This window comes from Aquarana catesbeiana, linkage group LG02 (assembly GCF_042186555.1).
Source record: "Aquarana catesbeiana isolate 2022-GZ linkage group LG02, ASM4218655v1, whole genome shotgun sequence".
In the NCBI taxonomy this organism is placed as follows: Eukaryota; Metazoa; Chordata; class Amphibia; order Anura; family Ranidae; genus Aquarana; species Aquarana catesbeiana.
Window position 1 is genome coordinate 753177351 of NC_133325.1, and position 60948 is coordinate 753238298.

At 42.4% G+C, this 60948-nt stretch overlaps 1 protein-coding gene across 3 annotated transcripts; it reads left to right on the forward strand.

Annotated features, from left to right (window-relative positions):
* Window positions 1-2768: 2768 nt before the first annotated feature.
* Window positions 2769-59118, forward strand: LOC141129240 (interferon alpha/beta receptor 2-like). 3 transcript variants are annotated; one of them, XM_073617142.1, is made up of 8 exons: window positions 2769-2864; window positions 23783-23886; window positions 33924-34050; window positions 36876-37045; window positions 44110-44285; window positions 45873-46035; window positions 52156-52286; window positions 57963-59118. In XM_073617142.1, the coding sequence occupies exons 2-8, from the start codon at window positions 23838-23840 to the stop codon at window positions 58635-58637; spliced, it is 1491 nt and encodes a 496-aa protein (XP_073473243.1). In that variant the 5' UTR covers window positions 2769-2864; window positions 23783-23837; the 3' UTR covers window positions 58638-59118. The 3 variants fall into 3 exon arrangements, with proteins under 3 accessions (XP_073473243.1, XP_073473244.1, XP_073473245.1); XM_073617143.1 differs by having other exon boundaries at window positions 2794-2879; XM_073617144.1 differs by lacking the exon at window positions 2769-2864 and adding an exon at window positions 21339-21484.
* Window positions 59119-60948: the final 1830 nt, after the last annotated feature.

Below are 60948 nucleotides of genomic sequence, written 5' to 3' on the forward strand. Positions count from 1 at the left end.
ATCAGTCTCTCTTTACACACACAGAGCCCAGGACTCGGTGTGTCACGATCGATTGCGGGAGCCCGGCACTGGCATCGGCTCCAGGGGTGAGCAGCGGGCGCGCGCACGCCTCTGGCCACAGGGGAAGAGACGTAACATAACATTGTTTCGCCCAGCCGTGCCATTCTGCCGCAGTGAAACTGCGGCGGCTGGTCGGCAAGTGGTTAATGTAAGCCTGCTTTCACACTGAGTCGCTTTACAGGCGCAATAGAATAATAGAATAGAATAATAGAATAAAAATAGCGCCTATAAAGAGCCTCTCCTCTCACTTCAGTGTGAAAGCCCGAGTGCTTTCACACTGGAGCGGTGCGCTGGCAGGACGCCAAAAAAAGTTCTGCAAGCCGTATCCTTGCAGCGCTGTAGGAGCGGTGTATACACCGCTTCTAAAGCGCCCCTGTCCATTGAAATCAATGGTCAATGGGCAGCTCTGCTTTGCGGGCTGTTTTAACCCTTTTTTGGCCGCTAGCGGGGGTTAAAAGTAGGGTTGCCAACTTTCCTTCAAGCCAGACCCGAACACTTTAGCGGTGCATGGCATGGCATCCCAACAGCGGTGCGATTTTGCTGCGATTGTCACCCGACAAAGCGCGGCAAAATCACGTAAACAGAATTGTGGGATGCCTGTCACCCAAAAGAAGTTTTGCTTTGCGATTGGGGGGGCCATTATCCCCATTCCCTCCTATTACAAAATCTTCTTCCCCTATCAGCACAAATCCTCCTCCCTCCAATACCTCCATGACAGCCGACAGGGGTATCACGGGGCCCCAGCACAAAGGGGGGCCTGGAAAGCAGGGGTGTTCGGAGCGGCGGGCGTGGGGGGGCAATTACAGAGGAAGGGGGACAATTACAGAGATTCGGGGGGGCAATTAGAAGAGGGGGTGCAAATACAGAGGAGGGGGGGTGCAAATACAGAGGAGGGGGTGCAAATACAGAGGAGGGGGGGTGCAAATACAGAGGAGGGGGGGTGAAAATACAGAGGAGGGGGTGCAAATACAGAGGAGGGGGGGTTCAAATAAAGAGGAGGGGGGTTCAAATACAGAGGAGGGGGTCCAAATACAGAGGAGGGGGGTAATTACAGAGATAGGGGGCAATTAGAGTAGGGGGGTGCAAATACAGAGGGGGGGTTCAAATAAGAGGAGGGGGGTTTAAATACAGAGGAGGGGGTCCAAATACAGAGGAGGGGGTAATTACAGAGATAGGGGGCAATTAGAGTAGGGGGGGTGCAAATACAGAGGAGGGGGGTGCAAATACAGAGGAGGGGGGTGCAAATACAGAGGAGAGGGTTGCAAATACAGAGGAGGGGGTGGCAAATACAGAGGAGGGGGGTGCAAATACAGAGGAGGGGGGTGCAAATACAGAGGAGAGGGTTGCAAATACAGAGGAGGGGGGTGCAAATACAGAGGAGAGGGTTGCAATTACAGAGGAGGGGGTGGCAAATACAGAGGAGGGGGTGCAAATACAGAGGAGGGGGGTGCAAATACAGAGGAGGGGGTGGCAAATACAGAGGAGGGGGGTGCAAATACAGAGGAGGGGGGTGCAAATACAGAGGAGGGGGTGGCAAATACAGAGGAGGGGGGTGCAAATACAGAGGAGGGGGTGGCAAATACAGAGGAGGGGGTGCAAATACAGAGGAGGGGGTGGCAAATACAGAGGAGGTGGGCCAATACAGAGGAGGGGGTGGCAAATACAGAGGAGGGGGGTGCAAATACAGAGGAGGGGGGTGCAAATACAGAGGAGGGGGGTGCAAATACAGAGGAGAGGGTGGCAAATACAGAGGAGGGGGTGCAAATACAGAGGAGGGGGTGGCAAATACAGAGGAGGGGGGTGCAAATACAGAGGAGGGGGTGGCAATCTGTGAAGTCGGCTGTCCCATTCTCCGATTTTAAGCATTTATTTTATTAAAATCTTCCGCACCAGCAGCTGCCTGTCGCCTCTCTCTCTCCCTTATGTTTTGATTGCTCTGTAATTGCCCCCCCCCCCCCGCGTGCTGGGGCTCATAAAAGGAGGCCCCATGGTACCCCCTGTCAGCTGAAAATGGTGTCCCGGTGTGAGGCAGAGGAGGTAGACCCGGGCACAGCCTCCTAAACCCGTACTGTCCGGGTCAAAACCGGACAGGTGGCAATCCTAGTTAAAAGCGCCCCGCTAGCGGCCCAAAACCTCTGCAAAAACAACGGTAAAGTGCCGCCGACGCCCCCACCGCCTTGGTGTGAAAATAGCCTTAGTGCAAGTCCAGATCCCACCTCAGATTTAACCCCCTGAGGTGATCTAGTTTTTAATCTAAAAATTCACCATGATTCTCTCCCTGTCACCTCCTCTGGGCGAGTGAGACAAACGTTCTATTCATCTGAAGCGAAATGAGGAACGATCGCCCTGATGACATTCTCTAAAGTGATGTGTCACATTCTAAATATTTCTAATACCTGTATTTTCAGGTTGTTTCGAGTTATTATGAGATGTAGGAGACCAGCTTTTATTAGGCTTTTAATATTGTAAGCTAAAGCACAGGTACTCGTCATTCATTGTTATTATAAGGTGTGGGGGGGGGGGGTGACAAACGGTCACCCCCTTATCATTCTGGAGCAGAGCCCAGAGTGTGAGGAAACAGAAGCGAAACCACGTGACCCGCCCCAGACTCATGAGGAAGGGAAAGAGATCTACAAGCACGTGATCGCACTCCCTCCCCTTTGCTTGTCATTCATGGGTGTTCCGCCAATCAGAGAACTGGGTGGCTTGTTGCTGGAGGGGAGAGGCGGGGACACGGAGCAAGAGTGTTGCTTCCAGGAAATGACACAGATAGGAGCTGGAGGAGGAGGAAGGAGGTGATGCAGGTGATGTGCTTCTGTGTATGTTCTATAAATATGTTCTATGACTGCTGGGTGTTCTATATTTATATTCTATGTATGCTGGGTGATATATATACTATGTATGCTGGGTGTTTTTTATATATATATATATATATATATATATATATATGTATATTCTATGTATGCTGGGTGTTTCTCTCTCTCTCTCTCTCGCTATATATATATATATATATATATATATATATATATATATATATAACAATGTGTCGCTAATTTTACTCTTCGCAATTGGTCTATTTTGTTATGTTGGCTGCTTTTCACATTTAGTTGGCGCAATGTTATTTAGAATATTTTATATATATATATATATATATATATATATATATATATATATATATATATATATATATATATATATTCTATGTATGCTGGGTGTTCTATATTATATTCTATGTATGCTGGGTGTTCTATCTTTCTACCCTCCTGCCTGCCACCATCACCTATCCCTGGTGCAGTCAGTGCTGACCACCCTGAGGTTGAGGTGAAGTGTTGGTGAGTTGCCTCTATCTATGACCTCCTCATAGTTTGTGGCCCCCTTGCAGTCTTCCTGCCCCCCCCCCCATTGCCTCATAACATAGATCCTATCAGGAAGTGTGGGGACCCCATATAATGACAGCGGGGATGTCTGGTCTGTTATAGGCTTCCTGTCTGTCATGCTGATCCTCTGGCTTGGTTGGCATTACGGGTGCCGGGAATGCAGCAGAATTGTGTGCGCTCCAGAAGCGCGCTGTTCCTTTAGAAGACTATTAGTCTTGCGCAAAACTGCATGGTGCGGTGCCATGGTAAAAAAAAAGGTTGGGAGGCTTCTTTCCCCATGATTCTCCCAGGTAAGGCACCCCATTAAAATGAAAATGCCCTGCAAGTGACGTGTGAACGCATGTAGGTTTGCACCGATACCAATACTGCGCGTTTGCACAAGTACTCGTGCAAATGCTCCGATACCTTTTATACTTTAAAAAGAAGATCTCCCTGAAAGAGGCTGGTGACGTAGCCTTCCCACGATTCATCTGTGATGGGGGGGCGGGGCTATGTCACCAGTACTTAAAGCTAGCCATTAGGGATGAGCTCCGGCGTGTTCGCACAGCCCACGTGCAGAGCCCGCCAGGAAGTCGGGGCTGCGCTAATCACAGGCAGTGAGACATTTCCCGATCTCTGTCCCGATGCGCGGCTGCAATGTCTCACTGCCTGTGATCAGCGCAGTGCCGACTTTCTGGTGGGCTCTGCACATGGGCTGTGCGAACACACCGGAGCTCATCCTTACTAGCCATACATGGATTTCTTTCCCCTTCCTTCCTTCGTCTTCCTTTTTTTTTTTTTTTTAACGATGAGAAAAAAAATCACAAAGTGGGTGGAGGAATTCTCCCCGCTGTGTTATTGTATTCTGACAACAGGGACCACCCCCCATGACATTGGGTCGGGAAGGTCCACTAAAGTCTAGGTTCACGCTAGGGTTGCACCATTTTTTTTTTTTTTTTTTTTTTGGCGAGTACTCACCGATACCTTTTTGTAGTGTGATTTTTAGCCCATACAAAATGAATGTGCTCAAATCGCACTGCAAAGAATCGCATGCGATTTGCACAAGGGAGGAGGTGTGATGCCTGTCCGAATCGCATGTGGTCCCCCCCAACCGCTCCTGTGTAACCCCAGGCTTCGTACAGGAGCAGTGGGGGAAACCGCATGTGATTCGGACAGGAATCGCATTGCACTGCTGTTTGAATCTCATGTGATTCTTTGCAGTGCGATTTGCGTTCATTCATTTTATATGGGCTCAAAACGCACTGCAAAGGTATCGGTGAGTACTTGCCATTAAAAAAAAAAAAAAAATTGGTATTGGTGAAACCCTAGTGTGGACCTTTCCCACCCAATGTCTGGGGGCGGGGTCCCCACTGTCAGAATACAATAACACCTTTGTGGTTTTTTTTTTTTTCAATCAGCTCTGGAGGCTGATCGGAAAAAAAAAAAAAAAAAAAAAAGCCATGTTATGGCTAGCTTTAGGCACAGGTGACATAAAAGTAAAAATATTTTTAAGAGGTCCTGTCATGCTTTTTTTTTTCTATTACAAGGGATATTTACAGTCCTTGTAATAAGAATAAAAGTGACACAATTTAAAAAAAAAAAAAAACAGTGTCAAAATGAAAAAGGTAAAATAAAAAAAAATTAATTTTTTTAAATGCTCCCCATCCCGCCGAGTTCGTGCGCAGAAGCGAACGCATACGTGAGTAGCGCCTGCATATGAAAATGGTGTTCAAACCACACGTGTGAGGTATCGCCGCAATCGCTAGCCCTAGACCTCCTCTGTAGCCCAAAACATGCAACGTATAGAATTATTTTTAAACGTCGCCTATGGAGATTTTTAAGGGTAAAAGTTTGTCGCCATTCCACAAGCGGGCGCAATTTTGAAGCGTGACATGTTGGGTATCAATTTACTCGGCGTAACATTATCTTTCACAATATTAAAAAAAAAAAAATTGGGCTAACTTTACTGTTCTCTTATTTTTTTAATTCTAAAAAGTGTATTTTTTCCCAAAAATAAAAGTGCGTTTGTAAGACCGCTGCGCAAATAGGGTGTGACAGAAAGTATTGCAACGACCGCCATTTTATTCTCTAGGGCAGGGATATGCAATTAGCGGACCTCCAGCTGTTGCAGAACTACAAGTCCCATGAGGCATAGCGAGACCCTGACAGCCACAAGCCTGACACCCAGAGGCATGATGGGACTTGTAGTTCTGCAACAGCTGGTCCACTAATTGCATATCCATGCTCTAGGGTGTTAGAAAAAAAAAATGTATAATGTTTGGGGGTTTTAAGTAATTTTCTAGCAAAAAAACAATAACTTGTTTTTAACTTATAAACAACAAATCTCATAAAGAAGCTCATAAATAAATGTCATAAATCTCATAAAGAGGCTCGGTCCTTAAGTGGTTAAGGCAGCCGTTTCATTTGATTGGGCATCCTAAGGCACCAAAAAAGGAGCATGCACTATTCTTAGCAGAACACAACAAAGCAAGGTACTGCATTGCCATGCAAAGCAAATAACGCACACTTACATAACACAACAGTATGAATCCAGCATCCACAGAACACAGTAATAGTATTGGGCCGGGGCTATGAGTTTTGGAGCCGTAGCTGTAGACTTTCCATCTACTTTGTTGTCTCATATGGGAAGTTCCCGTTCTGCTTTTTGTTTCTTGTTTTAGTTGCCAAAGTACATGATTGTATTTTTACAAAGCAGATGTTTCTTATTTAGAAGGACAGTGTTCTGTTATTTTGTAACTCTTTACACAGAGGACTGTGGGAGATGATGCTAAACCCAGGACCCTGCATTCACTATATCTGGTCCTCCACAGTACACAGAACATGGAAATTCAATTATTTTAGTAAATATAAACTGCTTAATACCTTTTCTCATCAGTATATAGCAGTCCTGTAACTTCTAATGCCCTGTACACACGACCGGTTTTCCCATCGGAATAAACTCTGAAGGTTTTTCCGATGGAATTCCACTCAAGCTGTCTTGCATACACACTGTCACGCCAAATTCCGACCGTCAAGAACGCGGTGACGTACAACACGTACAACGGCACTATAAAAAAGAAGTTCAATAGCCACTGCGCCACCCTTTGGGCTCCTCCTAATCTCGTGTTAGTAGAAGTTTCGCACTTTTTAGACTCGTGCTTTCCAAACAGTTTTACTGCTGTTCAGTTTGTGCTTGTGGTAAAAAATACAAGATAATAATGTTGTTGTGGTAACTTGACACACAAAATAAATAAATTGAGATCACTAGAAAATAATTTTTCAATAATCCAACAAAAGGAGATCTTGATGAAATAAAAAAAATAAAAAAATGACTATAAAAAATAATTCTAAACATTATTATGGAGATCTGGCTTTAAAAAAAAATAAAAGATTATTCATGAGATCGCGAGAAATAATAAAGAAATACGTTTGTGAGAACTCTGTGTGAATATGAGCAGCAAAACAAACTTCATTCTTCTAGCATTATAAAGAACAAAAAAATGCGCTGCATTAAAAGATCACAGAATTTGCAGCGTGAGGAATGTGCTATCTCCATTGCGAACGCTAGTTTTACCAGACCGAGCGCTTCCGTCTCGTACTTGCTTCAGAGCATGCGTCGTTTTTGGTGCTTCGGAACAGCATACAGACGAGTGTTTTTTCCGTCGGAAAAATATAGAACGTGTTCTCTATCTAAGACTATCGAATTTTCAACGGAAAAAGTCCGATGGGGCATACACACGGTCGGAATATACGATGAAAAGCTCCCATCGGACTTTTTCTTTTTTTTATAAATTCTTTATTTTCTGCCAGTCATATATCACATGCCACATGGAACATATTCTTTTAAACATCATATCAGCATATACATATTCTTTCTATCATAATATAGCTTTTTCACTCATTTTCTTACCAATTGGTTCTGAGTCTCTTCTATTCCTAGGGCAAGCATATAATTCCCCCTTTTTCATTTCCCTTAACCCCATTACCCCCCCCCCCACCCCACCAGTACAAGGGAAGAAAAAAAAAAAAAAAAAAAAAAAAAATTATTTACCCCACCCCCCCAAAAGGGGGGGGAGGGGGGAGCCCCTCTCCTCAGGTCCATTTGATCTTATCTGTCCCCCTTCTCCTGTTCTCTAATTCTATACTCTACTAGGGGAGACCAAATCATCCGATATTTCTCATCTTGTTCTTTCAGCATCATCGTCAAGTTTTCCATTTGTTGAATTTCTGTGATTCTAGCCCACCACTGGAATTTAGTCGGGGGGACTGTACTCTTCCACAGAGCCGGGATACACGCCCTTGCGGCGGTGAGAAGGTGTTTAAGCAGGGACTTCCTATATTTTTCCACCGATAGGGGAACATCATTTAATAGAAATGCAACCGGGTTACACCCAAGAGACACACCTGTAATGTCCTTAATCGTTTCCTCAACTGTTTCCCAGAAGCCCTTAATATCCTCATATTCCCAGAATATATGTGTCATTGTTCCCACCCCCCTCTTACAGCGCCAGCATCTATCTGATACTTGTGGATAAATTTTTTGAAGAGCTGCTGGTGTTCTATACCATCTGGTAAGGATTTTATATCCTCCCTCTTGATATCTGCTGGCAATTGATGTTTTATGTACTGATTTTAATATTTTCGTCTTCTGCTTTTGAGTAAACATTACTCCTAACTCTCTCTCCCAGGCTTGCATAAAGTTGAACTCCTGTGGCACTTCCAGGCTTGTTAATATTTCATAGAAATATGATAAGGAATGCCTGATGTTTTCACCATTTAGACAGATCCGTTCAAATCTAGTCAGTTCCCGTATTACTGAAAATTTTTTATTTTTTGAACGGATATACGCTCCTAACTGCATAGCCCTAAAATAATCCAAGTCTTCTGTCACCTCTCCCTCTATCTCGCATCTTGTCATCAGGCGGCAGTCCCTGGAAAAGTCTATCAGCCTATTTTTCCCTTTGTGTTTTATTACTTCGTACCTCCGATCGATCAAACCTGGTAAGAAGTCTGGGGTACCCAATACCGGGGTCATTGGACTCGGAATTGGTGAAAGATCTGTTTTTTTGAAGATCATGTAGATGGAGCAAATAGTTGCCCCTGTTAACGGGTGTTTTTTCACTATGGTGGGCAATTCTGATTTTTTAATCCATGCTAATCCTTCCAGTGGAATTTTAGACGTCGCCTGCTCTAACTGTATGTGCGGTTTCCTTACTGAGGCGCACCATTCCACCACTCTCGCTAGTTGGAGGGCTTCCCAGTAAAGTACTGGGTCTGGGAGACCAATACCTCCTTTCCCTTTTGGGAGTACTAGGATATTTCTCCTTACCCTTGCTGGTTTGCCTGCCCATATAAACCTTAAAAACCCTGATCTAAGGTCCTTTAGAAAGTTTGATGGGATCTTTATTGGTAAAGTTTGAAACAGATAGAGAATTCTGGGCATCACATTCATCTTTATAATGTTTGTCCTTCCAAACCAGGTGAAGATATCCCTATCCCATTTTCTAAAGTCTTGTTTAATTTGTCTTGACAGCGGGGCATAGTTTAGTTCAAACATTCTACTAAGCTTCTTTGGGATTTTAATCCCCAGATAACTTATGTGGGAATCTGTCCACCTAAAATTAAATTGTGCTTTTATCCGATATATTTCAGTTGTATCCATCTCCAACCCCATAGCTTCGGACTTAGTATAGTTTACCTTATAGTTTGTTAACTCCCCGTACTTGTTTAACTCGCTTAGAAGGGAAGGGAGGGATATAGTTGGAGAGGTTATGAAGAAGATCAAATCATCAGCATATGCTGCTAATTTGTGTTCCTCTCTCTCCGTCTTAATACCCCTGATATTACAATCAGCACGTATTTTCCTTAGGAAAGGTTCCAGTGTGAGAATGAAAATAATTGGTGAGAGAGGACACCCCTGCCGCGTTCCATTTTGTATCTCAAAGGGGTCCGATAGCCTATCATTAACCTTAACCCTTGCGCTTGGAATTGAGTAAAGGTTTGAGAACCAGCTCAACATTCCTTCACCCAGTCCGATATGTTGTAAGGTTGTTTTGAGAAAAATCCAATCAACCCTATCGAAAGCTTTTTCTGCGTCCGCTGAGAACAGTACGAGGGGTTCCTGTCTGCTCTGTGCAGTATATATTGCATTTATTACTCTTTGCGTGTTTTCCCTACCTTCCCTTCCTGCCGTAAATCCCACCTGGTCTGGATGAATTAGTGCCGGGATATGTTCTTCTAATCTTAACGCCAGGATTTTAGAGAACATTTTTAAGTCCACGTTCAGTAACGCAATTGGCCGGTAGCTAGAGCATTGAGATGGATCCTTTCCTTCCTTCGGAATTACTGCTATGTGTGCCATCAAGGTTTCTCTAGGTATCTTCCGCCCTTCCCGTAGGGAGTTAAAAGCCGCTGTAAACCTCGGAGCCAATTTCTCAGCAAAAAATTTATAGTACGTCAAAGTATACCCATCTGGGCCCGGGGCTTTCCCTACTTTTAGAAGGTTTATTGCTTTTTTAAATTCTTCTATTGAGATTGGTGCATCTAAGTCTCTTGCTACCTCCTCCGTCATCGGACTTTTTCTGTCAAATTCCGACTTGCACATTATATTCCTTTTTGAGCATCTACTTTTTCAGACTTTTTTTTTTTTAATCTTTTTGTATGTGTTTATGCGCTGTTTATGCGCATTTTCGCGTATATGCGTTTGCGCAATTTTGCGGGCACTCGCGCATTTTCGCGCAAGTGCACAAAAACGTATTATCGCGTTCTTATTCTGCACAATATGTAAATGAGCATTTTGCGCACATGAGGCATAAATGACCAAAAAAAGCTGACTTTTTTTTTACATTTTTTTTTTTAGTGAAGAATGCACAGTACTTGTTTACGCGCCTGTGTGCATAGGCACGTTGCAATTAATGGGCTGTATTTTAGCTCAGTTAAAAAAAAAAAAAAAAAAAGCTGCAGTGTGCAAGAGGCATAACCGTGTCCGGCTGAGCACTAGGTAAAAGCTTGTAGGAGGAGTTTTCCTTTTCCTTTTGACTGTCATATGAGGCGGCACGACTCCTGACCCTCTGTCTGGACAGTGCCGACTGGCCCTATGCTGATCACATGCACCTTCAGAGAGAGATTTGGGGTGTAATAGACCCCAGATCTTGCAGTAAAGAAGACCTGCCACAGCCCCCCCCCCCATGCTTGCGCATAAACCCAAACGCCTCCTACCTAGGGCTGGGGAAAAAATCGATTTAAATCTTGAATCAAGTTGAGAGGTCAAATCGATTTAAAATTTAAGCAAATCGATTTTTTTTTTTTAGATTTTTTTTTTTTTTTTTTCACCGCGCCGGTCCTGAGGAGCTGCGGGCAGGAGTTTTTAGGCGAGTCCGCGGCTTCGGCCTAGCCGCGAGGCCAGACGCCGCGGACTAGGCCGAAGCTGCGGTGGAAAAAAAAAAACTCGATTCGAATCGAGTTTTTTTTTTTTTTTTTTATTTAGAAAATCTCCCAGCCCTACGCCTACCTACGTCCCGCACGCATTAATAAAAGGTGATTGCTATAAACGTTTAGAGCAAGAGCAGTCATTTTAGCTTCAGACCTCCTGTGTAACTCTAAACTGGTAACCTGTAAGACTGTATTCACGCTTTAACGTTTTGAATCGCAGGCAGATTCACCGCAATTCTGGCCACAATTTCAAAGCGCCGATGTGTGAATGACAAATCGCGGGACGCACATTTTAGGATGCCATTCATTTAAATGACACCTAAAATCGCGGTGTGGTTCTGCCGCAATTGTCGCGTAATAAATTGCGGCAACCCTCATCGCGTGAAGCATGTAGCTTTTGAACTTTTTTTTTGGGTGACAAGCTTCACAAAGGTGCAGCACGATTCATCACGGCAGAACTGCACCAAGATTTTGGGTACCATTCAAAGGAATGGCATCTCAAATGTGCATCCCGCGATTTGTCAGTCATACTTCGGAGGTTTGAAATCGCACGCAGTATCGCAGCAAAATCTGCCTGCGATTCAAAACGCTGAAGTGTGAATACAGTCTTAAGGCTTTTAAAGCGTCACTAATAGAGATCTTTAGGTACCGTAGTTTGGTGCCGTTCCACGGGCGTACGCAATTATAAAGCATGTCAGCATTATTGGCTGAAATCTGCTGACAAACAGCAGGGGGTGAGTGCATGCGCGCCACCAAGCCAGGAAGTACACCGCAACGTATATATAACTACTCTAAGTGGGTCGGCAAGAGAATTCCCAGACCAAACATTTTTGGTCAGAGTGAGGGGTTAGAGCCCTGTGTCAGATTTTTCTTCTTTTGGGGGACATTCGCTTTTACTTTTTCCTTGTTGACTAATTGTTTCTAAATCGCAAAATGATGGATAAACCAACATTGTACGGTTGCCACTGGAACATAACCTGAGGGGGAACCTTCCAATGGAGACATCAAGGGGATTTCCCTCACTTTGGAAAACTTTTTCACTTTCTGTTGCAACTCTAGAACAAAAAAGTGAGAGGAAGTAAACCCCGATGGGGTTTACTTCCTCTTTTGCTCCCCGCAAGGCCTGCAAATTGAAAAGCATAATGGGCTAGTATGCATCGCATACTAGCCCAGTATATAACACTTACCTGCAAACGAAGCCCACGCTGCCCCTTGTGCAGGCCGCGTCCATCTTCGACCCTCTTCCGTCCGGGGCCATGGACTCGGGCTCTGTGACTGGCCGGAGCCGCGTGACGTCACTCCCACGCACGCGCGGGAGTCTTCAGTCACAGCACACAGTGGTCCGTTTCTTCATAGCACATGCGCCAAAGACGACATCGGCACACTACAAATGAAATGTATCTCCTAAACGGTGCACATTTAGGAGATGTTTCCACTACCTATAGGTAAGCCTTATTCTAGGCTTACCTATAGGTAAATATCACACAAAAGGGTTTACAACCACTTAAAGGGAAATCTCCACAGTGAGACGCAGAAGCAAAATAAAAACTGACAGTGATTTTAACCTTTTCCCTTTAACCCTTCCCCATGAAAAACTTAAAGCCCAGCACCTGGAAAATGTAAAAGTACCCCTTGCAGTGGGAGTGCAAGCATTAATAGCTTGTTTATATAGGGAGGAGGAAAAACCTCTGTCAGATGGCGCTCCTCCATGCTCTGGTGGATGACTGTCCTACGGCATCATCACGTCCAGTGCAGGGCTACGGACTATGCTTTTAGTGTTGATGGTGTCAGGAACCTAGACCAGTGGTTCTCAACCCTGTCCTCAAATACCCCCGACAGGACATGTTTTGGGAATTTCTCTTAGATAAAATAGCTGTCCAAAATACCAAGCCATTGACTGTGATTTAAAGCACCTGTGCAAGATGTAGGAAAACCTTCAAACATGGCCTGATGGGGGTACTTGAGGACAAGGTTGAGAATCACTGTTGTAGACTGCTGGAGCGTTGGGGAGAAGGGGCTCGATGTGGCTAAGGGAATCGCTCCCACAAAGCTTTTGTGTTCCACTGACTGGGAGACTTTCCCACCATCAGAACACACTGATCAGAGCTGCTGGCTATAGCCGGCAGTACTGATCGAGAAAAGCCCGACAAGGTGGTTGTACAGAAGTCAACTGTTTGATTTTTCTGTACAACCACTATCCTCGTAGGTGGATCGGCCGGCTAAATTTCAATCCATGTATGGCTGGCTTAAAGCGGAGTTCCACCCACTTTCTTTGTTTCCCCCTCCGCGTTCGATATTTCCATTACTCATCTGAAGTTTTTTAGTTTTGTGTTTTCCCCTCAAAGCTGTTACCTTATCTGTCCACCATAATGGTCCTTTTCTGCTGTACCCTGCCGTGGCGAGGTATGTCATATCCGGCCGTCCATTGGCTCCTGGGATATGAGTGTCACAAGACACCTACACAGGTTGCACTGGATGGACTGTTGTCTTTATTCAACCTTACCTACTATGTAATCCCAGGAGGCAATGGCAGCCTCCACTTTGATTTCCATAGCCGCGCTTTGCACGCAGTGTGCATGCGCTAGATCGGGAGGTGCATGCTGGGTATCCAGCGGCACCGTATCCTGGAAGGAGCAATGAGTGGGCCTCAGATGCCTACCCTGAAGATTGGAGCCCGCTTGCTAAGAAGAGGTGAGTTTTTTTTAAAGAACAATCTGATAAAAACGACATTTAGTACAAATGATGGAAGGTACTAGATAAGATGAGTCCATCCCGTTGGTGTTTTTTTTTAGTAGTGGTTGGATTGAAAAGGGCAGTGTGTGCAAGAGAGGAGTGCAGTGGGAACGATGGGGTGAAGTGTGTGAAGGAGAGGAGCGCAGAAGATATAATGGTAGGTAGTGGTGCACCGAAACCAAAGAGTTCGGTACTGAACCCAAATTTCCGGTCTTTGGCTCACTGTTCTTGCTGGAGGCTCCGAGTTAAAGGAAGCAAAGTTCTGCCTCTACTAAGATGACCACCTCCATTCAGGGACACAGAGCATGGTAAGACAGTAACTGGGAAAGGGAGACCACAGACAATACTGGGGACGTGTCCATTATAATTATTATCATTATTATACAGGGTTTATACAGTGACAACACTTTACAATATAAGGGGGAACAGTACAATTACAATACAGTAGGAATAGGAGGGCCCTGCTTATGGAACTTACAATTTGAAGGGAGATGGTACAAAAGGTAATAGCTGCAGTGGATGATCTGGTGGAGGTGACTCAAGTATGGCTTTTTCTTGGATATTATTATATTTGACTCTATTGAATCTATTTTAACACTATTAGGATTTATAGTGTACAATGGAAATAAATAGTACATTACACACCTTAGAGCGTTTAAGTACGTTCCCCAACATGGAGAAGAATATACTATTTAACATTAACATGAAATAACAACTGAAATTCGTCAATTGCAATAACAAGTATAACTGTTCCCAAGGTGTGGACCTTATTGCATTAGAGATAGTTATTGATTTTTGATTATACAGTGTCTTGCAAAAGTATTCACCCCCTTGGCATTTCTCATGTTTTGTTGCCTCACAACCTGGAATTAACATGGATTGTTTGAGGATTTGCATCATTTAATTTACAGAACACGCCCACAACTTTGAAGATTTTTTTTTTTATTTATTGTGAAGCAAACAACAAATAGGACAAAATAACAGAAAAAGTCAATGTGCATAACTATTCACCCCCCTAAAGTCAATACTTTGTAGAGCCAACTTTTGCGGCTATCACAGCTCCAAGTCGCTTTGGATAAGTCTCTATGAACTTGCCACAACTTACCACTGGGATTTTTGCCCATTCCTCGTCACAAAACTGCTCCAGCTCCTTCAAGTAGAATGGTTTGCGCTTGTGAAAAACAATCTTTAAGTCTGACCTCAGATTTTCTATTGGATTGAGGTCTGGGCTTTGACTAGGCCGTTCCAACACATTTACATGTTTCTCCTTAAACCACTCAAGTGTTGCTTTAGCAGTGTGTTTGGGGTCATTGTCCTGCTGGAAGGTGAACCTCAGTCCTAGCCGCAAATCACACACAAAGTGGGTTTTGCTCAAGAATATCCCTGTATTTAGCACCATCCATCTTTCCCTCAACTCTGACCAGTTTCCCAGTCCCGACTGCTGAAAAACATCTCCACAGCATGATGCTGCCACCAACATGTTTCACTGTGGGGATGGTGTTCTTTGGGTGATGTGATGTGTTGGGTTTGCGCCAGACATAGTTTTTTCTTTGATTGCCAAAAAGTGCAATTTTAGTCTCATCAGACCAGAGCACCTTCCTCCATACATTTTGGGAGTCTCCCACATGCCTTTTCGTAAACTCAAAACGTTCCATTTTGTTTTTTGCTGAAAGTAATGGCTTTCTTCTGGCCACTCTGCCATAAAGCCCAACTCTATGGAGCGTACGGCTTATTGTCATCCTATGTACAGATGTACATATACTCCAGTCTCTGCTCTGGGCCCCCTCCAGGGTTATATTGGGTCTCTGTGCTGCCTCTCTGATTAATGCCCTCCTTGCCCGGTCCGTGAGTTTTGGTGTGCGGCCGTCTCTTGGCAGGTTTGCTGTTGTGCCATGTTCTTTCCATTTGGTTATGATAGATTTGATGGTGCTCCTAGGGATCATCAAAGATTTGAATATTTTTTTCATAACCTAACCGTGACTTGTACTTCTCAACAACATTGTCCCTTACTTGTTTGGAGAGTTCCTTGGTCTTCATGGCAGTATTTGGTTAGTGGTGCCTCTTGCTTAGGTGTTGCAGCCTCTGGGGCCTTTCAAAAAGGTGTGTATATGTAATGACAGATCATGTGACACTTAGATTGCACACAGGTGGACCTCATTTCACTAATTATGTGACTTCTGAAGGTAATTGGTTGCACCAGAGCTTTTTATGGGCTTCATAACAAAGGGGGTGAATACATAGGCACATGCCAATTATCATTTTTTTTTTTTATATCTGAAAAATAGTTTTATGTATATATTTTTCTAATTTTACTTGACCAACTTAGACTATTGTGTTCTGATCCATCACATATAATTCAGATAAAAAAACATTGAACTAAAGGCTGTAATATAACAAAATAGTTAAAAAGCCAAGGGGGTGAATACTTTTGCAAGGCACTGTATATGGAAGTTTCATGAACATTCAATAAGGATAAAAAAAAGCAGAAAGAAAAAGTGTGCACTGGTAGTGCTCTGGCTAGAGCTTATGAGGCATACATCAGAGATTTAGGTTTCGGTCCTGTATTTTTGCCATGTCATGGGAACGGTTTTGGGTACCTTTTTTAAATGAGAACCATAGTTCTCTCAAAACTGTATATAATGTCTATTTGTTTTTTTACTTCTGAAATACTCGGAGCAATTGGGGTTCAGGCTACCGAAAGAGTAGCTAGGGAGACATATCTCATGTGGGGATGTCGTTTTTCCATACCTATGCTGAGTAAGGCTTGTTCCGCATTGGCTTTAAAGGGTATACCATTTATCGTGGAGATGAGCCTGGAAACGGAATACCAAAAGCTCCTCAGGTTGGGACAAGACCATAGCATATTTTTTTAAGGTTCCTACCTGTCCACATTCCTTCCAGCAGGTGTTGTCTCTATCTTTGGAGAATTTGGAACTGTTGTAAGGGGTTAGGTGCCATCTTAAATGATTTTTTTGGGCCGTTTCCTAATGGTTGATGCATTTTATGCAGCAATAGTTTGATTTAATGGCATTTTTTGTTTTCGTTTTTTTGATGGGTTGGCGGTCCAAAATGACCATAGTGGTTCAGGGATCATTAGGTTGGAAATGGCATATTTAATAACATGTAGATAGTTTAGCGTATAACAGAAATTATTTTTGTGGAATATTCCTTTTTAGAAGTTAATGTAGTTAATTTCCCTCCTTCCATTAAATCAGATCGATTTTTGAATCCCTTTTCCTAGTGGAAATGTAAATGCTCGTAATGGTACGTGAATTATAATTTTCCGGGGCTTTTTGCAGCTATTTTGAAGATATGACCAACCTTTCAGAGATGCAGTAATTATTGGGATATGTAAGCCTGCAAATGAGGATATGAGCAGCAAAGACTTTAAATTGCCTGGGGCGATACCTGCCTGTTCTAATTGACTCCACAGTGTGAAGTCTAGGGCTGAAACTAACGATTATTTTAATAATCGATTAGTTGGCCGATTATTGTTTCGATTAATCGATTAATCGGTTAATCTTAAAAAAAAAAAAATGTGGTGTATAATTTAGTTAATATGTAAAGTTTAAAAAAAAAAGGCAATTTATTCTTAAATATCTCTATGCAGTGGTAAATATAAACAACCAACTATAGGGTTAGGGAGAAAAATATTGAATCCACTCTGAGAATAACAGACAGAAGAGATATACTGTATATACACTATTAGAGGAGATATACTGTATATACTATTAGAAGACAAATACTGTTTTTTGGCCAATTTGTTGTTCGGCAGATTAAAAAATACAAATTGCTGCAAAAACGCATTACATGCTTTTCTGCAGCTTCTCCATTAAAGTATATTGAACCAAAAAAGCACCATTTTGCGTTAAAAAAAAAAAGTCCTTGACCCTTTCCAAATGCGCAGTGGCTGAAAAAAAGCACAGATGTGAATGTTAAATGAACTACAGTGTGTTTCTGCAAAAAGTACCAAAAAACACATAGATGTGAACCAGGCCTAAGACGTTTAGTAACATAATGGGGTTAAAAGAAACTAAAATGAGCCCTTTATAGTACAAAAAAAGCAAATAATCGCTACTGTAAGGGGTTCATTTTTGTACTGTAGAACAGTGAAAGTAATATTTACAGTAGCGTTTATTTGCTTTTTTTGTACTATAAAGGGCTCATTTTATTTTTTTAACCCCCTTATGTTACTGGCCGATTAATCGATTATGAAAATAGTAATCGATTAATTTTATAATCGATTAGTTGTCGATTAATCGATTAGTTGTTTCAGCCCTAGTGAAGTCCGTTGGAGATATCCATGACTTTAATTGTTCTAGTATTGTGTCCATGTGGTAGCTTTTAAATATAGGGACCCCTATGCCTCCAACGCTTCTATGCTTACATAGTGTCTGTAAGAGGGCATCTTGCGCGTTTGCGTCGCCAAATGAATTTGGACAACATACTTTTGTAGATTTTGGTAGAAAGAGTTAGGTATCGAGGTTGGTAATGTTCTGAAGTAATATAGTATGTTGGGGAGAATTAACATCAAATATGGATTTTTAGGTGGAGGTGGAGTAAGCTTCCCTAAAAAAAAGTTTGTAAGGATCGCTTAAAGGTGGACCGAGGTTGGAGCTGACTGGACATATTGGGTTAGGGAGCTCCAGAGGATGGGAGCGGTTCTGGCAGGAGTGGGAGGAGCAAGGCGTCCTGGGAAGAGTGAAGAGGACAATTTGGGCAATTCTCTGCAGATGAGGTTGGTGATGTAGCTGGGGGCGATGTTGGGGTTAGTATTTTGAATTTATTGTATTATGATACAGGAGTTATATAGTGCCCAATGGTTTGAGCAGCACTTTGAATTTTCAATTTTTATACGTTGGACTAGTGCATTTTTTTTTTTTTTTTTACATTTTGCTTGTCTCTCTTGGCACAGCTTCCAGAGTTGAGTTCCTCTTTAAAGCGGAGTTCCACTCAAAAGTGGAACTTCCACTTATCTCCGTCTTCTCTCCCCCCCCCCCCCCCCCCAGTTAGAAAGCACAGCGCGCTTCACGCATGCGCAGTAGGAAACCGGTTGTGAAGCCGAAAGGTGCCAGGTTCCTTTACCAGGAATGGTGGCAGCTGCACCAAACAGCCGATTGGAAAGATCGACTGCGGTGCTGAGATCGAAGGCTCCCTGAACAGGTAAATGTCCTTATATTAAAAGTCAGCAGCTGCAGTATTTGTAGCAGCTGACTTTTAATTTTCCATGTGGGGGGGGGGGGCTGGACCTCCTCTTTAAAGCGGAGTTCTGCTTAAAAAAAAAAAAAAAATAAACTAAATGTCAGCCGCTACAAATACTGCAGCTGCTGACTTTTAATAATCAGACACTTTCCCAGGGTCCAGCGATGTGGGGGAATGAAGCCCCGCTCCTCTCTGTGGCTCCGGCATTGTAACTGTGGGCGCCCGGCTGGCCGGGCAATCATCTGGGACCTGTGACGCGTCCCAGATGATTGCTGAGAGGGAGGGGGGAGAGGTGATCTCCCTTCCGGTGCTGCGGTGTGCCAGGAGGAAGTGGGAGCTGGGACCCTCCTAAAAGGTGGGTATCTGCCCCCCCCCCCCACAAAAATGACATGCCAAATGTGGCGTGTCAGGGGGTCACCTCCCTTAAAGCGGAAGTTCCATTTTTGGGTGAAACTCCGCTTTAAGTTCAATAATCTGTCTGGTGATGGCTCCTACCTCCAATAGGACCTGCAGGCAGGTTAGATTATACTAAAGATCTCTCCCTTGTTGATGTCTAGGACTCTAGAATCTAGACAGTAAATTGAAAATGGTTTCTTGATGGCAGTTTCTGTGGTCGGGGACAAACAAGGAGACTTTGTCACTGCTTCTGTAGCATGCTGTTGCCTTGCCAAAATTGAATGGGCACCAAAAAAAAAACCCAACAGATTAATTTATAAAGTGTTATTTAGTTCTCTATTAGGAACATTGACCGGTTTAAACTAGTTCTTAGTTTCAATGATACTTGTCTTGTATCCCAACTACACAAAATAATATTATTCATAAACAATCATTCATAGTTTTATAGGATACCGTTTTTCGATCTGCTGCAGCTACTTGAGTACAATAGCCAGCAGTGCAGATTCCTCCCCCTAAACTCAGCTTGTCAGGCATCCAACTCGGATATTGAAAACAAAGGGACCATGCCGCAGCCACAAGCCAAACCCTTGTCTCAAGGTTGTGTTGTGGTATATCAATACAGAATCCTCCTTGGGTTAAAAAAAAAAAAAAAAAACGCACTCAGGATGCAGAAGATTCACCTCCCGAATGCCTGGCAGCTACTACCTCCCTCGGAAAAAGGATTTGCCATGGCATAGATTGACATATCAGGACCCTTTAGCATCAATCCTATACATGTCGCTGCAGACCTAAAATAGAAAAACCCCATTGACTCCCCTTGCAGACCTTTCTTTAACTAGTTTTAACTAAAATACCCAACTTTTTTTAACCTGTCCTTTTACACCTAGCCAACGTCCAACTCCAAAAGCCCCCTCTACCTTGCACAGCATGGCTTGTCTCCTCCAGAGCAATAATTGAACACTTCTTTGCTCCAAGATGTTGATGATGGAGAAGGCACTTGTAAATGACATGAAATGACAATCAGCCATAACATTATAACCAACCACCTAATCTTGAGTAGGTCCCCTTTTTGCCACCAAAACTGTCCTTACCCATTGAGGCATGGACTCCATTAGACCTCTGAAGGTATTCTTTGGTATCTTGCTCCAAGCCATCAGCAGCAGATCCTTCACGCTTCCACCAGCTTGCCTCCTTCTTCCCATAGTGCATACTGGTGCCATCTCGTCCCCACTTAAGCGACATGCATGCACCCAGCCATCCATATAGAATAGAAAAAAAACTTGATTCATCTAGTCAGGCCACCTTCTACCCTTGCTCCGTGGTCCAGTTCTGATGCTCCTTTGCCCATTGTAGAAGCTTTTGGGTGTGGACATGGGTCAGCATGGGCACCCTGACCAGTCTGCAGCTATGCAGCCCCTTGCCCAACAAACTGAAACACTCTGCGTGTTCTGACACCTTTCTATAGGAAGCAGCATTACCTTTTTAGCAATCTGAGCTACAGTAGCTCTTCTATTGGATCGGACTACATGGGCCAGCCTTCATTCCCCACGTGCATCAATGAGCCTTTGCCACATATGACTCTGTTGCCACTCAATTGCTGCCTAATAAATCCTCTCCATTTTCGGGTGACAAGATATTCAATGTTATTCACTTTACCTGTCAGTGGTTTTATATACACACACACACACACACACACACACACACACACACGCACCTCGTAAAATTTGAATATCATCAAAAAGTTAATTTATTTCAGTAATTCAATTCAAAAAGTGAAACTAGTATATCTTATATAGATGTGTTACACACAAAGCGATATATTTCAAGCATTTCTTTCCTTTCATATTTGATTATGGCTTACAGCTAGTGGAGGTGTTGAGAATGATCGGCTCATCGATGCATCACGATTATACCCTTCCCGATTTGGCATTGATGTGGTATCCAGCATAATCGATTGTGCATGACGTCATTCCAGACCCCCCCCCCCCACAGCAGTGTCTTTGCTGGAATGACATGCCGTTGACCGGCTGGCTGTGCCTGGCGCTGTTCCCTCCTCAATGGACAATGTAGCTTCAGAGCGCTGACCCCAGCCATGCTCTTCCCCTCCTCGGGATTTGTAGCTCTGGACAGTGATGATCCCCCAGATGGGCGGGCGCCGAGACCGCACGGAACTGAGACACACAAATCACTGCAGTGTTAACATCCCTGGGATCAGCTTCAGGAAACAAGCTGCGAGGAGAGGAGGGGGGATGGTAGGAGTGCTCCGGAGCTGAGAGATCAGTCTGTCATGCTTGATATATGTACGGGTGAGTGTATAGAAGTGGCATATCCCCCCCACCCCCACCTGCTGCACCTATCCAGTGTGTGTATACTGTGTACCTAACACTTTGGGGGCTGCACAAACTCTTTTATTGTCTAATTTCTTCCTGTGATTTCCCTATCGTCTCTCCCCTCTGGAACCATCTACTGATCTGCAAGCAGTATATTTCTTGCTGATTGGAACGTCTTCCTTTTTTTTTATTTTTGCACTGATGTTGGCCTGTTTACTATCCAAGTTGTTGCCAAAAGACTCAATGGATTTGTTATCTGACCACCTCCTGTACTATGTGCGCAGTCTCTGACCACCTCCTGTACTATGTGCGCAGTCTCTGACCACCTCCTGTACTATGTGCGCAGTCTCTGACCACCTCCTGTACTATGTGCGCAGTCTCTGACCACCTCCTGTACTATGTGCGCAGTCTCTGACCACCTCCTGTACTATGTGCACAGTCTCTGACCACCTCCTGTAGCATCTGACCACCTCTTGTATCATGTCTGCAGTCTCTGACCACCTCTTGTATCATGTCTGCAGTCTCTGACCACCTCTTGTATCATGTCTGCAGTCTCTGACCACCTCTTGTATCATGTCTGCAGTCTCTGACCATCTCCTCTAGTATTTTGGGGGGAGAGCCTGGAGCTCCTTTAATTTGTTGTCTGCTTTGTTTAGACTTTGCTACATGCAGGGAGTGTTGTCCTTTTTTTTTTTTTTAAAGAACAGATGGAATAAAAAAAAATAATGGAGTTCTCCTGACTGCTTGAATTTTTTTGATAAAAACCATGCGCATTAGCGTTGTAATCGTGATGTATCGTGATATCGAATCGTTGACATGATAATCGTAAACGAATCGTGAGGTCAGTAAAGATGCGCACCTCTAACAGCTTGTGGAAATCCAAAATTCAGTATCTCAGAAAATTTGAATATTACATAAGACCAATTTTAAAAAAAAGGGAATTTTTCATACAGAAGTTTTGTCTTACTGAAAGGTATATCTATGTACAGTATAGTATGCACTCAATACTTGGTCGGGGCTCCTTTTGCACTGCATCAGTGCGGCGTGGCATGGAGGCGATCAGCCTGTGGCACTGCTGAGGTGTTATGGAAGCCCAGGTTTCTTTGATGGCGGCTTTCATCTCCTCTGCATTGTCTGGTGTCTCTCATGTTCCTCTTGACAATATCCCACAAATTCTCTATGGGGTTTAGGTCAGGCGAGTTTTCTGGCCAATGAAACTCAGTGATACCATGATCATTAAACCAGGTATTGGTACTTTGGGCAGGTGCCAAGTCCTGTTGGAAAATGAAATCAGCATCTGTAAAGCATTGCACCCACGATCAGCAGATCACAGTTATAATTCCACGGTCCTGCAGACTCTGTATCTGTCTGCCCATACCTCTGATATGGCCAGGCAGTTACTTGGACAGGAAGCTCGATGAACTACCAAGAGCGATCAACAGCACCCTGGTAGTTCGTTGAGAACTACAAGCCAAGAGTCGCAAAGGCTGTCGGTAGTTTTCCCATTCACAGATCACTGTGAATGGATGACACGGCCAGGCGGGTGCAGATCCACATGGCCACGTTTTTTTTTAGCTTGAGACAGCAAGTGGGGGAGAAGATCCCCCGCTCACTGTCAAAATGGGGGGGGATCAGGAGAATGCAGGGTGGCCAGTACATTTGTAACTTAATATGGGTGTAATATGTTACAAAGGGTGAACTTCTCCTTTTTAATCTGCTTATATTTTGCCTTCTGGTTTCTCCTTCCCCGTTTCATAAACATGCTAATGGAAATTTTAAATATTTCCATTTTTTAAATTTTTTTATTGCATAACCTTATTTTTGTCCCAGGGATGTCTTCACTGGGTCTTTTTGTGCTTCTCTAGGCAATGCAGGCAGATCATGACTGGTGGAGGGGCCAGCGGAGTGCTGTACATGGCTTCCTGAAAACATCTCAGCCTCCTGCCTCACTATTCGTCTGAAGACCCCTTAGCCCTGATGTAGGCAGTGGGCTGTCTCTTTGTAGGGTTATGCAGATATCAAAATGCCTTGATGGGTAGATGTCAGTCTGGAGGAGTGGGCGTTCCTAGACAGGCTGCCTTTCCTCCAGCCAGGACATAAGGCTCTATCTGACTTGCTGCAAGTTCTAATGCATGTTGTGAGAAGTTCACACAGGGCAAAAAAAATCAGAGTAAGCAATTTTAGTTCCAGAGAGGTGCCTGTACAATTGTGCGAGGCTGAAGGGAAGGCCGGAGTTCAGCTTTAATCGTGTACGTTTTTTTTCCCTCCCTACAGGACTGTGCCTACACACCAGAAGAGGATGATTCAGAGGCTGTGACCAGCGGCTGCCATGGCGAGCTTGACGCCCCTCCTCCTAATCTGTCATGTGATCTTCCTGGGTAGGAAATGCTTTTACATTGCCAGTGCTCATTGTACATCTTTAACAGCAGTGAACTCTGTGTAGAGTTATTCACTTAAGGCCCCACACTGAGGCGCTTGTAAACTGCCAGTAAAACATTTGAGCGCTTTTGAAGAGCTTTCCATTAATTTCAATGGAGAGGGGTGTTTTTTTCACCGCCCTGCCTCAATGTGAAAGCATTTATTGATTTTAATGGAAATAGGTTTTCGTGAGCTTTTCAGGCGCTTTTTTTTTTTTTAAACACAAAAGCGCTTGAAAAACTCAGTGTGAAAGGGGTCTTAATGTCGTCAGGGGACAAGGGGGCACCCTTTACGTCTGGATGAAAAGAGATTTTATCTCCAAATACGGAAAGGTTTCTTCACAGTAAGAGATGTGGAATAGACTCCCTCCAGAGGTGGTTCTGGCCAGATCAGTAGATTGTTTTAACCACTTCCCACTCGGCCACTGCATATGTACGGCTGGGTGGGCGCTCTCTCCTTCTGAGTGGACGTTCAGGAACGTCCCCCAGAAGAAGGGGGATCGCGCTTGCGGGCCCGCGCTTGCGGGCCCGCGCAGCGGCGCGATCCCGGTGCACTCGTGTCATCTTGACACTGCGCATCTCAGATCGGCAGGAGGGCTCTGTGATTGGCCCTCCTGATCACATGACGGCCGTGTCCAATCACAGCCGCCATGTGATGTAAACAGAGAGCCGGTTGCTAGGCGATCGGCTCTTCTCTCCTAACACATTAGTCCTTAGTGAGGAGAGGAGAGGGGATCGCTGCAGCCGGCTGATAATCAGTGTGTATGAGCTATTTTTTACACACCGATCACCTTCATAGTAACACAGTGTAGAACACAATGTCCCCAAAACACATGTCCCCACATAGTAAAAACACCTGTCCCCCACATATGTCCCAGTAAAATCACATGTCCCAATGATTATCTGCACACATATGTCCGTGATCATCTGCACACATATGTCCGTGATCATCTGCGCACATCTGTACATGATCATCTGCGTACATCTGTCCCTGATCACACGAACCAATTATTATACACTTAACAGGATTCCAATAAAATCAAATTTTGTCATAAATTTAAACCAAAATGTAGCAGAATACATTTTGGTTTAAATTTATGACAAAATTTGATTTTATTGGATTTCTATTAAAATAGAATTTTAAAAAATTTATTTTTTTTCCAAATTTCCGCTCTTTTCGCTTATATCGGAAAAAATAAAAAAACTGAGTCGTGAATAAATACCACCAAAAGAAAGCTCTATTTGTGCGAAACAAAATGCTAAAAATTTCATTTGGGTACATTGTAGCATGACCGCGCAATTGTCATTGAAAATGACAGAGCGCTGAAAGCTGAAAATTGGCCTGGGAAGGAAGGGGGCGAAAATGCCCAGTATTGATGTGTTTAAAAAAGGCCTGGATTATTTCCTAAATGTACATAACATAACTGGATACTAAACTTTTTAAAGGGGCTGTCTTAATGCATTCTATGCATTAAGGTGAAAAAACACCTTGCAGTCAATGAAAAGTAAAGTTCATCCAGGGAATATCTGATTGCCTCGTGGGGAAGCAGGAAGGAATTTTCTTTCCCTGCTGGAGCAAATTGGATCATGCTATATTTGGGTTTTTGTTGCCTTCCTCTGGATCAACTGTGTGTATAGGATTGTGTATATATGGAGGTTTTCTGTTTTTGTGTGTGTGATTATATATATATATATATATGATAGATAGAGATATATAGATATATATAGATGTATGTGTGTGAATATATATATATATATATATATATATATATATATATATATATATATATACTTTTTTTTTATTTCTCTCTCTGTTGGTTGAACTGGATGGTGTCTTTTTTTTTTTTTTTTCCAACCAGGCTAACTATGTGTTCAGTAGGTGAATGGTAGGGGTAGTGATGACATGCTGAGTGCAGTCACCCATTGTGCAACCAACCAGATTTCAGCTGCCCAGGAGAAATCTACTTACTCTAAGTGACTGTACCTTGCCCATTATTCTTTGGCCTTATATAAAGTGATATTGAAGTGCTTTTTTTTTTTCTTTTAATAACAAACATGTCATACTTACCTATGCACTGGTTTGACACAGAGCAGCCCGATCCTCTTTTTCTTGGGTAAATAATGTGCAGTAACTTCTAGCAGCTACAATCAGTGAGCAGTAAGGATGTGCAGTAACCTCTAGCAACTAATCAGTGAGCAGTAAGACTGTGCAGTAACCTCTAGCAACTAATCGGTGAGAGTGGACCAGTTCTTTGTTGACATTAATAAAGTGATTCTAAAGGCTTAAAAAATGTCATACTTGCCTGCTCTGTGCAATGGTTTTGCACAGAGCAGCCCAATCCTCCTCCTTGGGTCTCTCACTGGCAGTCTTGGCTCCTGCCGAGTGCCCCAGAGCAAACAGCTTGCAATAGGGGCACCCATGCAGGCTTGCTTTCGAGCCACGACTCTGCGCATCCATTCACACACAGAGCTGCGGCTCAGCCCCGCCCCACTCTCTCCTTATTAGCTAACTGGCTGCGATTGCCCATCTCAGCCAATGAGGGAGAGTCTCCGGAGAGCCGAGGCTCTCGTGCACATCGCTGGATCGAGATGGGGCTCAGGTAAGCATTGGATGCATGCATAGAATGCATGAAAGTAAAAAACCTTTGAGACTTTAATAAGCCTGAATTCCTACAAAGAGTCAGAGTGTGTAGAGTTATTCACTTAAGGCCCCTTTCACACTGATGCGCTTGTAAACTGCCAGTAAAACATTTGAGCGCTTTTGAAGAGCTTTTCAGGCGCTTTTGAAGAGCATTCCATTAATTTCAATGGAGAGGGGCATTTTTTCGCCTCCCTGCCCCAGTGTGAAAGCATTTATTGATTTTAATGGAAATAGGTTTTCGTGAGCTTTTCAGGTGCTTTTTTTTAACACAAAAGCGCTTGAAAAACTCCTTTAGTGTGAAAGGGGTCTTAAGGTCATCAAGGGGGCACCCTTTACATCTGGCTGAAAAGAGATTTTATCTCCAAATATGGAAAGGTTTCTTCACAGTAAGAGATGTGGAATAGACTCCCTCCAGAGCTGGTTCTGGCCAGATCAGTAGATTGTTTTAACCACTTCCCACCCGGCCACTGCATATGTACGGCCGGGTGGGCGCTCTCTCCTTCTTAGTGGACGTTCAGGAATGTCCCACAGAATGAGGGGGATCGCCCAGGCCCGCGCAGCGGCGCGATCCTGATGCGCTCGTGTCACCTGGACACGGCGCATCTCAGATTGGCAGGAGGGCTCTGTGATTGGCCCTCCTGATCACATGACAGCAGTGTCCAATCATAGCCGTCATTTGATGTAAACAGAGAGCCGGTTGCTAGGCGATCGGCTCTCCTCTCCTCACACATTAGTTCTCGGTGAGGAGAGGAGGATCGCTGCAGCCGGCTGATAATCAGTGTGTATGAGCTGATTTTTACAGCTTTTGCCCATCTCAGCCAATGAGGGAGAGTCTCCGGAGAGCCGAGGCTCTCGTGCACATCGCTGGATCGAGATGGGGCTCAGGTAAGTATTGGATGCATGCATAGAATGCATGAAAGTAAAAAACTTTGAGACTTTTTAATAAGCCTGAATTCCTACAAAGAGTCAATCAGATTTTCCCTTTATTTTATAACCTGCTCTGATAGGAAGAAGCTGACTGGTTGCTTCTGGCAACACAGATGTTTTCTTTTCAGAAACTTTTATGCTGATAATGTTATTTCCCTAGGCCTAGTGTATAGCGTGAGAGCCAGAGATTCCACTTTGTACAGTCCTAATAAAAGCAGAAGTCGAGCTTTCATTGCACAACTAGCAAGTCATCAGTCCTCGTATAATCAATTAAATTCGGGATTGGTATCTATTGATCAGTTCCTATTCCAACATCAGGACTTTTTTTAAGATAATTAATTTTTAATGTGTAGATTTTATACAGTGCATAGGTTTGACATTTTGAACTTTATACACCTACATGGATTTTAGTATACGAAGTGTCTACAAAGTTCAGTGAATGGGAAAACCAAACAAAACAAAAGATAAAAACAAATTGCCAAAAGTGTGTTGTGAAGGTTGGCGATTATTTTGAAGGCCAATAAAAGGTAAAGTTCATAAAGCTTCTGGAAACTGCTGGAAACTGTCAGCAAAAGCCTCTTTAGGAATCGAAAGCAGAATCGCTTATTGGATTGCTGCTACGTCCGCAAAATATGCGCCTTTCTTGACGCTCTTAAGGCGGCGATACAGAAGTCCACAGACGCCAAATCAGGGGTGTGCGGTGAATGACAGAGAACAGGTCTGCTGTGCTGAGCCAAGGATTAGCGCACACGGATCGCACAGTGCGCAGGCAGGTCTATCCTGGTCACACATGGTAATGACATCTCCAGAGGTTGCCATTTGTTTTACTTTCTGTTCGTCTGTCAGCTTGTGCGGCACAAACCAGGGCCAGATCTTCCTTCTACCCAAATCTTTACGGACGATGGTGCGCACCGTGTCCTTGCTAATGCCCAATTCCTCCACCATCAATTGTAGAGTCAGTCACCAATCTCCTGCCAGCATTTGTCGCACTCGCTCATGTCTGGGATTTTGCTAGTCAATGGGCGTCCAGAGCGTGGCTCATCCTCAGTCCTTTCCTTCCCGTCACGAAAGCGTTTGAACCAGCCGTAAACAGTTTCTGCTCACAGCTTCTGTCCCGTACACTTGCTTCTTGACCTGTCTCTGGATAGCCATATGCAAGCGTGCGCACCTGGCCCATGATGCCGTTGAGATATCGGACCATTCACCAAAGTTTTTAGACACATCTCGTATATTTTTGTCATGTGTTTATACCCCTGATGAAGGGAGTGCGTGACTTCTGAAATCGTGTACTACTTTTGTGTCGTAAGGTAGCAAGTCTTTATTTTACGAAAGAAAAGTTCAGCGATTTTATTTGTAGTGAACTTTTATTTTGCCTTCTTATAGTGCAATACAACAGGTTTGCTTTGATTCCCCTCCCCAGCAGCAAATACTCTTCTTTCCTTCACTTCTCCACTGTTCCATTCAGCAGCAAATAACTAAAGAAAAAAAGAAAAAACACAAAACTTGTTGGTATAGATATAGAGGAACATTATTATTATTATCAGGGCTTTTTTTCAGCAGGAACGTGGGGGAACGCAGTTCCGGCACCTCCAGCACTAACTGTATGTAATGGTAAGGGGTGCTGGGGTGTGCTGCATGATCTATTGATGCTGGCTGCTGAGTGATCTATTCTAGATGGAGGGGATCTATTTTTGCATCTATTGTTGCTGGTTGGGATTTATTGCTGCTGAGATATACTGTTGAGGGATGGGTCTATTGTTGCTGGTTGCTGGAGAGTCTATTGATGCTGACTGTGGGGAGATCTGTTGTTGCTGCTGGGGGGATTCTGTTTCGGGTGGTCCATTGTTGGGGGGGGGGTCTACTGTTGCTGGAGGGGGCTCTATTGTTACTGGCTACAGTGGACCTATTTTACTGCTTTTTCTGTTAACACATTCCATACAAATATTGATCAGCACAAAATACTTGGTTATGTATTCTCTAAAAGGGCAGTATGGGAGGTGGGTAGGGGGTGGAACCAAGAAACGGTGCTCGGGGGTGGGTAGGGGCGGAGAAAAGGAGGAGTTCCTGCACCTTTTTCCTCTGAGAAAAAAAGCCATTATTATTATACAGGATTTATATAGTGCCAACAGTTTGCGTAGCACTTTAGAATATAAAAGGGGACAATAGAGAAACAAAACAATTCAATACACGAGGATTAGAAGGACCCTGCTCCTGGGAGCTTACAGTCTAATAGGCTTGTGGAACAAAAGGTAGTAACTGTGAGGGATGAACTGATGGGAGAAAAAAAAAAAAAATCATGTTATTAGCTGAAGTCAGAATAGGCTTCCCTGGATAGATGAGTTTTTAGGGATCGCCTAACATGCCGCTATATTGCTCTACGACCGCAGTGGGCCAACCACTAAGCACCATCTCTGTCACATGGGGGGAGTTGGTCCCGTGTAAGCTACAACTTGATGGATTTATGGGTTCCCCAGGATGACTTTTCTTTCCTTCAGTCATCCCTCTATCCCCACCTACAGCATGTAGACCCTATGCTGGTATCTGGGTCCTGGTATTTGTGACTGGTGATTGTCATTAGTAGCTCCTTGGAGCTTGAGAAGAAACAGGGGGCATAACGCTCATGTGACCACCACAAAAAAAAGGAAAAAAAAAACTATTTACCACATTTGCTTTTATCTTAAGATTATTAATGTGGTTTGCTTGCTGAAGGTATGTTGATTGTTAACCACTTGCCAACCGGGCACTTAAACCCCCTTCCTAACCCGTCCAATTTTCAGCTTTCAGCGCACTCACACTTACTCAGTCATGCAACACTGTACCCATATGAAATTGTTGTTCCTTTTTTTTTTTTTTTTTTTTTTCACACAAATAGATCTTTCTTTTGGTAATATTTAATCGCCACTGGGGTTTTTTTTTGTGATATAAATGAAAAAAGACTGAAAATTGTGGTTAAAAAAAAAAATGCATTTTTCTTCGTTTATAACATTTTGCAAATTTAGTAATTTTTCTTTGTAAATTTTATTTTCCAAAAGTACTACATATCTTTGATAAAAATAACCCAAATAAGTGTATATTATTGGGTCCTTTTTTTAAAATGTTTTTATTTATTTATTTTTACGCAAAGGGCACTTAAATCTAGACTGGAGATCAGCAGAGCTTCCTAGTTCGGGTGATGAGTTCTCCTTTTTATAGGGAACATGTCGGGACAGAAATAAGAGAACTGATACTGCTGACTTATTTTATTTGTGGTGCATGCTTCAGGACTGCCATCCTTGGTCAGTGACTTGCCTAGTCATGAATAAGAACTGACATGTGACTACCATGTAGGGACACTTTTTTTTGGTAACCCCCCACCGGCAATCCTGGCTTCTCCTATTTTCGTTGTGCCACCATAGGAAGCTGCTACCTATTGTGTCACTGCCGCGGACTCGATCTATAGACACAGACCATGTGCACATCGCTGGATCGGACTTGTGTAAGTATACGGGGGCTAGGGGGGGGGAGGGGAGCGCGAGGCGGGGGGCTCCTGCAAACGCTTCCACTTTCTCTCTGCCTGCATTTCTGTATGGGCAGTTGCAGAGCTGGAGGAAGTGTCAGTGGACTATGAGTTAAAGTGGTTGTAAACCCTTACACCCAGTGAAGTGACTGGCCTCACGTGCTACACAGAGATTAAACAAATCCTCCTACATAAGTTGTACCTGTTTATCTGCAGTCGTCTCTTCTGTACTTCAGTTCAAAGTGCTGAATTTTAAAGCTTGTCTGAGAGTTCAGAAAAAGGGGGCGGAGAGTTGAAGTTACACTCTGCCGAGCTCAGTGAGGAGAGCTGCGAGAGCTGTTTGGAGGGGAAGGGACACACCCCCTCCACACAGGAGCAGAGCTGAGGCTGTCAATCAGATGGAAGTCCCTCCCCTGTCACCTTTTTTTTTTCTCTTGGTTTTAGGAAAGCTTGTCAGAAGTGACTCATGCTGCGCAATTGTCATTGACAACAGCGCCGAAAGCTGAAAATTGGCTTAGGCAGGAAGGGGGTGAAAGTGCCCGGTGGTAATCTGGAATGATGATGGTTTCATCCGACCACCTTTTTGCTTTAGTAGCCATAGTGGATTTAAATGGCCTTCAATACTGCTTTAGGGTCTGCTTTAGGTGGGGGACGTGCCATATATTGCCATTTAGTCAATTCTTATCTTGTTCTTAAAAAAAAATAAAAATAATATTAATAGTTTCTGTAAACTTCCTTGTGCTTGCTGTGGCCAGTAATTTTAAAGTGTATATGCAATAACAAAAATTGGAATATATTGCTGCTCCCCAGTCCCTAGATATGGGGGGCTAAAGTCGCTTTCATTTTATTTATTTTTTTCACTTGGTGATCCTGCCAGTAACACACTTCCTGTCCTAGGATAGCGGTTCACGATATGCAGCAGTTATCATCCAGCTGTAATATGCCTATACCATCATTCTAATATACGCATCTTTATGTACCTATGGTTCTATTTAATTGCACACCAGTCTTTTCTTGGTGTGTGTATGTATATATATATATATATATATATATATATATATATATAATATATATGTATATATATATGTGTGTGTGTGTGTGTGTGTGTGTGTATATGTATATATATATATATATATATATATATATATATATATATATAATGTATATATAGCGGTGACTGAAAGGACTCGTGCTTTAGTTATAATCGTACGACACAACAGTCGTACCACTTTGGATCCGACTTTGCCCTGTGACTTGAATTCCGACTTCAATGAATAGGGATCCGACTTTCCCCAACTATTGTGTCTGCACTGTGTTTGGTATGGATCTTTAGGGGGAATTCCACGCAAAATGTTTAAAAAAAAAAAAAAAAAAAACGGCATGGGTTCCCCCTCAAGGAGCCTACCAGGCCCTTCGTTCTGGTATTGATTTTAAGGGGAACCCCCACGCCGAAAAAACGGCACACAGCTCGGCGGGTCAGGAAAGAGGGTGGGGTTGAGGGAGCGCCCCCCCCAATCCTGAACCGTACCAGGCCGTATGCCCTCAACATGGTGAGTGCTTTGGGGCAGGGGGGCCCTGGACAGACAGGCGGTCTGTTTCCATCTGACAGCCCCATAGAGAACAGCAAGGCTATGCAAAACAGACACAGAACGGACCTGTAATTCGCCTGCTTAGCGGAGAAATTTCCCGCTGAGCAAGCAGATCCTGCTTCACCGAGGCGCCCGTGTGAAAAGGGCCTTAGGCCTGAAGGGCTTAACCACTTCTGGACCGCCCACCGTCGTTATACGTCGGTACTTTGAAGAGCAGTATCGTTGTTATGGCAGCAGCATAACCCCAGTATCCTCTTCTTCAGCAGGCGGTCTTCTTCAAGATAAAAGTGGTCTCTGCCAGGGATTTGCCGTAAGATCACTTTTATCGGCGGCGGGAGACGTCCCGCCACGCTCCAGTACCCTCCGCTGCTTACCGGAGCCGTCGGCAGCGGCGGAGGCAATCAGATGATTCCCCTTGTGTGACATGGAGACGAGTGAGGGGAAGATGGCCCCCACCCGTCTCCATATCATTGCAAGGGCCATTTATTTATTTTTTTAATGTGTTTTTTTTTTTTTTTTTTTTTTTTTTTTATTGCATTTTAGTGTAAATATGAGATGTGAAGTCTTTTTGACCCCAGATCTCATATTTAAGAAGTCCTTATATGCTATTTTTCCATTACAAGGGCTGTTTACATTCCTTGTAATAGGAATAAAAGTGACACTTTTTTATTTTATTTTTTTTTAAAGAACAGTGTAAAATAAATAATAAAAAAAATTTTTTTAAACAAGCTCATGTGCAGAAGCGAACGCATACGTGAGTAGCGCCCACATATGAAAATGGTGTTCAAACCACAAATGTGAGGTATCGCTGCGAGAGCGAGAGCAATAATTCTAGCCCTAGACCTCCTCTGTAACGCAAAACATGCAGCCTGTAGAATTTTTTAAACGTCGCCTATAGAGATTTTTAAAGGGGAAAAGTTTGTCGCCATTCCACGAGCGGGCGCAATTTTGAAGCGTGACATGTTGGGTATCAAATTACTCGGCGTAACATTATCTTTCACAATATGAAAAAAAATTGGGCTAACTTTACTGTTGTCTTATTTTTTTAATTCAAAAAATTTTTGTATTTTTTGCAAAAAAAAGTGCGATTGTAAGACCGCTGCGCAAATAAGGTGTGACAGAAAGTATTGCAATGACCGCCATTTTATTCTCTAGGGTGTTAGGGGAAAAATGTATAGTATTTGGGGGTTCTAATTAATTTTCTAGCAAAAAAAAAAAAAACAACAAATCTCCAGAAAGTGGCTCGGTCCTTTAAAGTGGTTAAACAAGCACTGATTTAAATGTTTCTAGATGAACACAATTCCTACATTTTAACACTTGATTTTTTTCTTCCCTTTTGTCTCAGTCTCAGCTGTTCTGCATCCTCCAACTAATCTCAGACTTGTTTCTAAAAACTTTGAGCACATCCTGATCTGGGATGACCCAAACAATGAATCGGTTATCTACTACAAAGTGGAGTATCAGGAGTCGGGGTATGTATGTGGTGAACCTGATTCATTTGATTATACATTGTAGAAAACAGAATAAAACGCTTCCCTCGTGTTGCAACTAACAGCCAGGAAACTGTCACAGGAAGTGAGGATAAAATCACGTGTGCCCTCACTACCCGCTCTAATGGGCTCTGTGCCCAGTGATGTATAGCAGATTAACAGGGTTATTGGTTTGCATGTATACACACTAAAACATGGGATCTTGTAGATGCATGTAAAATATGTATATTTTGATATACTGTATGTATACAAATATGTTAAAAAAATAAACACTTTACAACCACTTAACAGCATTTTTTTTATTTTATGTAGATATCCTGTTGTGGTTGTATTTATGTGAAATGCGCCATCCTGATGTTGTACTCTTGTTTATGCGTCTTTAAAATTTAGTTTCGTAGGGTTTCATACTGCTGTTAAGGTTATTCCTTTTTGTAGAGCTGCATTATAAATGATGTATTGCAGGTCTATTGACGTAAAGCGTAGGGCCAAGCTGTATTAGTTTGTATATGACGTATGCTATAGTCCACTTTGCTTTATTTTGAGTGCTTATGAAGAAAGGAAGGAGGAGGGAATAGAGATGAGTATCTAATCTCAGTTGTTAGGGAAAGCACATTTTGACTTTTAAGTGGTTGTAAAGTGCTGTGTTTTTTTTTTTTTTTTTTTTTTTTTTTTTTTTTTAATAAAAATAATCTGAAACTTGCCTACTCTGTGCAATGGTAATGACGCACATAATGCAGCTCGGCCCCGCCCCCCTGCACACTTGATTTGATTGACAGCAGCAGGAGCCAATGGCTCCCACTGTATCAGGAGAAGACCTGCAACCAGGCACAGCGCTGAATCAATACAGGAATTGGGTAAGTTTTAGGCGGGGGGGGGGGGGACAGACAGAAGTTTTTATTCTACATTAATGCAGAGAATGTGTTGAGGTTAAAAAAAACATTTAGTGTTTAGAAACCCCTTCATGACCAGGCCGTGTTTTGCTATTCAGCACTGCACTACTTTCACTGGTAATTGCGCAGTCATGCAACGCTGTACCCAAACTAGGGTTATATCATTTTTTTTTTTCACACAAATAGAGCTTTCTTTTGGTTGTATTTGAACACCACTGTTTTTTTTTTATTTTTGCAATATAAACGACAAAAGACCGAAAATTTAGAAAAAAAAAAAAACGATTTTTTACTTTTTGCTATAAAATTAAAAAAAAATTGAATTTCTTCATAAATGTAGGCCTATCTCCTTTTTAGATTGTAAGCTCCACAAGCTTCTATATTGAACTGTATTGTAATTGTACTGTCCACCCTCTACATTGTACAGTGCTGCGTAAACCATTGGCGCTATATAAATCCTGTATAATATATTTGTAGACACTATAACTTTCATAAAACCAATTAATATACACATTTTGAATTTTTCTTTTTTTTTTTTTTTACCATTGACCTGTAGCAGAATACATTTTGAGCTTTTAATTTAATTTTTTTTCCCCCACTTCCCATCTGGCCTATAGCAGCTTGATGGCCGGACGGTGGCTTTCCTGTTCTGAGTGGACGTCATATGACGTTCTTCAGAACAGGCCGCTCATGCGTGCCCCTGGGGGCATGCAGCGCAGTGATCCGTGGACATACCGCATCAACGATCACAGTAAAGATTCTATGGTATAAGCTCTTTACCATGTGATCAGCTGTGTCCAATCACAGCTGATCACAGTGTAAATAGGAAGTGCCGGTTGACTGCGTGAGAGGAGAGCCAATAAGCGGCTTTCCTCATTGGGGACATGCACATAGAAGCAAGGGGTTTGTGGGACTTTAAATGAGGTGCATGATAGCATGCACCTCCATCCCTAAATAAGAAAGGGGTTTTTGGGACTTTGTGTGAGGCACAAGAAAAGGTGGTAGGAGAAATTGTAATCACGTGTTTCGTGCCTCAATCAATGAATATCAGTGCAGCCCCACCAGTGCTGCCTGCCAGTGCCCATCAGTGCCTTCTATCAGTGCTGCAAAATAGTGCCTACTCATCAGTGGCCATCAGTGCAGCCTCTTCAGCGCACATCAGTGAAGGAGAAAAATTTTTATTTTTTTAATTTTTTTTTTGTTTCCAAATTTTTGCACTTTTTTCATTTAGCAAAAAATAAGAAACCCAGTGGTGATTAAATACCACCAAAAGAAAGCTCTGTCTCAAAAAAAATATAAAAATTTGGTTTGGGTACAGCGTTGCTGTCATTCAAAGTGTGACAGCACTGAAAGCTGAAAATTGGCCTGGGCAAGAAGGGGGCAAAAGTGGTTAACAGAAAGTTGGGGAAAATTCTCACTTTTTTTTTTTTTTTTTTTTTGAATTTTATTTTGCAAAAAAAAATAAAAACCTAGTGGTGATCAAATACTAACAAAAGAAAGCTCTATTTGTGGGAAAAAATGATATAAATTTAATTTTGCCTACAGTGTTGCATGACCGAGCGATTGCCAATTAAAGTATCGCATTGCTGAATAGCAAAAAATGCTCTTTTCATAAAGAGGGTAAAACCTTCCGGAGGTCAAGTCATTAAGGATGGAGTCACACAGAAGTGAATTTATTTGGAAGATTTTTACACATTAAGGTGGAGGAGTGATTGATCCTAAAAAAAGGACGGGGTTTGACACTTGTAGCAGGATAATTGGAGGACTTCATTGAACACTTATAGCAAGTTGTTTGATTTGTATTTTCATATGTCATATTTCTGATTTGGTTATATGTGTTTTATTTATGCATGATAGATATTTTTTTTGCCGCTGCACTCTATTCGTTTAATGTTGGGTCTCCCTTTTGTGATTTTCTAGCCATTCAGTTGTCAGTAGCAAAAGCTGTTCCAATATCACAACTCGGCACTGCAACCTGACCAAGGATTTCACCGATGTTATGTCAACCTATATGCCCATAGTCCGCAGTTTCACAGATCACGAAGTCTCCAAAACAACTGTGGCTAAGGGTTTTTGCCCGTTTTCAGATAGTAAGTATATTTAGCATCAGCTTTGGACTTTTAATAGTATGTGTTCATGACCATTGTCTTTTAATGTTGTAGCATCAACATCTCCAGCAGTATCTTAAAAGAATCACTTCTATTATTGTACATCTCCAGATACAGATACTTTAGTATCCTTATTAGTGGAGTGGTGTAGTGGGTAGCACTCTCACCTAGCAGTAAGAAGGGTCGCTGGTTCGAATCCCGACCACGACACTACCTGCCTGGAGTTTGCATGTTCTCCCTGTGTCTGCGTGGGTTTCCTCCGGGTACTCCGGTTTCCTCCTGCGTAAATTGACGTCGCTATATAAGTACTTGAAATAAATAAAATAAATAAATGTGCCACCTACAGATGGTTGGACACTGGCAAAAAAGTCAGCAAGTCCCCTCCCTAAGCCTGGTACACACTACTACTTCTTTTTTTTTTTTTTTTTTCGTTCAACCCAGCAGGAATAAACCTAAAATTCCGAAGAGCTCATGCAGAGCCGCTGTGCTAACTATGCAATGTTGGTACAGCAATTTCCCCTGCTGTCCTATTGTGTTCTGACAGGGGGAGCCCCCCCACCAGAACACACGAGCCTGCTCTCTCAGCCATTGGCGCAGATCGCTGATTGGAAGCCGGTCGGCAGAACCTTTTTGGTTATGCCCCTTTGACAGAAGTTGGTTCGGCTCACTTCTGTCATATCAGCTGCAGTACACACGGTAGAAACCAGCCGACATTCGGCCCATGTGTACCAGGCTTTAGGCATAACCCCTCCCTTTTAGGAGGGACATCGGGTTTATTTGAAAACGGAAAAGAAAATTCTTGCGCTAAAAACTTAATGGAAAAAAAAAGGCTGCTGGCACAAGACTCTGGTAAAAGTATCGCAGTATAAAAACAAAAAAGTGCAGCGCTATTGAATTACGATCTTGAAAATACGTTGTGCAATGAAGCTCAGAAATTGTAAATAAAAGTGCTTAAATGTGCAGTAAATAAATCAAATAAAAATGATATCAAAAACATATAACAGTAAACAGTTCTAATATCCAAAATGCCTTGTGCAGTAAGACTTGAAATAAATAATGGAAAATAAAGCGCTTATGTGTAATGAAATGAAACCAAGAAGAAAGTTATTGTCAAGTGCATAGAACCATAAACTAGTCCTTCACATTGAGGTATAGATAACTTCATATGAAATGATGAGCTGTAATAAAAACATTCCTTTTTAAAACATGTCTGAAGAAACCACCAGAAGGCGAGAGATAAATAGGAAGGAGGGAAGGATCACGCCACCCTAGTGGTACAAATGGGAGGCTTGCCAGAAGCTTGTGGCCCTGATTAAGGTCGTCTACACAAGCCTTAGTCAGATACAATCCTTCTGACCAATCGTTGCCAACTCTCACCACAATCATACATAGAAATGAGCCTTTCCTTTATAAATATTTTATATTAAGACATGCCTTGCAGGCCCAATTTGGCAAGCAGAATCTAAAGATTCTCAAAATACATCCTTATAGGAATCCTGAAGTCACAGGGGCCGAAGGGACTGATATCAATATTGTACTCATTTCTATTACAAACTAAAATAGGCAGAGAACCATTGAAATTAAGTGATAAATGGCAGGTTTTGATCCCATAAATGACAGATGAGAAATGGGAGGAGATAGTAATGCTCATAAGTTTGCATACCCTGGCAGGATTTATGATTTCTTGACCATTTTTCAGAAATATGAATAACACAAACGTTTCTTTCACTCATGGTTAATGTTTGGCTGAAGCCATTTGTTATCAATGAACTGTGTTTACTCTTTTTAAATCGTAATCACAACAGAAACTACCCAAATTACCCTGATCAAAAGTTTAGATAACCCAGTTCTTGATACCGTGTATTGCCCCCTTTACCATCAATGACAGCTTGAAGTCTTTTATGGTATTTGTGGATGAGGCTCTTTATCTTCTCAGATGGTAAAGCTGCCCGTTCCTCTTGGTAAAAAGCCTCCAGTTCCTGTAAATTCTTGGGCTTTCTTGCATGAACTGCATGTTTGAGATCTCCCCAGAGTGGCTCAATGATATTGAGGTCAGGAGACTGAGATGGCCACTCCGGAACCTTCACTTTATTCTGCTGTAGCCAATGACAGGTTGACTTGGTCTTGTGTTTTGGATCATTGTCATGTTGGAATGTCCAAGTACGTCCCATGTGCAGCTTCCTGGCTGATGGATGCAAATGTTTCTCCAGTATTTTTTGATAACATACTGCTTTAATCTTGCCAACAATTTTGACAATTTTCTGTTCCTTTTTGTAGCTCACACATCCCCAAAACATCAGCAATCCACCTCCGTACCTTTCATTATAGGCCTTTTTGACTCCTCTCCAAATGTAGCGTTTATGGTTGCGGCCAAAAAGCTCAATTTTGATCGCATCACTCCAAATGACTTTGTGCCAGAAGGTTTGAGGCTTGTCTCTGTGCTGTTTGGCGTATTATAAGTGGGATACTTTGTGGCATTTGCATAGTAATGGCTTTCTTCTGGCGACTCGACCATGCAGCCTATCTTTCTTCAAGTGCCTCCTTATTGTGCATCCTAAAACAACCACACCACATGTTTTCAGAGAGTCCTGTATTTCACCTGAAGTTATTTGTGGGTTTTCTTTTTTTTCTGGCAGTTGTGGCTGAAATTTTAGTTGGTCGACCTGACAGTGGTTTGGTTTTAACAGAACCCCTCGTTTTCCACTTCTAGATTGGAGTTTGAACACTGCTGATTGGCATTCTCATATCCTTGGATATCTTTTTTATATCCCTTTTCTGTTTTATACAGTTCAGATACCTTTTCCCGCAGATCCTTTGACAATTATTTTGCTTTCCCCATGACTCAGAATCCAGAAACGTCAGTGTAGTACTGGATGAAAGATGCAAGGGTCTGTCAGGAGTCCAGAAACTCATTGACCTTTTATACACAACCACTAATTACAAGCAAACAGATCACAGGTGAGGATGGTTACCTTTACTTTCCATTCAAACCCCTTTGTGTCAACTATGTTATGTCAAAATCACCAGGGTATGTAAACTTTTGACCAGGGTCATTTGGGTAGTTTCTGTTGCCATTATGATTTAAAAAGAGTAAACACAGTTGATTTGATAATAAATGGCTTCGCCCAAACACTAGAGCTGCACAATTCTGGCCAAAATGAGAATCACGATTCTTTTGTTTAGAGTAAAAAGATCACGATTCTCTCACTATTCTCGCGACGTAAAAACTTTCACATTATACAAAAAAAAAATGGGTTAACTTTACTAGTTAGTGTTTTTTTTATTATTATTCATTAAAGGATTTTTTTCCAAAAAAATTGCATTTGAAAGACCGCTGCCCAAATACAGTGTGACATAAAATATTGCAACAACCACCATTTTATTCTCCAGGGTGTCTACTAAAAAATATATAATGTGTGGGGGTTCAAAGTAATTTTCTAGCAAAAAAAAATGATTTTAACTTGAAACCAACAAATGTCAGAAAAAAGTTTAGTGGTTAAACTTTTTTCACTTACACACAAAGTCTATTCCATTGACAAATTGTTACAATGCTTATACTTAAGTTCAACTGATAAAGAATGTGTTGATTCTTGGCAGACTGCTCAGTTTTTCTCTTCCTTTCGTTTGATGGCTGTGGCTTCAGAAGAGCAGAGAGAATTCTTTGCATAGAAAGAATTGTGAAACACTTTAGTCAAGATCGCGATAACGATTCTTGACGTTTAATTGTGCAGCTCTACCAAATACTAACCATGAGCGAAAAATGTTTTTTGTGTTGTCATTCATATTCTCTGAAAAATGGCCAAGAAATCATAAATTCTGCCAGGGTATGTAAATTTCTGAGCACAACTGTATGTTCCTCACATTTGATGGTATAGCCAGTAGATAATAAGATGATACGATTGTACAGTGCCTTGAAAAAGTATTCATACCCCTTGAAATGTTCCACATTTTTGTCATGTTACAACCAAAAACATACATGTATTTTATTGGGATTATATGTGATAGACCAACACAAAGAGGCACATAATTGTGAAGTGGAAGAAAAATAATAAATGGTTTACAAAATGTTTTACAAATATGTGAAAAGTGTGGGGTACATTTGTATTCAGCCCCCCCTGAGTCAATACTTTGTAGAACCTCCTTTCGCTGCAGTTACAGCTTTAAGTCTTTTTGGGGATGTCTCTACCAACTTTGCACATCTAGAGAGTGACATTTTTGCCCATTCTTCTTTGTAAAATATCTCAAGCTCTGTCAGATTGGATGGAGAACGTCTGTGAACAGCAATTTTCAAGTCTTGCCACAGATTCTCAATTGGATTTAGGTCTGGACTTTGACTGGGCCATTCTAAACACATGAATATGCTTTGATCTAAACCAGGGATATGCAATTAGCGGACCTCCAGCTGTTGCAGAACTACAAGTCCCATGAGGCATAGCAAGACACTGTAAGCCACAAGCATGACACCCAGTGGCAGAGCATGATAGGACTTGTAGTTTTGCAACAGCTGGAGGTCCGCTAATTGCATATCCCTGATCTAAACCATTCCATTGTAGCTCTGGCTGTATATTTAGGGTTATTGTCCTGTTGGAAGGTGAACCTCCGCTCCAGTCTTAAGTCTTTTGCAGACTCTAACAGGTTTTCTTCTGAGATTGCCCTGTATTTGGCTCCATCCATCTTCCCATCAACTCTGACCAGCTTCTCTGCTGAAGAAAAGTATCCCCACAACCTGATGCTGCCACCACCATGTTTCACGGTGGGGATGGTGTGTTCTCTCTACAAGATTTCCAAGATAACCAATCAATGTTTCCTATTATTTACAATGTGCGGGGGCACAGTGCCTTCCCCCCAGTGCATGTGCGGCATGGGGAATTGTGAAATTGGCATGCATTAGCGTCTCACTGACACTTCCCTGCACTGCTCTGCTCTTGGGGAAGGAGTCGTGTGCCGGCAAAAGAGGCTTTGCGTGAAGCTTGTGGCACCAGTGTCGGGGGGTTGCCTACCCCTGTAATAGAATATTGGAGTCAAGTAATAAGAAAATGATCTGAAATTATTAAAAGACTGGTGCCTTGTTCCCCTGAAGTGTTTGTTGGGGATGTTGAATGATGAAGAATGGTCAAGACATGTAAAGATCCTTTTGCAAAAAAAACTTTTTCAGGCTCGAAAGCAGATTACTAAGAGACGGATACAAGTTATAACTCCTATCAGAGACTGGATGAATGCAGTATATCATATCATAGCATATGAAAAAGTTATGTATAAATACCTACAAAAGTAACTAAGGAAATGATATATATCTTTAATTTAGGTTTACGTCAACCCAATGTTTAATATTTGAAATTTCATGATATTTACCTATATAAACCCTACTGTAAAACAATGAGCTTACTTTATAGATCCTTGTAAACTTACTTTATGTATCTTTATAATATTGTATACTCAATAAACTTCTTTTGACAAGGAAAAAGTTATGTATAAAAGTAGGGGAAACCTACAGAAATATCAGAAAATTTGGAGTAAATGGTTTAGTGTGAAAGGGACTAGTGAGAGATAGAGTAGATGAATGGAATGATTAATGTAGAAACTAGTAATAAAAATTATATTTTCATTTACAATGTATGTTTTTGATATGCAATAAAGAGTATTTTAAAAAATAAATAAATAAATAAATAAATGAGCCTTTCCAACACTCCTGTCTACTGCAGTAAGATCAGCGATCTCCAGTCCAGCCAGCCAATCTCACCTGTCCATGAATATAGGAATGAAACCGGGAGACCAACCATAGTGAAGTCCCGTTTGCGCATAAAAAAGGTTTAATAACGTATTGCACTTACAAGTATAGTGGCATTCAAGCGTGTACAGTACTTCAGGGAAGAAAACTATTCCGGTCACCAAAAATGGCCTTTATTGTTATATGCCCTTGACAATAACGTTCTTCTTGGGTTTCATCAGGTTTATTGCCAGTGTCTGAAAGTGATGGTCACTGCTGTGCAGCTCTCTGCACGATTCTTCCAGATTCTCAGCCATTTGAGAATAAGGCTGGCCATACACCTATAGATTATCTGCAGATTTTCTAAGGTTAGATGGAAAAATTGGGAGATTCCTCCATCCACACAGTTTAGCGAACATGGAGAGATCTGTTGCACATTTTCTATCTAACCATGGAAAATCTGCAGATAATCTATAGGTGTATGGCCAGCTTAAGGTTGGGTCCAGGTGTCTGTCCAGAGGGTTGGAGTCCTCTAATTGTAGATGCTGATCTGAGTCAACGCCAAGCGGAGTTCCCTCCTTTCTTGTGTTTAGCAGTGAATGCCTTGAAGGAACCTCTAAGGCAGATTTCTTTATAGGTACTTGTATAGCGCCGGTAATTTACGCATATATATATATATATATATATATATATATATATATATATATATATATATATATATATATATATATATACACAGTATATTATAAAAAATTTTACATTCACATCAGTCCCTGCCCTCAAGGAGCTTATAATCTAAGGTCCCTAACTCGCATTCATACATACTAGAGCCAGTTAACCTACCAGCATGTCTTTGGAGTGTGGGGGGGAACCCACACGGGCACAGGGAGAGTAATGCAAACTCCAGTCAGGTAATGTCGTGGTTGGGATTTGAACCGACAACCCTAGTGCTGCTAGGCAAAAGTGCTAACCACTAAGCCACTGGGCTGCTCTAGATTGGGCCTTCTGTTAGTGCACATGAGCAGTATTCTTCAGTTAAAAATGCTCCCTGCAAGAAGCTACTTGCAAATTTCCCTACTGCAGTTGTTATTACTAATTTGGAACCACTATGAGGAGAGGAGTTGCCTATTTATAAAATTTCCAGAACACCATCTAAAACTAAAAGAATGTTTTGCCTAGAGATGCACATCAGGTCCTCAGTGGTAAAGTTTTCTGTATATTGCATTTTGTATATATTCTGACACCTTGTAGGTGGATAGATTGATTGTCTGACTTTTGCACAATTGCACTGTGTTTTCTTATGAAGTTGTTTTCCATTCTTTGTTGCCCTGTTTTCCAGCCACTTTAGGCCCAGTTATAGTGGACGTGGTTCCCTGCATGCATTGTATTAACGTGTCTATCCATCCTCCAATCTCTCATTTATGGGATGAAACCGAGCAGCACAATGTTACCATGGTCAGTGACGAGGTCTATCCATATCTGGAGTACACAGTCCATTTTGGAGACTCGGCAGAGGTCAGGAGAATGTTATTGTATTATCATATATAATTGCAAAGGTGAAAAAAAATTCTTGTGGGCAAGAAGTTTGTGTGTGTGTATCTATAGATAGATATAGAGCACATCTATAGATGTATAATATAATCTCAGCCTCTTAGGCCTTGTTTACACTTTTTTTTAGTCCAGGGTGCTGTGGTGGGGAAGAGAGTGTGTAGAAATAGATGGTTGAGACACGGTTTAAAGCAGCTGTCCAGTCTGGGCAAATAAATTAAGTCAGCAACTACAAATCCTGTAGTTGCTGACTTTTAATATGAGGACACTTACCTGTCCAGGGATCCAGCGCCATCCTTGCCTGGGCTTCGTTCTTCACTAGCTTTCTGGTTTTCCAGCACCTTCACAGCCGGCTGCCCACGCGTGAGCCACGCTGTGCTTTGTGAATGGTCCCGCAGTCTTCTGGGACCCATGATGTGACGCGGGGAGGGGGGACTTCTGCTCAGATTTCTGAGGCGATCGAAGCAGAAGTGGGACCAGGTGCCCTCCAAAAAAATGACATACCAAATATGGGAGGGGGGGGAGGACTTAAAGAGGAACTTTCCCTTTTTGGGTGGCGTTCCGCTTTAAGGCGACATTCACACTGGCGATTCATGCCAGTGCGATCTTCCGATCCCTGCTGCGGCTGTTAACAGTGAGGTGCGGCCGCTGGCCCTGTAACACATGTGGTGCTGAAGCCTCGGAAGGGTTAAACAAACATCCAGGAGGCAACATATCGCCCCCCCCAGCCGCTTGTCATCTGCCTTCTGAAAAGTGATCCACTGTTAATTGCTTTTCAGCAGGGCGGCAATCACGCCCCCAAGTGTAAACGAGCCCTTAGCTTGTGTGTACCAGACTGTGATGGTGTACAAATAGCTAGCCATGGTAGCTTTTTTGATGCACAACAGAGAAAACCTTCCCGACCCAGAGTTTCAATAAGACGTTTTCTTGTAGTTCTGGTGAGCAAATGGGGGAGTACATATTGACAGCAGAGGCTACAAAATGTACGTTATCACTAGAAGTCTGTGCTTCTCTATGCCGTGCAGGCAGATCATGGCTGATGGGAGGGGCCAGAAGTGTGCTGTGCATGGCTTCCTGAAAACATCACCGCACCCTTCCTCTGTACTCCTTTAACCACTTAAGCCCCGGACCATTTGGCTGGCCAAAGACCAGGCCACTTTTTGCGATTCGGCACTGCGTCGCTTTAACTGACAATTGCGCGGTCGTGCGACTGCAGACTGCATTTGCATGTGGACTGCCTTAGGTAATGTCCACACGTGATGCTGAGCCTCTATGATTGAAAGAACTGAAATCCCTTCATTTGCAGGAATTTCCTCTCACTTTCTGTTTGGCTATGGGACAGGAAGTGAAGGGAAATCTCTGCAATGGGACACAGATGATAAAACATCTGACATGGGTTATAAACCTCCTTTACTCTATCCAAAATGAACAAAACATTTTGACTATAGTTGTACTTTAAACGCTAGTATTCTAATGATAATACCACTTGTACTTTTTAACAGAGTTACTAAGCGAGTCGTCTTTCTAACAATGTCCTCCTCTGTTCCTTTTTAGAGTTGGCACACCAAAATGCTGAATAGCGTGGATGCTACAGTTACCTTAAATCTGCGGCCAAATACAAATTACTGTGTGTCGGTGGACGTAAAAACGGGTTCCAATATAGCATCTTCTATACAATCCGCACCGAAATGTGCAATCACAGAAGACGTCTCCAGAGGTACGACAACACTATTATGTTGCTTTGTTTACATTTTAATGGTTGTATTACATTGGTACAGATATGTAACTTCTCGTTTCTTGCCGGTTCGCACTGCAACGTGGTGCAGGGAAACCCGCGTTCCGTGCGTGTTTTCTGAATCGCATTCAAAACCCAATCTGCAGCGGGTGTCAATGTAAAGGTAACGCTCCAAACACAGATGGCAGTTCCAGTGCATTTTTGCCTGCACCTGATCACATGGTACCAAGGTACTTTGCGATCCGGTAGCAGTGCGTTTTTAAAAGTAGTGCATGCACTACTATTGATGTGGCGTCGTGCGATTTTTAGCCCATTCAGATGGTCGTAAAACGCTGTATAAGGGATTATAAGGTGATCTTTACAGGATCATGCATCTTAGTGCAAAGCACGTGTATAGCCAGCGTTATATGCAAAACACACAATAATAATGCTAGTTATGAACATTATATAAAGTGTGGTTAAGCAGGATAGAAACTAAGATGGCGATTATGAATTTGGTTGAGAGTGCCATGTGCTTATCTCAAGAAAACATGTTTGTGAAAACATACCAAAGAGCGCAGACGAGCACGGTACTTCTGCAGCTGGGCTTGGGTGACTTGCTGATAACACACCCTATAAAGGGGATATCAAGCTGTATTGAATTCAGAGCATACTGTGACGGCCTTATGTGTGTATGCTCTCCGTAATTATATAATGTAATTGCGTAACAAATAAACATGATTTGGAACTCTCTCAGTCTGAAGGTTATTTCACAGGTTTTCTGTGAAATAAGGAACCTTGAGGTTAAATCTCTATTCACGCACTGCGCTCAAATCGCACAGGAACACAAGCATGTTTCTGTGCGATTCCTGGTGTGAACCAGCCCTTAAAACGGACCTTACACTAAAATGCATCAGGCCTTCATTCCTCCGGTTCAAATTACTTCAGTAGCCACTTCCGCCCTAGAGCACTTTTTTTGTTTTTACGCACACTTTAAAAAAAAAAAATCTGCATTTTTGACTCTAAAATTACTTAAAGAGGACGTCCGCCCGACCTCTGCAAAAATGAAGCCAGCAGTTACACATACTGCAGCTGCTGACTTTTAATAATAGGACACTTGCCTGTCCTGGAGTCCAACGATGTCGGCACCACAGCTGCTGTTTCCATCAGCTGTCGGTTGCTGGTAAGGGAACCCGGTAGTGAAGCATTACGGTTGTACACCGGGTTTCTACTGCGCATGCACAAGGCACCGCTGCGCTCTCGTACTGGCCCGGCGTCGGAGGAGGGACCCGAGCTGCTGACGTAATTTGCCGCGGCTCGGACTCCTGGAAGTGCGGATAGGAAACCTGTCAAAGACAGGTATCCGCTCTCCTCCTCCCCCCTTGAAAGGTACCAAATGTGGCACCGGAAGGGGGGAGGAGACAAATGATCGGAAGTTCCACTTTTGGGTGGACCGTCGCTTTAACCACTTAAGCTCCGGACTATTTGGCTGCCCAAAGACCAGAGCACTTTTTGCGATTCGGCACTGCGTCGCTTTAACTGATAATTGCGCAGTCGTGCGACGTGGCTCCCAAACAAAATTTAACCTCCTTTTTTCCCCACAAATAGAGCTTTCTTTTGGTGGTATTTGATCACCTCTGCTGTTTTTATTTTTTGCGCTATAAACAAAAAAATTTTGAAAGAAACTTTTTGCTATAATAAATATCCCCAAAAATATATATATAAAAAAAATGTTTTCCTCAGTTTAGGCCGATACGTATTCTTCTACATATTTTTGGTAAAAAAAAAAAAAAAATCACAATAAGCATTTATTGCTTGGTTTGCGCAAAAGTTATAGCGTCTACAAAATAGGGGATAGTTTTATTTCATTTTTATTAATAATCTTTTTTTTTTTTTTTAATCGTGACTGCGACATTTCACGATTTTGGGACCGTTCACGTTTATACAGCGATCAGTGCAATTAAAAATGCATTGATTACTATGTAAATGTGACTGGCAGTGAAGGGGTTAACCACTAGGTGGCACTGTAGGGGTTACGTGTGTCCTAGGGAGTGATTCTAACTGTGGGGGGAGGGGCTATGTGTGACACGACATTGATCACCGCTCCTGTTCTTCCTCTCCGTGAGACGATCGAGGGTATCCCCGCGGACACAGAGTCAGCAGGACCCGCGATCACACTCACGGAGGTCGCGGCGGGTGGGCGTGCGCCTGCAAACTGCTTCTTATAGGGCAACGTACAGGTACGTTAATCTGCCTGTACGTGCCCTTCTGTCGCCGTACATCGGCGTGAGCCAGTCAGCAAGCGCTTAAACCTCCAGAACATTATATATTTTATGAAAGCTAAGGGTTTGTAGAATCAAAAGAACATGGTAGTTTCATCTTCTTATATTGTTTTTTTTTTTATGTCTATTTTCAGGAAAAATGCACTAAAATTAATTTATTGCACACAACAAACAATTTGAATCCCCAATTTCTTGTACAAAATAGAAGATTAAGTAGTGTAGAGTTTTAATAGATATGAAATGTGTCAGGCCTCAAAATTGTGTGCGCCTGTTAAAACGGTGAAAAATGACAGTACCCAAAATTATCAATAGGCAACGTTTTTGAATTGCTTTTAGAGCTCATCACTTTAGAGCAGGGATTTCCAAACCTTGCCCACACTACGGCCCTCCCAGCTGTTGCAGAACTACAGGTCCCATGAGGCATTGTAAAACTCTTCACATTCACAGATAATGATGGGAGTTGTAGTTCCTAAACAACTGGAGGGTCATAGTCTGGTGACCCCGGCTTTTGAGTAAAGTGCAATTGATGACCCTAGAATTATTGCTCTCACTTTGACGTTTGTGGCAATATATAACGTGTGGTGCAATGTCGCTTACATACACATACACATGCATATGCTGTGCATGCCTTTGCATTTGTTGGTGTGTGCAGGATGATAGTTACGTTTTTTTTTTTTATTAGTTTTATTTTTTAACTTTTTTTTGTTTTTTTCGTTTAACTTTATTGTGTTCACAAAAGGGTTCAGAAGCCCCTATGTAATAACACTAGGCAAGTGATTAAAAATACTGTTTATATAGACACCAGGGGTCTGTAATGCCACTTACACATGAGCGGACTTTCCGGCATACTTTGCCCGGCGGACTTTTCGACGGACTTTACGACGGACTTTCTGAATGAACGGACTTGCCTACACACAATCCACCAAAGTCCGACGAATTCGTACGTGATGACGTACGACCGGACTAAAACAAGGAAGTTCATAGCCAGTAGCCAATAGCTGCCCTAGCGTGGCTTTTTGTCCGTTGAACTAGCATACAGACGAGCGGACTTTTCGACCGGACTCGAGTCCGTCGGATAGATTTGAAACATGTTTCAAATCTAAGTCTGTCAAACTTTTGAGGAAAAAAAAGTCCGCTGGAGCCCACACACGATCAAATTGTCCGACGGACTCCGGTACGCCGGAAATGTTTGCCGGAAAGCCCAGCACATGTGTACGCGTCATTAGACTTCTAATGTCTCCTGCGCTCTACACCAGACAACCGAGTACAGGAGTGTAGCCGGGATTTTGGCAGTTATGAACTGGAAGTACTCAGAGCTGAGCACTTCCCATTCACAAGACTGTGGAGTAGATCGGGTAATGGATGTTTCTCACTCACCATCCTTGCTGTGGATCGATTTTTACATAAAAGCCCAGAGCCCACAGATAAAAATCTAAAACAGTTTTAACCTGTTCACTCGTGAGACATTCTGAATCTTTGCCCCCAGACTCACATTGAGATGGGGCAGTAAAATACCATGACCCATTTGTACTCACCTGACAGGTGCTGGATCAATGCTCCTTCCACCATTGAATCCAATAACCCTAGTGCTTCGGGGTTTGGAGAAGCATGTGACCTTGTCCCCTGTGACGGATCAGGCCTAGCTTCCAATCACAAGGCCCAAGCACTATCATATGACCGAGGGAGTGATGGCACTGCTCTCCCTGTTTGCCAGAACAGTACATTTTCTTTATTTGAATAAAACAAAGGTGCTTTATTGTTGTCATGTAGAGTTATATACAGTATATTCAACAACGTATTACAGAACACTTCATAAGAGACCTACATGTGCTAGTACAAGAACAGCAAATTTTCACTGCTGGCTGTGACCGAGGAAGGAGCAAGGGAGTGTAGGTAAAGTGAGCACAAGTGGGTTGTGAGGAGATCCCTCCAAAGTGATAGAGCGTTGGAAGATTTCCCTTATATTCCCGTTGCATAGACAACATAAAGCCCAGTCCATGATTTTTTTTCAAAATGGCCTCACTAGTTCTCCTCCATCTCTCCTACCCAATCCCCAGCAATAGATCTCTTCCGCTACAAGATGTCCTTGATCTTTGGGGTTGGATGACAATGAGCATCTGACTCAGGCCATGCCATGAAGTGACCAGGCTGTAGACTTCTAAAAAAGTGAAGTGTAAAGCAAAAACGTACAGCATGGGTGGGCCTCCAGAGGAGGAGGAGGTTGGGCAGTTGGGTCTGAGCCTGGAGCTGGCTTTATTATTTTAGATTTTTCCTCCCTTTCTGGTTTGGTGACAATGGTAACTAGGACAAATCGAGAAATTGAATCTCCCTACCAGGCACACAGACAGCAGAAAGAACCTAACAGAGGTTCTAGCCCTTTCCTACTCCTTAACTGGTTTAACCACCACCCTCCCCTGCAGAACATAATCGCCTTCTTTTCACTCCTCCCCATTCTGTTCAGCCGCTGTGAACAAAGAGAGGAGGCTTTAAGCGTGTCATGACTTGGAGTTTACACGGGACTCAAATCCCATATGATGGCACTGAACCAATCGACGAGCACCAGCACTTTCACATGTTAACCACCTCCCGCCCGCCGTATAGACTAATGACAGTGGCAGAGTGGCTCTCTCGTTCTGGGACAACGTCATATGTCGCCCCAGTCTCACAGCGCTTGTGTGGCGATCGCGGGTGCGATCCTAGGAACACTAAATGCTTTGTGTCCCTAGGACACAGCACAACCCCAATCTCAGTAAAGAGCCAATGATGAGGCTCTTTACTCATCTGATCAGCTGTGTCCAATCACAGCTGATCACGTGTAAACAAGGAAGTGCCAGTTATCGTCTCTCCTTGCCTCACACTGGCAGTGTGTTAGAGTAGAGCTGATCAGCGGCATCACCTCACAGGGGAGACCTGTACAAATAATCAGGGCACTGATCATCAGTGCAGCCCCAACAGTGCCCATCAGTGATGCCAATTTGTGCCCAGTGATGCCAGTCAGTGCTGCCTTTCAGTACCTCTCATCAGTGCAACCTCATCAGCGCAAATTGGTGAAGAAGAAAAATTTACTTATTTACATTTTCTGACAGAAACAAAGATTTTTTTTCTTCATTTTTTAAGCAAAAAATAAGAAGCCAGTGGTGATCAAATACCACCAAAAGAAAACTATTTGTCTCAAATGATAAAAATTTCATATGGGTACATGACCGCGCAATTGTCATTCAAAAGTATGACCGCTCTGAAAGCTGAAAATTGGTCTGGGCAGGAAGTGGGGAAGTGCCCGGTATTGAAGTTGTTAAAAGGAGAGTTGCATGCTTCCTGTACCTGGAAGTATTAGTTATTTATCTTCATTACTACCAGTGTAAAGAAACAGTTGAAAGAAAGGTGACTGTGCCCCAGGGGAGATTAAATTATCTGAATGGGCAAAATACGGCTTCACCTTAAGCCAGCAACACATTCCAATCTGATTGTCCATCTGTTGTCTTCCAATATGTTTAATTCCTAAGAAGACGCTTCATAGTTGGTAAGTCTGAAGGAGGCCATAGAACTGGGTTTCAATGTATGTGGCCAGCGTTGGACTGATCAACAATCTCTAAATGGCCTAACTAAATGCTTTTGAGGTAAATGTTTCAATAATGACTCATAGGGCTCTCTTTATAACTGCTGTCATACAACGTTCACCCAAGATTCACATTTTCCTTATTGGATTCAATTGGAAAAAAAGGGTGAAAGCTATGTGAAAACAGTTATAAATAGACCCCATAATGTGTAACCACTGGACATACCCTGCAGCTTTCTTTTAGCCATCTATCTTATACATGACCCCATGTTTTTCTTGTTGCAGTCGGCAGAACGCATGTGATTCTCCCTGCGGTGTGCGGCACCTTGCTGTTTGTTGGACTATTGCTGTGTTTATTTGCACTAGACAAAGCTGGATACATAGGCATGCACAGGAAATTCTTCCCAAAAATGTTGGTGCGTACCTCAATGTCTTTTGTCTAACTACTTCTATCTGTTATAGGGAGCCGGCTTCTTTTGTTCTTTTATTTTGTAGTCTTGACTCCGTGCTCCTTTGGCTAAAGTTCCAATCTCCACAGTGCTAGAGATCCTACGCTGTTAGGCTGCTTTTACATTGGCATGTCTCCAAAGTGCGACTTTGGGGCAACTTTGATCTGACTTTACATTTTCTGGAGTGAAGTTGCATCAAAAGTTGGACCACAGTAGTGCAGGAACCTTTTCTGCAGCGACTTCTGTAGTGTCAGTAGGAACAGGTCTCATAGAAATAGATTGAATTTCACATGTCCTGCAGTACTACAGAAGCAAATACTCTTGCGCACAGGTGTGTAAGCTAGATGATCCAAAGGATTTAAAAAGAACAATGAATTTCGGCCTTGCTGCTCTCCAGGATGGGAATATCCTAGTAGTAAACGATAAGAAAGAAAGAGGGCGCACCAGCCTAGTGCATTATCCTTAAGTATATTTATTTAAAATCTAGTCACAAGGGTAGGAAGAAAAATCGTGCTAATAGCAATCCTAACGCAATTGGTTCACTGGTAGCAGTTTCCGGGTCCTAGGAAGAGGACGTACTAACCGCTGCTGGCTAACGCGTTTCGAAGGTGTCCCTTCTCCTTCAGAGGCTCTGAAAAACGCGTTAGCCAGCAGCGGTTTGTACGTCCTCTTCCTAGGACCCGGAAACTGCTACCAGTGGACCAATTGCCTTAGGTTTGCTATTAGCGCGATTTTTCTTCCTACCCTTATGAGAAGATTTTAATCTTGGTTTTAAATAAATATACTTAAGGATAATGCACTAGGCTGGTGCGTCCTCTTTCTTTCTTATCGTTCACATGTCCTGCAACCTGGGGTCTCACAAGTCGGATCCCAAGTCACACAAGTGTAAAAGAAGCCTAAGACATTTGGGGATTGTCCATCACCTGGTCCCCTGCTGCTGTGGTTTTTTTCTTCCAGTTCCTATGTTACCACAGGGCATAGAAGGGGTTGGTGTATCAAACCACTGAGCTTATTGGGAGACCATGAAATTGAAACTTTTTTAGATCAATTTTGTAACAAGACATACTGCACAGATTCATGTGAATGGCAAAATCATTTTAACCAGTTCCCCGTCTTACCTATAGCAGATTGATGGCCGGGCAGGACTCTCCTTCCGGGTGTACATCATATGACATCCTCCCAGCCACGCCGTTCATGCGTGCCCCCTGGGAGCGCACAGCGATCAGTAGTGAGCTGTGTCCCAAGGACATAGCGCATTACCGATCTAGGTAAAGAGCCAATAACCTTGCCTATTTACCATGTGATCAGCAGTGTCCAATCACAGCTGATCCTACGTAAACAAATGCCAGCTAACGGCATTTCCTTTCCTCAGCGCTGTTAATGTGAAAGGAAAGGAAAGCTGCTAACTGGCTTTCCTGTGACAGGGCATATTTACACTGATAATCAGTGCCCATCAGTGCAGTCTCATCAGTGAAAAAGAAAAATTACTTATTTACAAAATTTTATAATGGAAATGAAGAAGGGGTTTTTTTTCCCCAAAAAAAGTGGTCTTTTTTTCAGTTGTTTAGCAAAAAATAAAAACCCAGTGGTGATTAAATACCACCAAAATTAAGAGCTATCTGTGTGAAAAAATTATCATTTAATTTGAGTACAGCATTGCATGACCCTGTAATTGTGAAAGGTGAAGTGCTTGAGAGTACTTGTCAATTGTAAAGTGTGAGAGCGCTGAAAGTTGAAGATTGGCCTGGGCAGGAAGAGGGAGAAAGTGCCCGGTAGGCAAGAGGTTAAGAGTGGAGTTTTAGCTATTTACAAATGCTCATTTCTGAATGGTTCCCCTTTAGAAAAGTCCCATAAGTCCTAGTGTAGAATTCACAACATCTTTTCTCCTGCAGCACAGATCCTTGAAGCTTCACCTCCTGGACAGTACGCCATGTATTTTTACTATCTATTCTAGGGCAGGGAGAACCAGAAGAGGCTTATCTGAACCCTCATTGAAAACCTTAATGTATCATTCTGCAGGCACTCATTAATAAATATTGTATATGGGTGGGAGGGAGGATGTATTTGGTTATCTGAAGCTCAGCCTTGCATAAAATATTTTTTGTCATGTGAAGCTATTTGTTCCCAGAAGATAAGGAGCCTCCAGCTGTAGCATAGTCCAATTAGTGCACTTTGAAGTCTTCGGCCTTGGAGCAGCATGTGGAATGGTTACCTTGCTACCCAAGGACTGACAAAATAATTAAAATAACTGAGCATAAAAGATTTACAGGGACAACAATGCTTATTTTATTCCTTTTTTTATTTTTTTGATGTATAATTGATTTAGAATATATTGATAGAGGGCAGCCATGGTTGCTATTTAAGGGTGTGTGTGTGTCTGTGTATATATGTGTGTGTGTGTGTGTGTATATATATATATATATATATATATATATATATATATATATATATATATATATATATATATATATATATATACATACACACACATTATATATATATATATAATGTGTGTATGTGTGTGTATGTATATATATACACATACACACACACACACACACACACACGGCTTTTTTTCAGCAGGAACTAGAGGGAACTCAGTTCCACCACCTCTTGCTCAGGTGCTCACCACTATCAGTTGGTAACACTGAAGTCCAGCTTCTGCATTTACAAGTGATAGCTTATCCCCCAGTAGCTCCCATAGGTCAGATCTCCTGCGCAGATCCCACTGAGTGCCAGACAGGGACAAGGGAGATACAGAACAGGTGCCCAGGGTTCAGTGCAGTCATGGGCAGGAGAGGGTGCGTGGTAGGCTGCACCCTCTGTGGTCTCCATTTTTTCCCTGGTGACCAGTTGTTGATGCTCCTACTGCATGATCTCCCTTGCAAGTGACTGTAGTATAGTATAGTATGCTGGGAGATACTACAGATGGATAGGTGCTTCAGCTTAATATTGCGGCAAAGGTAACAAATATGACAGATGGTGGAGCTTTTAAGGAGGGCGGAGAAGATGAGGGCAGTGGAGGGAGGGATTTTATGCACTATTTGATGCCATTTAGCAGGTATGTGTGTGTGGCGGGCATGGTTAAGTTCCTGCACCTATTCTCTGAGGGAAAAAAAGCCGTGTGTGTGTGTGTATGTGTATGTGTATATATATATATATATATATATATATATATATATATATATATATATATATATATATATATATATATATATATAATATCTAGCCTTAAAATTTTCCACATTTTGTCATGTTACAGCCACAAAAAAAAAAGTAAATGTATTTTATTGGGATTTTATGTAATAGACCAACACAAAGTGGCACATAATGGGAGAGGTGGAAGGAAAATGATAAATGGGTTTTAATTTTTTTTTTTTTTTTACAGATATCTGAAAAGTGTGGCGTGCATTTGTATTCAGCCCCGTTTACTCTGATACCCCTAACTAAAATCTAGTGGAATCAATTGCCTTCAGAAGTCACCTAATTAGTAAATAGAACCCAGCTGTGTGTAATTTAATCTCAGTATAAATATAGCTGTTCTATGAAGCCCTCAGAGGTTTGTTAGAGAACCTTAGTGAACAAACCACATTGTGAAGGCCAAGGAACACACCAGACAGGTCAGGGATAAGGTTGTTGAGAACTTTAAAGCAGGGTTAGGTTATAAAAAAATATCCCAAGCTTGGAACATCTCACGGAGCTCTGTTCAATCCATCATGGGAAAATGGAAAGAATATGGCACAACTGCAAACCTATCAAGACATGGCCGCCCACCTAAACTGACAGGCTGGGCAAGGAGAGCATTAATTAGAGAAGCAGCCAAGAGGCCCATGGTAACTCTGGAGGAGCTGCAGAGATCCACAGCTCAGGTGGGAGAATCTGTCCACAGGACAAATATTAGTCGTGTACTCAACAAATCTGGCTTTTATGGAAGAGTGGCAACAAGAAAGCCATTGTTGAAAGAAAATCATAAGACGTCCTGTTTCCAAGAAGCCATGTGGGGGGGCACAGCAAACATGTGGAGAAAGGTGCTCTGGTCAGATGAGACCAAAATTGAACATTTTGGCCTAAAAACAAAACTCTGTGTTTCGTAAAACTAACACTGCACATCACCCTGAACACACAATCCCCACCGTGAAACATGGTGGTGGCAGCATCATGATGTGGGGATGCTTTTCTTCAGCAGGGACAGGGAACCAATACAGGGCAATCTTAGAGGAAAACCTGTTAAGCCCCATACACACTATCAGATTTTCTGTTGATTTTTGTCTTCAGATTTACCAAAACCATATAATATGAGGTCAAACCTTAGGAGTTTCAGTTTGTATGCAATCAGGCAGGCCCTTGCACTACATGGTTTTGGTAAATCTGAAGACAAAAATCAGCAGAAAATCTGATAGTGTGTATGAGGCTTTAGAGTCTGCAAAAGACTTGAGACTGGGGCGGAGGTTCACCTTCCAGCAGGACAACAACCCTAAACATACAGCCAGAGCTACAATGTAATGGTTTAGATCAAAACATATTCATATGTTAGAATGGCCCAGTCAAAGTGCAGACCTAAATCCAATTGAGAATCTGTGGCAAGACTTGAAAATTGCTGTTCACAGACGCTCTCCATCCAATCTGACAGAATTTGAGCTATTTTGCACAGAAGAATCGGCAAAAATTTCACTCACTAGATGTGCAAAGCTGGTAGAGACATCCCCAAAAAGACTCGCAGCTGTAATTGCAGAGAAAGGAGGTTCTACAAAGTGTTGACTCAGGAGGGCTGCATACAAATACACGCCACACTTTTCACATATTTATTTGTAAATAATTTGGAAAACCATTTATCATTTTCCTTCACAATTATGTGCCACTTTGTGTTGGTCTATCACATAAAATCTCAATAAAATACATTTACGTTTTTGGTTGCAACATGACAAAATGTGGAAAACTTCAAGGGGTATGAATACTTTTTCAAGGCACTGTACACTTTATTAGTAAATTTTCACCATAAGGAACACTTTGTACTGAGCAAATATTAGTTTGAAGGCTGGTATTTTTGTTTGGACCATGGATGACACTCATTTCTCCCCATACATTCCCTTTTCTTATATTATGCTATACCGCACTAAATCCTTAAAGCGGTTATAAAGGCAGAAGGTTTTTTTACTTTAATGCATTAAGGTAAAAAAACACCTGGGTAAATCTCCTCGCCCCTTTATACTTGAACCCCATCTCAATCCAGCGATGTGCATTGGCTCTCCTGGCCAAACACCTCATTGGCTCACACAGCAGCAGGAGCCATTGGCATTTACCGGAGCACGGCTCGGGAATCAGCCTGCTCGAGTTCCCCCATAGCAAGCAGGTAAGTATAACATGTTTGGTATAAAGAAAAAAAAATACAACCTTTAGAACCACTTTAACATCTAAAGGGAGAGAGGTTGGGGGTAATTGGAGGACCATAAACGCACTGGTTACGTGCCCTCACTATATAATGTTCTTCTTGAATGAGCAAATTGCTTCAGGCTATTGTGTGGATCATAAGACTGACTGAACAGTAATACAGATATTTCAGCCTTGCATTCAACTGTTTAGAATTTTTTGCTTTATCATAGTAAATTAACTGTGTCATTTTTTTTCCTTTTTTGCCATTTTAAGAAATCCTTGCCCCAGTCGGAGAGTAGATACAGTAACGAATGCACTTCTCCGGCATACATTGTACCAGTAGAAGTAGTAAGTCAGAAGATAGATATGGAGAAAAGCCAAGAAAATGAAGACCACTACAAAGAAGGGGGCTACGCCAGCAGGAAAAATCTATTGGACAGTGACACCAGTGGAGGAGACAGCAGTGGTCCAGTACTTTCAAGTAATTCTTCATCTATAGAGACCAGTGATCAGATGACTGGATCCTCCGATGAAGAGAGAATCTCCACAATGCACCCAGTAGACTTAGACATAATCACAGATTCATCTGGGAGTTTCTCACCAATCCCAACCACTGCCTTAGAACCGTCTTCAGACCTCTCGTTCAACAACAGCGGGGTCTTCAATGTCAACCTAAACTCCATATGTATGGGAAATCCAGTAAATACATGGACAGGCCTCAAAAATGGAGGATCTTTGGAAGTAAAGCCAACTGATGAACCAGATATGAACTCAGGCCAAGGGCTCCCGCTCAATGGGGACATCAGTACATGTACATCGATTGTATTAGTAGATTTGCAACCAATGCCAATTGAGTATGACAGTGATAATTGTGAAGAAGACCTTTCAGATAATGGCGATGATTGTGATGTTGATGATCAAGTTGTTTTGGGGTACATGAGACGGTGAACTGGACACTATACAGTTTTTATTACTACTTGTATTTTTTTTATATTTTTATATCTCCCCATTGTTTTGTTTTTTTGTTTTTTTTTTTTTACTGTGAGATACCATGGGAACACAAGTGATTAGAAAAGATCAATATGGAGCCTTTGGTTTTCTGTACAGAATGGAATTGTGGAAATTCCAAATATATAAGTCTTCTGTTTTAGTAAAGAATCCGAAAAACCAGATTCCTTCTCTATGGTAGTTTTGCATTTTATTATGTCAAACCAAACTCCCTTATGTGTCAAGAAGACTAAAAATAGACGTTTCATGTAGTATAATCTCAGGAAAATTAGACAATGTACCTTTTTATTATATACACACATAATTTAAAAGTTACCTCTGCAGCTCACCCTCCAAGATCCAGAAGTGTAGACACAGAATCAAACAACAAATACCTAACAAGTAACTCCACTTTCATAAAAAAAAAAAAAAAAAAAGCAAATACAGTGTATACAATGGCAACACAAGCCATATTGTAATTAAATGTTATTAAAAATTACTGTTCCATTTCAATCCTCAGCTGTTGTAATTTTCTATAAAAAGGCATTCTGTACACTTTTGGTATACAGAATGTCTTCATAATGTAATTTCCTGCCTGTGTGATTGGCCCACTGATTTTCCCAGAAGTCTGCACTGAGATACATGTCTGATTTTAGACATCCTCTGCAACAGAAATTTAATTTTTGTTGAAATACTCCCTAAGGCCCCATTCACTCCTCGGCGTTTTGTAGCTCGAAGCTCCAAAACCCTGTTCAGTTATTCTCTATGGAGTTGGTTCACACCTCCACTACAAGTCGCCTGAAGCTCAAAAAGTTCTGGAGCTTTTATTTGTAGCTTGAATTGGGAAGATTGGTGTGTTGTGGTTTTGTTTTTGTTTTTTGTTTTTTTAGCATTTTTTGTTCCGTTGAAATGCATGGAAACAATTCATTTTGAGTGTTTTTAATGTGTTTTTCTGCTCAAATACAATAATTAAATGAAATGAAAATAATAATAAATAACTCCCAAACCTTAACCCTAATAATCCTAACATTAAACCCTAAGGCCCCTTTCACACTTGTGCAACTTTTCCTGCGACTTTGGACATCAGTCGCATGACAAGTCGTAACCCCACGATTCTCAATGATAACATTCATACCTGTGCATCTTCAAGTCGCACCGACTTCTTCAGAGTAGTCCCTGTAATACTTTGGTCCAACTTTGATGCGAGTTAAGGTCTATAGACCTCAATTTTACACAGGCATGCCCTGAAATTGCACCAAAATCACGTGACTTTCATGTCGCGGCAATGTGAAAGGGGCATAGGCGTGCGCACGGGCACACCCTAATCCCCCGTCCTCCCGTGACAGCCAGGGCTTTTTACCGGTGAATCTGCTGGGTTCGCTAATGGACACTCACTGGCAGTAAGCCCATTTTGATAGGTCAGTCTAATGCCCCGTACACACGGTCGGATTTTCCAATGGAAAATGTCCGATCGGAGCGTGTTGTCGGAAATTCCGACTGTGTGTGGGCACCATCGGACATTTTCCATCGGATTTTCCGACGCACAAAGTTGGTGAGCAGGAGATAAAATTCTCCGACAACAAAATCCGTTGTCGGAAATTGCGATCGTGTGTACACAAATCCGACGGACAAAGTGCCACGCATGCTCAGAATAAATAAAGAGATGAAAGCTATTGGCCACTGCCCCGTTTATAGTCCCGACGTACGTGTTTTACGTCACCGCGTTCAGAACGATCGGATTTTCCGACAACTTTGTGTGACCGTGTGTATGCAAGACAAGTTTAAGCCAACATCCATCGGAAAAAATCCATGGATTTTGTTGTCGGAATGTCCGAACAAAGTCCGACCGTGTGTACGCCCTATAAGAGTATACATACCAATGAGAACTGCAACTGTGGAGTAAGCTGGCAGCTGGTCGCATTTCCCAATGCTGCCTCTATAGTTCCGGAAAGTGATCTTACTATAGGCGGCGGAGTGATACAGCTGTGCTCCGCCTGCCCTTTAGTGCCTCTTCTGCTTTCATAGGATAGGAGGTAAGCAGCACCTAGTGGGGGGGCATGGCTGAATCTAGAGGGTAGATTTCACTTCACTTACAATGCTCTGCCAGCAAAAATCCCCCCCCTCCACTTGGCATGAACAGGAGAGGAGAGAGGGCTCGATCCTCTCTGGCTCCTCCAGCCCCATCCCCTGTGTCTGCCCTGCCCACACTGCAATCCTTTTATGCAGCCTTGGTCTGAGAATGGGGATGTGTGGGTGGGAGATCTTGGATACA

Bases quoted from the DNA above. Each gene is read 5' to 3' on its own strand.
- LOC141129240 (XM_073617142.1), top strand. From the start codon at position 23,838: ATGGCGAGCTTGACGCCCCTCCTCCTAATCTGTCATGTGATCTTCCTG. The intron at 23,887-33,923 runs GTAGGAAATGCT...CTTTTGTCTCAG, and splicing joins CTGTCATGTGATCTTCCTGG to TCTCAGCTGTTCTGCATCCT. The intron at 37,046-44,109 runs GTAAGTATATTT...CCTGTTTTCCAG, and splicing joins TTTTTGCCCGTTTTCAGATA to CCACTTTAGGCCCAGTTATA.